Below are 72089 nucleotides of genomic sequence, written 5' to 3'. Positions count from 1 at the left end.
AAACATACATATACCATATGATCCAACAATGGATTCTTGGATATTTATCCCAGAGAAATGATAATTATATTCATGCATAAGTTAAGCTGTATAAAAACCTATATGTAAATGTTCATAACAGCTTTATGAGTAATAGCTAGAAACTGGAAACAACTCAAATGTCTTTCAATGGATGAATGGTTGGCAAACTCTGGTACATCCATATTATTGAACATTATTTACCAATAAAAAGGAATGAATTATGAATACACACAATTTCAATAAATCTCCAGGGAATTATACTAAATTTTTTAAAACCCAAAAGGTTGGATACTATATGATTTCATTTAATAAGATTTTTGAAAGAGCAAAGCTTAGAAATGAAGAACAAATTAGTAGTTCATCTATCTTGATTGTGGTGGTAAAAATGTGTAATAAAATTGTATACAACTAAATATACACAAACACACATATATATAAGTACAAATAAAAGTAGGGAAATATTATTAAAAAAATAATAAAAGTCAATATGCTGAGGATTGCAAAACAGAAAAATAGAAAGAGCCTGAGTCTTTATTCATGTTATTGAGTTGTTAATTGATAAATCTTGGAAATATCTAACCCTAGAACTCTCAATGTTATGTGAGATGATAAATTTGCTTATATTTAAAGCAATTTTATTTGGATCTTATATTCGCTGTCATAATAATATGCCACAGACTGAGTACTTAAACAATTGAAATTTATTTTCTTACAGTTCTAGAGGCTAGAAGTCCAAAATCAAAGTGTGGTCACGTTTCGTTTCTCCTGACTTCTCTCTCCTTAGCTTGGGGATGGCCCCCATCTTGCTGTGTCCTCACATGGCCTTTCTTTTGTGAGTGCATCCGTGATGTCTCTTCTTCTTCTTATAATGACGTCAGTCAGATTGGATTAAGTAAGACCTCATCTTTATGGCCTTTTTTTAATTATAATTACCACTTTAAAGTCTATCTCCAAGCATGGTCACATTTGGGGTTAGGACTTTGACATACAAATTTGGGTAGGGAACACAATTCAGTTTATAACGGGTCTCCTTTCATAGATAATATGTCATCTCTTAGGTTATTGTGAAAATTTCAGGGCATCGGTGCTAGCCTACTTTCACAACATCTAATAGTAATCATAGGTTGCCCATCTAATTTTTAATTCACACAATATAATCAGACTAGATGAGCTTTAAATTCCCTTCCAACTCTGAGATTCCATAGTACATTTGTTTATCGCTATTATTTTTTAAAGTATAATTGTTAATATGATATGTCAGTTGAATTAATTTCAGCTTCAAGGAGCAGAAACATCTTTAAAAATACAGCTAAAAGTGACTTAAGCCATATCACATAAAAAGAAATCTAGAGGTAAAAAGGTTCCATAAATAATTAATAAAGTTGCTTAACAAATCATCAAGGCCAAGACTCTTTCAATCTTTCTAGCTCGCCAGTTTTCAATGTGTCAGCAATTCCCCCATGGTCACAAAATGACTGCAGCAGCTCTAGGTATCACATTACTACACAGCACCTCCACACACAAGACAAAGAAAAAGAGAAATATTTTTGCTTCCTTCTATTTTTTTAAGAATGAAGAAAGCATTCCATGAAGCTTCCCCATTAATCTTCTCATTGGTCAGACTTTTGTCATATATTTACTTTGATTGGTTTAAAACATCAGACTTCCCCTCGTTTCTCATTGGTAGAATCAATGAATGACAAAGACAAAGGAAGAAAAGGTATAAACCAATTATGAGTCTTCCCTGGAGTTAATGAGGAATCAGTCTCCCCTAAAACAGCTGCCCTCTAAGAAAGAACTGACCAGATCAAGGTTCTCTTAGCAAGAAGGAAGGACAAGATCTGTTGAGTATAGACATAGCAACCACGTTATTAAAATCCCAAATCAGAGTTGACAGTAGGAATGAGTATTTGCTATCAAGATTGCCCTGAGAAATCTGAAAGACCACAGAGTTGGTACTACAATTGTTCCCATCCTCATGTTCCCTAGAACTATCAGAAGACATCGGTAAAATTTCTGAACTATTTTCAATGTCTCAACAACCCTAGGAGAAAAGTTTGCACAAACTAGCTAAAATGTTAATTTTTTTTAAACTAATATTCTGTAAAGTCTGTATGCTAAAGATTGTTCTCTCATGCTAATCAGGAGCTTATATTGACTATTAAATGTATATTGAATTAATAAATATTTTCAATAAATTAATGACTACGTAAATATATTTGAAAGATATACTCTTTTAAAACAAGAGATCTGTGGAAGAAAAATAATTTTTAAAAGATCCTTGGTGGAGAAAAACATGAGAAATCATTGATGCTGAGACCATTCTCTTCCTCAAGGAAATGTAAAGGATGTCAGTTATTCATGACTCAGGAGTCCTATCCTCTCTAAAGAGACAAGATTCACAGACATTGAACCATTTGATCTTAGCGTGCTCCGTGCCTGAGCAGTTATCTTTTGCACTGACCATATGCTCAAAAATCACTGTCTTTCCATATCATTAACTCACGACACCACCAGGATTTCTTGAATAAATGCATTCATTAATCTAAGTGGGATGTAATAGGCAATCATGTTAACTTTTTTTCTATGGGAAAAGGCCCAATCGACATTGAGCATTTAAATCAAATTCTATTAGCAAAATATACTTATTTGATATCATAGACATTTGCATTTTACACCCTGTAAATGCCATCTGCTAATAGTAATTTAATTGTTTAATAGATAATTACCAAGCAGAGTAAACATTAATGAAAGTGGCGAACATTTTAATATGAGTCCTTCTAGTTTCATTTTTCAATAGCAACAACTATACTTAGCATTAGTCAAAACCAGAGAATAATTATAAGAGATAGTTGCATGGCTCTTGCATATTAGATGACCAAAGGAAACAGCTACTTCTAGAATCACTGTTCGGGGAGAAGAATAAATAATTGCATAAATTGTCAGGTGTTTTGAGTATGTGTTCTGATCCTAATGTAATTGGATAGGATAAAAACTATTGACTAGAAAGAGAAGGCACTGAGATTGCATAAGCACCCCCATCCTCATGCCTTTTTATTAGGCTAGCGCCTTATCCAGATTGGCAGCTAAAAGATGCAATTGGCTTTCTTAATCATCTATAGAGCAGACCTTGATCTCAGAGATTATTGGTAGATGTCCTGGGAAGAAGGTTTTTTTTCTTTCTTTGAAGCGAAAGACTATGACTTACATTCATACACCAGTGAAGTGGACTCAGCAACAAATCAGACTGGAGGGCCAATGTCTAAAAGAATTTTGGTTTCCAGGAGCGGAAACCCAAAATAACTAAAATAATTCAGGGTATTAGGAAAAGGAATGTCACAGACATACAGAAAGAGAAGCCAAAGTAGAGTCAAGTCTCAAGTCTCAGGAAGAATCAACTGAAGGGCGCAACTTAATCCAAGATTTCTCTGGAGTCCTCAGCAGTGATACATCTTTGCTGCAGAGCTCCACAATCTACAGGGCACCAGCTCACTCCACATGCTTTTTCTTTTTACCCTTTCTTTGAACTGGCTTCTTTACCCTCTCATCTGTGATTCTTTGCTCCATCTTGAAGCGTCTACTCATTCATAACTATAGCTCACGTATAGTTTTTCTCGCTCATGACAAGCTCTACCTCATTCTCTTTTACCTTTTCTCCCCTTTGTTAACTCTTTTATTCTCCTGGAACATACCACTTGAAAAGCCCAAAAGAGACCATATTATTAGTTCAGATTATCTTTTTATGCCCAGATCACTGACTAGCTCATACATTGACTGCCTTTGGGACAGGAACTCATTCCAGTCTAATCAGTTATGTTCAAGAGAGGTAGTGACACACAGTACCCTGGAAGCCCAGGGCTCTTCCTTCAATAGGGCCTGAAGACAAGGCACTTCCCTCAAGAGCATCTGAAGGTTAGCCAGGGAGTGTGATTGTCATGTCTAGTAAAAAACAAAACAAACAAACAAAAACTAAATCAGAAAAATTCAGTCAAAAGACATGCCCATAGGTAGCTACATGGTCTGGTTTGCAGACCCTCACTGAGTCAGTAAATATGGACAATTGCTCCATATTTATTTTATGTAATGTAATCATTATCTATTTAAAAGTACATATTAACTATTATGAGAGATACTTTTCAAATACTCTGGAGTTGTTCTGATGCAACTAGCTTCTTGAGTCAATACAACTCCAACAGATAGAGATCCATAGGATTCTACCATCACCTCTAACCTCCATGAAATAAATTCCCTTTAGAGTCAATGAATCATGACCAACCACTCCATTGTTAATAAATTCTGCAAGAGACATTTCAAAATAAAGGGCAGTTATTATTTATTGTTTGTAACGAAGCCTACTTAGCCCAGAGGGACGTTGTAAGGATCACTGTCAAATTTTGTAAAGTGCCTTTGGCTTTTCAATGGAAAGGTACTATATATGATAATAAAAGAAATAGCGATAATATGCTTGCACAACCCTGACACTGAGTTCATCATCGTCTTTAAAAGTAGAGTAGTTCATCTTTAGGCCTTATGGGGATTACTGAATTCAATTTGTTCTGAGAATGCTGAGGTTGATGAAAAAAGATGCTCATTATAAAGCACATTCTCCGATTCCTATTCTGTTCAATGTTGCTCTTAACTTTTGTTTATATTGAAGAGTTGACCATTACTTATAAATGTACAACGGTACTAATTGGAATCTGAACCACATAAAAATTTTACATAAGTGGCACAGGACAAACTTTTTAAAAATAAGGTATTAGACACTTTGCAAATATACTTACCTAGACGCACTCATGTGCTCATGCTGTTATATATACAGGAGCGAAAAGGAAAGGAAAAGGGGCAGGAGAGAGAAAATGAGAGAAAGAGAGGAAGAGATGGAGACAAAGCAAGAAAAGGAGTTATGAAGTGAGACTTTAACAGTAACACTCTAATCATATCCACACATGGACTGCACTTGTATTGCTTTACAAAACACCTCTGTATGCATTATTTTATTCAGTTCACACCAGAAACCTTGGAGCTACATAGGGAGAAGAGGCTTGTCTAGCTCTCTTGCTTTGGGCACTGTAAGATTCAAAGACAGACTTTCCAGAGGACAGCAAAGTCAGGGTGAAGAAGCAGAAGTGTCAACAATTTCCTTCTGGAGACAAAGGGAGAGAGCTAGACACTAGTGTTCTCCATCAGATCCTGATGGAGATTTCCAATTGTTTTCCTTTAATCTAGCCAACACCTAGGTTAAGGTAAGAAGGAAGATGCATCATGAGGCAGTGAGATTTAAAGGGGCAACTCATTTGAATCGTTCCTTTCCAAGCATATTTCAGGAGCCAGCAGAGACTGAGATAGAAACTTAAGCCACCGGAGCTAAAAGTAAAACAAGAGTGGCAGGGTCCCACATTCAGGGAAGGGCTCCTGTGGTCAGTTCTTTGTGACTTTAAGTATGACTCACACATTTGATATGCAATTAATTCTCTATAAACAGACAACTGTTTTGATCTGATGTCAACCCAGAATCAGGTAACGTTTCCAGAGAAGCTGCCCCAGGCTTGCCTCTGCAGATCCTCATCCATTTCTGCTTCTAAGAGAATGATCATCCTTCTCTCACTTTTTTTGAATTCTCACTTTTCACAAAATCCAGGCTGTCTCAAATGTGGCAGCCTAGCAACTTTCTTCCTATAGAAAACTTTATCTTGTTATTTTGCCATTTCTAAATCCAATTTAGAATTGCTTTTCTAGTTTTTACAACTCTTCCTCGGTTTGCTCTTTCTTTCCTTTCCAAATTATTTCTCCTTATCTTTCATCATTCTGTCACCTTCAGCTCCACCTCCTCACTCCACTTCTTGGCTTTTCAGGCAGTTACTGTTTGAATGAGAAGACTGAAAATCTCATTTATCACTTTTGAGAAGTCTCACAGGAACATATTGCAAAGCTTCCCTCACATCCAAAGAGAGAGGAAGAGAGAAAGCGTGACACCTAAAAATGAATCTCTAAAGAAGGAGCATCCCTAAAATAGAGCAAAATAATAAATTGATGCTGCTGTGCTTTCTTATAAAACAAAACAAAAAAAGCTCACAATAGAACTTTTCCTTCGTAGCTGAGCTCTTATCAAAACCCTCGATTCTGGAGAAATTCTACGAATTGCTAATTCTCTTTAAAAAATAAAATCCATGCTGTTCTAACCACTGCAACAAGCCACAGTGGGAAAGGCTGCAAAGACAAAACCCCATGCTCACTTGGTACCAAAGTGGCCCTGGTCTATGTTACTCCACCGAGGAGACTAGGTACCTCAAACATCTGTTCTTGGGCACACTTCATCAAAACTGTTACTGCCATTCTCTTCCACAGATGGATGAATTGACAGATGAATGAATTCCTAATGGCCCAAGGCTACATTAAAATGGTGGCAACAGCCATCTCCTCCTCAGCAAACACTGCTTTTCCCTCTGGGCAACACAACTAAGATAATGGTGGACGGTGTGTAGTGACCTAAACTGGGGATCTAGGCTCAAAATCCAACTTTTTCCCTCTTGGCAGGAACACCAGATGGTGGTATCTTGATCCTGCCACACACACTCATATTCTGTGAGTGACAGACAATAGGCAGTGAAATGCAAAGGAAAAGAGAGAAAGATGCTCACAGGTTCTCCCGCTCCCCAAATGATGGCCAAGTGTTTTGTTTGAACCTGTGGCTGATTGAGTTCTGAAAAAGATTGCCTGCTACTATGTTAGGATCTTTACTGATTATCACCAAGGGTCTTTTGTCTTCCAAATGCAATGAAAAATAACTCTCAGTAAAGAAAGGTGGTATAAACTGGGAAATGCAGGTTATATTTCAGAGTCAAGTGGATAGATGTGTTCTGCAGCAGGCTTCCATTTCACTCTAACAACAGGAAGAGAAAAGAGAGAAAAGGTGGGGGGGGGGGAGAGAGAGAGAGAGAGAGAGAGAGTAGAAAGCTACTGCCGGTGAAAAGAATTTCTACCAAGTCAAGTGGGCTGAAGACTCCACCTACTAATGGTGATTAACATAGACTGTGGATTAAACTGTGTCAACATTTACACACCAGAAGTCTTTCGGTCCTTCTGTAGACTCTGTTTGATCTTCCTTCCTCCTGATCTTTTCTTATAGTAGTATGATTTCCCAATTTTACTTTTTACTCTAAGTTGGCATAAGATTTAGATTTCTAAGAATTTTAGGTTGCAAGTATAGAAAAGCATTTCATTCTAATTTATTTTTCTGCATAAAATTTAATGTAGAATAAAGTATATATATATGTCACATTTGAAAGAGGCTTGAATAACATCCTTCTAGTAAAGAACCTGTTTCCTGTAGTTTTGTGGCCTCCAAAGTAATAATAGAAGTTAATCTATTTCTCTTTTCATTAAAATTTATTCATAGTCTTGGCATGTCCCTTTTTGTAATATATCAATATCCTTGTATTCTCCACTATCGACACTGACTTAAAGCATTTATTTTTGAAAAGGTTGCGTGCTATTCAGTTTACATGTTCTCTAGTGATATGCAGTCCTCGCTCTGATTCCACGGGGGATTGGTTCCAGGAACCCTTCAGATGCCAAAATCTGAGGATGCTTAAGTCCTTTATATAAAATGGTGTAGTATTTGCATATAACCTACACATGTCTTCCCATATGCTTTAAATCTTCTCTAGATTACTTATAATACCTAATACAGTGTAAACGCTATGTAAATAATTGTTATACTATATTGTTTAGGGAATAATGACAAGAAAATGTTTGTACATGTTCAGTACAGATGCATCCATGGTAGGCCTAACTATTTAGTACACATCAGCAACAACGTAACATTTTGTTGCATATATTTGATTTATGATTGGTGGAATCTGAGAGTACAGGACCCATGGATATGGAGGGCTGAGGGCCTACTGTGGTTGATCTCTCTAACATCTTTTCCCCCCTTGCCAACTGCTACTCTGATTCACATTTGGCTTTTCATTACATTTTTCCCAATTCTACATTTCCATTTGCTTCTTCCTTCTCTCATTTCTCTGCTAATGCTCTAGAGGATGAAGAGAAGCAGACTATGTCACCCCAAAATGTGCTGCCTTGACAGGTGAATTGTTTTGAGCTGAAGGGAATCAAGACACAGTAGATTCAGAAGAAAAACAACTTTTACCACCTCTCACTTCACTGCTTAAAAGAATTTAGATAAGGGGCCTGGCCCAGAAAGAGTTATTATGAGAGATAACTTTTATTTTTAATCTGAAAGACTTACCCGAATGGCAGGGCAAATATCTGGTTATCAAACAACTGCTCTTCTCATTGTCCTGTGAATTTTCTTCCTCCCCTTTGAAGCCCCAGGCTCCTATCCTATTCCTCACTCATGATTGCAAATAAGCCTGTTGCCTAACGGCTTTTGAGTTTCATATTTTGTGGGGCTCCTGTACATATGAAATTAAATTCATTTTTCTCCTATTTATCTGTCTTATTTCAATTTAATTATTAGACCAGCTGAAGGACCCAGAAGAATAAAAAGGAAATTTTTCTTCCCCTTCAAAGAGATGAGATTCCGTTGTTATTATTGTTATTTTCTTTTTTTCTTCTGAAGACTAGAAGAGTGGAACTGAAATATTTGGAAAATGACTAATTCCATAAATATCAAGAGGTGGGTAGTAAGTGGAAGCTGATACAGGAATCTTAACTCCTAGATTGTGGTCTATTTTTAGTGAACCACACAAAACATGAGTGGAGATCTAAAATCCAAGTGCCCTTATTTATTTTTTGGAGTTGAAATCAAATCAGGTCTCTCGGTTATAAATTTATTACAATTATTTCATCCAATATGATAACCAATCGATAAACCTTACTGCTGAATAAAAAGCTCAATAAGTTTCTATAAATGCTACAAAATAAAAGTCCAAAATCGAAACTCGTTTAATTTGGTTAATAAGATCTAGGTCTCGATTTTTAAATTAGAAAAAAAAAAAAGTAAAACTGGCAACTTAGCTGCATGGTATTTCTCTTTAAGCATGAAAGGACAAGAAAGCCCCACTGGCACAGGACCCAGCTGCCACTGACCTCGTTTTTGTGGTCTGAATCAGTGGCTCAAAAGGCTACTTAAAATTTGCTTTGGGGTAGTTTCCTAAGGATGACTTTTGTTTTGTTTAAGGTGAGATTTTTAAATTGTTTCCCCTTTAAGAAAGAGTATATGTTTGTAAAATGTAAATGCGGGACCAAAGCCTGGACCTGGAGGGAGAGGAAATGAGCCCACAGGAGCCCACAGCTACTTCCCACAGTGTAGCTGGAGAGAGCAAGCAGGCTGGCAGACAGCAGGCGGGAAGCCAGTAGTTAGAAGGAACAGGTTTAGGGTGACCTCGGCTGGGAGAAATGAGAAGAGTCCCTCCAGTGGAGAGTTATGGGGTAGTGCTCTTAAAACTATCGTTGTCTTTACTGAAAGAGCAGGGAGCAGAGATTCGCATACTTTAGTGAACAGAAGAATCAGGTCGACTGCTTAAAATGTCAGATCCCCAGTCCCCCTCCAGTCTTGGGGTCTGGAAATCTTTATTTTAAATCATCAACACAGGTGACTCTGATGCAGCTGTGCCAGGAACCACATTTAAAAATCCCTGACAGGGGTGAAGCATGACTGTAAAACACATAGTTTATGACAATTATGGAAGACATAGGACTCTGTATTTCTATTAGAGATTTGGCTTCCTTTTCACCCTTTTAAAAATCTTGCTTACCCATTAAATTAAATTATTTAGGGGTTATTTCATTAAGACATTTCCATTTTCTGATATTCTGACCTCTTGTCAGACAATGCTTCCTTACTTGAGGGCTTCTAAACATGATCTTCATTTTAGAAGAAACTGTTCTCTGCTGTTACAGCAATTACTTATATTTGTCATTGTTTTGTTCCTGAAAAGTAAAATGCACATGAAGAGAGATATCCAATTCCTACTTCTCTCAGTTATTCTGAGATAAAATAATCTTAGCTATAACTGAGCCTAAACTAAGCTGAGCCTTAGCCACTGTCTGAAATGCCTGCACAGGACCTTCGAGGAATAGTTATTCTCCAAAGGGCCAGCTGTTATCTATTGCCATTTCCCACACTGTTTCTGCCACTCAGGAATGCTGCACCCTGGCGGTTCTTTATTGGTGTCTGTTCCATGCATTGATTCATTGTGGGCCCCAGAGTGCCTGCTTGAAGATAGGTTTTACCACAGCACAAGAACAATCTTGTTATGCACATGTTTGTGATCAATTGGAAGATGTGAGTGGTACAGGATTCAATAACTGCTAGAGGCAAGTGCAGTAAACATACAGAAACAAATCAAAAGATAGGGAAAAAAAAGTTCTGTAGGGAAGTTACTTTAACCATATGTATTAGATAGGCTACATTTCTTAGAGTTGTTCTTGGTAGGAGATGCAGACTTTGTTCAAGAAAGACAGTGCTGTCGCCTTCCATAAAATTCATATTCTGCTACTGTATGAGGGTCAAGGTTAAAGTCAGCTTTGAAAGAATCAGCTATAAATTTAATAAGTGGCAAAGAAACTTAGACGATTTTCTGGAAAAATAAGTTCTTTCTAGGTAGCCTGCAAAAATGTGCTGACTTTAAATCGCCAATTACAGGGTAATACTGGAGATATGCAAGAAGACTACTGAATTTTAGGGCTGTTTTCAGAAATAAAAATACAAAAATATTTTTTTTCAAAGCTCTAAAGTGAATCATCAGTAAATTATCACATAACTGAGAGGTTTAAGCAAACTGATTGTTATGCCTTGGATATATATAAGCATTAGCAATTCTGCTACAGGATCTCATTGGGTCACTGGTCTTTCCCGGGTGGGCTTTTCAAAACTGATATCTTATTCATCCCTCTTGTCTGCTCACACAATGAGGGATTAAGAAAATGCCAGTACTTCCTCTCAGCCCCCTGGCCTCTAGACTGCGGGAGACTGAATCGGCTCTGCCAGAGGCTACAAGAGAATAGGGCCTTTGAAGGTGAAGCAAGAGATGGAATTTAAGGAAAGAGGGTTGAAGATGTAAGGAAGTTTATTAGGTATTAATTAGGGCAATGCTAAACAAATGCTATAACAAATAAACCCCCAAATATCAGTGGCTAGTTTTCTCACACCCAGGTTCACAGTCTTTTGCAAGTATTCTTCAATGACTGCAACTTTTCTCTGTGGAGCAGCTCAGAGATCCAAATTCCTTCCATCTCATGGCTCTATCAATCCCAAAAGCTGCAGAATCCTTCCCATTCAAACAGGGGTAAGAGAACAGGGAAGGCAGAAGGCACAGATTCTTCTTAAAAACCTATCTGGGAAGTGACATGAATCTCTTCCACATTTTTTGGTGAAAACTAGTCACATGTCCACATCTGGATGCAGGTAGGGCAGAAGAATGCAGTCTCTGACTGGGCAGCCACCTCCCAGTGACATCTCTACTCTGGGAAGAGGATGCTGAATGTTGAGAAGTGGTTGGCCATCTCTACCACACAAAGGATTGATAGGGCACAATGGGTAGACTGAGAAGGAAACCAGAAGGAGAAGAGTCAGAGAATATTATGAGAACTGGAAAAGATTGCTAACTTTCGGGTAAAGGAATGTCATTCTCCTGGTGGCTTAGCATAACAAAGATGAGATGCATAATTAAATTTATCATTAAAGCTTTGAAGTAAGGCAGACTAAGAATTCAGGCATGATGAGGTTTAGGAGGCTTTGCTGGGTGTTCAAATGAGATGTAATAAAGAACTAGTTCTGGGGTCTCCAAAGAAATTCTTTCCAGGTTCTAAGAGGAAAGCATCAACTGCTTTTAAGTTGTTCATGTTCCCCCAAAATTTGCTGTTTGCAATAGCAGGAATGCTTAAAGATTTTGCTGGTAGAACCAGAAATGTCTAAACTCTGGAAGAGAAAGAGAGCTGGCCACAGAATGTCTGCAATGATGGTAATGTTCTATATCTACGCTGCCACTAGTTTATGTGTGACCATTAAGCACTTGAAATGAGGCTAATGTGACTGCAGACCTGAATTTTTTATTTGATTTAATTCTGAGAATTTTACATTTACAATTAAATAACCACACAGGGCTAGAGTCTACCATATTGGATAGCGCAGTTCTAAAGGATTGTAATCTTCACGAGCCTCTCCTTTCTCTCCTGCACAAGCTTACTTAGGTGGCTCTGCACAGCCAGATTCATACAATTTTTCCTCCTCACCAGCAGTGGTTGATTAACCCCTGGATGAACACTCTACCAAATTTAGCCGGTCAGAGTTCCTTCCCAGAAGCTGAGGAAATGACAGAGAATCTTTCTTTGGATTCCGAAGCTGTTGTTGGCCATGTTTTCTGCATGAGGATGAGAGAAGCAGAGGTGGCCAGTCTCCAGAGAAAGATGAATGAAGCAGACTTGAAGAAAACAATGAGATAAGAGAGGAAGCCAGAATCCTGGCTCCCGTTCCAGCCTCTGATTTCAATTTATTCCTATAACAGGACTGCAGCTGGCCCTTCAGTTCTGTGACACACTCCTGAATCCTTTTAATAAATTTCTCTTTTGTATAAGCTCCTGTTACTTGCAGTAAAAAAGCCCTAACTACTAAAAAGGGATTGAGGAAAGCACTCCTTGAGCAGATCCAACCACCACGTGGGTGAGGAGGGGTTTGGCTGACTTGTTGGACGCTCAGTCTGATGGACTCACAGCTGACCCTAGTGAGAGGACACCTGAGGCAAGCTAACAGCAAGTCCCTGAGGTCACTGCAAATCCTAGATCTGATTCTTAGTCTCACAGATGAGAAGGAATGTTACTCCTTACAGCTCATCCAGGCATAATCAGGCTCTGAGGATTAAGACAATCTTCTGAATTCACAAATGACTGATTGATAAGCAAGAATGCCAATGTATTACCTATGTAGTAAAGAACAGTGGTATTCAAAGTCTATAATAATCTGGCCCTAATTTTTTATAAAGCCTTGATTTCCTCTACGTTCTCCCATGCATCTCACTTTCTGTTGCTCAAAGATGACATGTATTTTTCCTCTTCCATTTCTTTTTTCCTACCATTAACTCAGCCTGGAATGTCTGACTTCCATCTCCACCTCTCAAAATTCTACCAATATTTCAAGGTCCATTTCAAAGGTCATCTCCTCCCATCTTTTTGGAATAATCAGTCTTTCTCTACTTTCTCTTCCCATTTTACTTTGCAACACCTTGAGAATGTTTTAGAATTATTTATGAATGTCTCATATCTACAACATTCCAAAATCTTCACCAGACATATCTTTTGTATTAATGCAATCTATAATTGAATTCACTTTTCTGGTAACTACTTCATACTTTCATCTCATATTGAGTTCTGTGGTCAATTTAGACCCTTAATATCATAAACCATGAGGATTTACCTCAGAGCATGCTGGGACCTTGTCGGCAGGCTGGTGAGGGAGGAGAGGAAGAAACTTAATGGCAGGGGGCAGAGGAACATAGCAGAAAACTTACTATCAGGTGGCAATATTAATACTGGATTGATCTAGTAAGAGGGAAATGGAAGAGGATAACTCCGGACAGCTACACTAGCTAGAGTCACTTAGCTAACCACTCTGTAGTTCAAGGGCCCATTGAAGATGGACAAAAACCCATCCAGTAGCCAGTGGGGTTTGAGGAATGACCTCTAAGCCTGACCACCTTGGAATGGTGATTAAAGGCAGGACTGGCCTTCGGGGCTCAGCAAGCTGACAAGTAATGTAGGAGTACTGGTTTTGGAGCCAGACAGACCTGGGTTCTTATCCTGGATCTACCATTCGCCAATTGTGTGACTTGGCACAAGTGACTTTGCTTCTCTAAGACTCGATTTTCTCATCCATGAAATGAGGGAAAATATTCTTGCTTTTTGAAGGATTGCTGTGATATTACCTGACAGGGTGAGTATGCACCTGGCCCATAGTGACACCAAATATATATTCGTTTCCATCACAGGCAAGGGCTTGATGGCATGCATGTGTCTGAATCTAGGCTGGATTCCAGGCAGAAGCTGCCTAGTGGAGGAACAGAGATCAGGAAAAGAATCAAGGCTGCAGCCAAGTATGTAGTCTAAAACAGCAAGTGTTGGAAACTCAAATAGAAAACCTAGGTAAGAAGATGCATGGCAGTTCCTACCTGCTGTGAATCATAACTACAGATTCAGTGAACAACTTTCACTGCTCTGCTGTCTCCCCCAAGATCAACCTCTCTGATCCCTCTTGCCTTACTCAGCTCCTCTGGGGCGATACTCCTTGTGGTCTCCTGTTTCTCCAGCTGTTCCTACAGGGCTTCTTTGCCTCATCTTAAAATATTGGTCCTCCTTACAGTCCTGTCCCAGGACTCTTTTTGTTTCATTTTGCACATACTTCCCCAGTCATCTCATTCTTATGGCTTTGCTTGGTCTTCAACTACTTGTTGCTGAATCCCAGATCTTCACCTCCAGCCACTTGCTCACAACTCAAAACTATTCAGTGTTCTCTTAGAAATTTGAGGTTAATTTGCATTGAAACTAAGTTATCCCTTTATCCTTCTGCTTAAATTCCCCTATTTTTCCTGAAACACTGGAGTTCTGGTTCAGAAATGATTACCAAGCATCTGAAGTCAACACTATAATCAATGCTATTCTATTACCAGGGTTTTTAAAACCATGGATCATGGCCCATTATGGGGAGTTACAACTAGCTTTTTCGAGAGTAGAACATAGAATGGAATGGAATAGAAATAGAATGCTTGCCTCCCCAGTAAGTATTGTTTTAAATTTTTTTATTTTCAGTATGTGTACATTTGGGTCATAATAAAATTTTTGTTTTTTTACTGTGGGTCATAGACAAAAATTTAATATCCACTGGGTTAGACCACTATTTCTACCAGAGCATCCCAATCAAACTACAAGAGGAAGGATTCAGGAACTAAATTACCTGGGTCCAATTATAAGCTTATTAGCTATATAATAATAGTGCTTATTACCTATGTTTTATTGGACAAATCACTTAACCTCTCTACTTCTCAGTTTTCTCATCAGTAAAATGGGTACAAAATTATGCCTCCTCATTAAATAAATATAGTTATTGCCTGACATGAGTGTTTTCTAAGTATTAACTACTCTTAAACAATAAAATATCTATTCTCTTAAAGACATTAAAATTATAGAAGTATTTGAGAACTATCCACATAAAGGCATATTGCACATAATAGACAAATTCATCAGATTTATTTGACCTTTTTCATAATGTGACAAATATGAACAATGGCAGTATTTATATGGTACAGTGAGAAAAAGGGAACAGTCCACTCTGGCCAAAGATGACTGACCATAGGTGACAGCATCTTCTAGATAGTAACAAATGGCAGCCCCAAGGCCTGAAGGGGTCAATATCTCTACACTTGACCCATTCTCATCACAAGGCGGGAAGCTCTGGACTCTTTCTCATGGCTATAGTTATCAATTCAGGGTGCTAACTATAGCCTAGTCTACTAGAATAGAAAAATAAAGCTCAAGTTGATGCCCAAGTTGATGTCAGCCTTAGGATGCAACTGACTATGAATAGCAGAGAAAGTTATCTAAAATACCTAGACTCTGACAAGATGGCTGAACTGCTGAATCAACCAACCCTGAAGTCCATCCTATTCCAGATTCCTCGATAGGGGAATAATAAATGTTTTTATTGTTTAAGCTATTTTTGAGTTATGATTTCGATTACATTAGACCAAAGCTTCCTAACTGACTCAATGCCTTGTTCTATCCTTGAGACTTTTCAATACTATAATTCTTAGAATAAGATTGTACTATGAAATGTAAATTATTACACACAAATTTAGTAATCATTGTTATGGGCCACAGAACACAGATAATTACAAATGTTTACATTTGGGATTTGAGGTTCTTCTCAGATGTTCACAACCCTTTCATGGCAAAGGTTGCTGCTATTAGAAACTGTTCCATCTGCACCTCATTAAATTTTTTGGCTTTTTGGTGAATTCAATGCACTTCTATAGGTCTGGATAATTTCAGGGTATAAGCTACTGGAAGCCATAGTGCCACCCTTTTGTGTAGTTGCTTCCTTGATAGCTTATGGGGAACTCTGTCATGGCAATTCCATGTCTGCTGTAAAAAGATTTAAATTTATAGAACTCAATACCTATGTGTACATATAAGCCCCATGCCCTCTATTTAAATTTATAGAACTCAATACCTATGTGACTATCTTGAAGCTGACAAAAATATACAGAGAGGAAAGGACCAGGGCAAGCACATGGAAGCATCTTCATAAGCTGCCCATTGCTCTCTCAATTCTTCTTCAGACCGGCTGTCTGGAATTACTCTCCAAACGTAATGGCAGAAATGGAAGATGCATTCACAGAGTGGGCAGCCCAAGAACTCCTGAGGACGCCCTTTATCATCACCATTCAAAGTGACAGAGGATGGGTGATAGAGTCCAGCTCCTGAGCATGTCTGAGCAGGTGAGTGTGTGCCAGAGGAGAGGAGTGAACTCAGTTTACACAGAGCCCTAAAGAGTGGTTGGAACAGTGATGAAGCAGATTTCAAGAGGAGTTCACACTGTCCCTATACTTTCAGGCAACTTTGGATGACAAATGGTGGCCAATTTACATCTTCAGCCCTGCAATCACTTAAGAGGAACTCCTGCCCTCTTCTCTGTCACCTGAATTCATCTGGAAACAGCCTACCAAGGCAAGAGCAGGGCTCACTGGAATGGCTAGCTCCTTCTTACAAACTTCCTACTACTGCCTTTGTTTGTTAGTTTGCTTTTTGTTTTTAATATCTATATGTGACATCTAGGTTCTGCTCCACTCCTGACTTAGCTCTTTGCAGTTAGCATCCACAGAGTGGCTTTCCTTGGGGAAGAATGGCCGGGACAGGACTCTTCATGAAGACCTTTGAATTCTCATCACCTAAGGATACAGAGAGCCCCAATCCTCCACCAATGCCAAGGCCAATTCTAAATTCCTATCCTTGGAACAGGTGATGCTTCTTTAAAAAAAAAAAAAAGTTAAACTATTTATTTTTAAGTAAGAGAATGATCTTTCGGACAGTTGATGACAGTTTCAGTCCCTAAAGATGAAGACACCATTACATTGGGGTTTGATGTCCTTCATTTTGGAAAACTTAAAGATATTATTTATACAAAGATAAACCTAGTAAACAGTTTGAGTTCACCTTAAATCTGTAACAGATACTACAGCCTAAGATTTTAAGGATTATAGAGAAAGATAAACATTGATTGAGTATAGAGTTAGTCAGACCCTTCCTTCAAAAAAAAATTTTTTTTTCAGTAGTAGGAGATCTAGGTAATGGCTCTCTAATGGGGTCATTTAATATTGAGGAATCAATTGCCAGTAATGCTTTTCTAGGCCATAGTGTCCTTGGTTATGTACATGGAGCAAATCATCTGTGTAGAGTTAAAGGAATTAGACTGTGTGCATACTTGAGAGTGAACTTGAAGGAGAAGGTTTATTCTGGGCACAGGGTATGGCTGATGCCAGAGCTTCTCCTTTCCTAGTACCTTGAGGACCCATTGGCTGAAATAGCAACAGCAGCAAAGGGGCTGTTTGGTGTACCATTCAATTTCTTGACAAAAGTGAGAAGTAGTATTGGACAAAGTACCGTTGGTATTCTTAAATTCATCGCAGTGGGGATCCTAGGGAAATCAAAGGATAGAGGAAATGAGAGTTTGTTAAAAATAAATATGACAAAACTTTTACCCCCCAACTTGTGAATTGAAACGTATTCATATTATAAGGATGTGTAGTGAATATATACATTAGAGTACATAGTACTCTTTATTTTCTGTTTAATTGAAATATAATCGATGTACAAAAAACTACACACATTTAAAGTATACAGTTTGATGACTTTTGACTTGTCTATATATCTGTGAAATTATTATCACAATCAAGACATGAATATATCCAACAATTCCAAGTTTCCTCTTGTCCCTTTGCAATCCTTCCCTCTCTTCTCCCCCTCCTCACTGCCTCTCCCACCTCCAGGCAACCACTAATCTGCTTTTTGTCATTATAGATCAGTTTGCATTTTCTAAAACTTTTTATAAATGGAATTATACAGAATGAATTTATTTTTTCTGGCTTCTTTCATAATTATTTTGAGACTCATTCACATTGCTTCATATATCAATAGTTCATTATTTTTTTTTTATGATAAATGGTATTCCATTGCATGGATACACTGTAATTTGTTTATCCATTTGCTTTTTTATGGACATTTGAGTTGTTTCAAGTTACTGACTATTATAAATTAAGGCTCTATGAACATCCATATACAAATCTTTGTGTGAACATATTCTTTCATTTCTCTTGATAAATATTTAGGTGCGGAATGGCTGTATTATGTGATAGATATATGTTTAACTTTTTTAATAAACTGTCAAATTGTTTTCCAAGGTGGTTGTACCATTTTACATTCCCACTAGTGTTGTATAAGAGTTCCAGTTGCCCCACATCTTTGCTAGCACGTGGCAAGGTCAGTCTTTTTCATTTTAGCCATTCTAATGCATGTGTGGTGGCAACTCATTGTGGCTATAACGTACGTTTTCTTAAAGACTAATGAGGTTTAGCATCTTTTGTATGTGCTTAATAGACATCTGTATATTTTCTTTGGCTACATATCTGTTTAGCTCTTTTTCTTATTTGTAATATATGTACACATATAATATGTAATATGTACACATTCTCTAGTTAAGAATATAATTTTTTTTGGCTCATACTAGATCAGTATGTTGAGGCATACTACTATCTCCTCCAAGCATTCATCCCCACAGCTGCTAAATACTCCTGACAAGTAGAGAATATAAAAAGTCTCAGCCTATTCAAGGAGTAGAACAGAGACTGGAGTTTGAGTCCAAAACTCTTCACTCCCTTAGGAATCTTATAGTATGAAATTTAAATGGTGTTGGGCAAGGGGGTGAAAGAAATCTATTGTTATAGATATGTACACATCCTAAACCCAGAGTACAAAAGTGACATCCAAAGGGAACTGAAAAGAAGGACATTATAAAATCCACTACCACTTGTAAGTGGCTCAGGGTCCTTTTTTGCCTGTGTTCTTTGCCAACATGGCTCAGAGGAATATGCTACCTCTCATTTGGATGGCTGTGCTGAATGGCAGCAAGCCACACAAGACAACAAATCCAATGGAGGTTAAGACCAGGGCTCTTCTAAGAGACTCCCATCATAAGAGGGTTCACAGAGGCCTACAGTTGGACTGGACACGCAGTGGGAGGGATGATGCTGCTGGGAGGAAAAGGGCTATGATTCAGTTGGTATGGTGTTGCCTACTATGGCCGACAGCATCTTTCAAAAATGATTGCCTACACTTTCAATCCTTAATGTTTTTCTTAAATGTGACTTTGACATTCACCCATTGAGTAGTGAGCTCTATATCCCCTGGCCTTGAATTAGGGCTTGCTTCAATCAAGAAAGTGCTTTAAAAGTAAGGTTATGTGACTTCTGAGACAAGGCCATAAAAATGTTATGTTCTTCGACTTTGTTCTTTTGGTATGTTCATTCTTAGAATTCCACCACCATGCTGTAAGAAACACTAAGCAACCACATGGAGGGTCTCAAAGTCTCTACCCACAAATAACTTGCTATTTATCAGGAGAAAAATTAAAAAAAAAAAACTATACAGTGGAGAAACTGTTTTAAAAAAATGATTAACATGACCATTAATGGGGAAAATAGATATCACTTGCCTCCTGATATGATACACTGAGAAAAATACAACATCACCTCAGTGGTATTTCTACAAAAAAGTGCAATCTAATAATGAGAAACATCAGAAAATCCCAAAGAGAATAATACTCTAAAATAGCTGGCATATGCTCTTCAAAAAATGGAAAGATCAAGAAAGACAAAGAAAGGCTGAAGAACTGTTCCAGATTAAAGGAGATTAAACAGACATCTCAGCTAAATGCTATACATGATCCTAAATTAGCTTTTAAACTGGGGCGGGGGGGCGGGGGGGAAGGTAAGGAGAGCTATAAAAATATTATTGAGATAGTTGTATAAATTTTAATATTGACTCTGGAATAGATAACTGTATTTATAAGTATTAGATCTCTTAATTTTTATAATTCTACTCTGGTTATGTAAAGGATGTCTTAGTTCTTAGAAAATCCACACTGAAATGTTTCCAATCCACTTTCAAATGGTTCAGATGAATGAACAGAATATATGGGAGTGAATAATTGGCCAATCTAGAAAAATGGTATACAGAAGTTTCTCATGCTGTCCTTGCAACTATTCTGAAAGTTTAAAATTATATCGAAATAAAAAGTTATTTCTAACCCCCTAAAAGAAGAGAAGAACCTAAGTGTTTGTGGAATAGGGTTGCTTTAGGCACAGGCAATCTTGTTCCTAGAAGCTTCCCTGAATTCAGCAACAATCATAGGCTTGTTGTACTTTTGGGAAAAGTGGATGATCCTCAGGGAATGGGAACAAACTACAAAGGGATGTCATGGATTCTGGACGGAGGTTTGGACCAGCAAGGATCGCCTTTTAACAGAGGGTGATGAGTCTGTGCAAGCTCTTCCTCCTGCGACACCTTGTGGCAATAAGGAGCTATTGCAGATTTTAGTGCCACCTCTATTTGCCAAGATTAACCTTTGAAGTAAGTCGTCTCCCAGTTCTTGGACAATTTGAGAGGAAAGATGTTAAGGAGGAGATACCACGTTTCTTGTTAAGTATGGCATGCGAGTCTTCAAACTAGAAAGTGGAAAAATAAGAGATGTAACAGTGTGCGCCTCCTAAGTTTATGAGGTGATGCCAATCATACTTCCTTAGCTTTATATGCTCTTACACAACAATTGCATCAAAAACTGTGCAAGTGCTAAGAAAAGATGATGAAAATGCAACTGGATAAGTTCTCATGAATGGGAAAAGTGCAACTTCAAAGTTATGTAATAGTCTTTTTGCATATGTGTTCTTGAAAAGCTATGACTAAATTGAATTTTTATAATTGAAGCCATATTTTCATTGCACCATGAGAAAATTTAAAAGAATATTATAGAATGACATTTTGAAATATGAAAACACACATACTTTTCAGTTTTCTAATCCAATTTTCAGTGTCTGAAAAAATCATGTTTCCTTAAAGTGCAGCATTCCTGCAAAGTAAGATGTTTAGGTAGGTAGAGGCTAATAAGAACTCATGCAAGCTTGAGAGCAGAAATTCTATGTTTTAAAATAGTGGATTATATGTAGGAAATAGATGTATATATAACTATTAAAATAAGGTGTTGATTAAGACTGGTAAATTTTCATCAGTTTTATTTTTTATGATGCTTCATGTATTATCAAGGCTGTTTTGGTTATAAATGACAGAAGTCATTTATAAATGACTTCTGTCATTTATAACCAAAACAGCTAGTTCAAGCAAAAATCAACTAGTTCAAGCAAAAAAATAGTAATTTATTGGTTATATTACTGGGGAGTCCAGAGGTAGTTTGGTTAGGCATGGTTAGATACAGAGGCTCAAATGTTTCCTTCTTTCCTTTCTTCTTTCCCTCCTTTCCTTCCTGCCTACCTATCATCCATCATTTTTCTATATCCCTCTATATTTCTCTCCGTTGTTCTTTGTGCAAACAGCCTCTTCCTAAGGCCAGGGAAGACATCCAGAGCAGAAAGAATAAGTCTCTCAATTTTCTCTATCAACAATGTCTAGGGAAATACTCTGGTACCGTTTGGATCACAAGCACATGCCTGGGAGGGGAGAAGAAAGGCCATGTAATTTACAATGCTTCAGGATCATGGCCCAGGGTAGGGGGACAGAGTAGAATACTATGGGATACAGTTTACCTAAAGAACCAGAAGAAGAAAGGGAAAAGGTGGTAGACAGACAAAAACGATAACTATAAGTTTCCCCTATGTTCATAAAGACACAGTTTTATAATATAATTCCAATGGACCTAAACATAAGTAACTATATATTGAAAGCTTTTTAAGGTAAATATTGGACAAATGCATTAAGATATAAAGAAAATATCATTTTATAAGGGCCAAAGATTTTTTAAAATCTAATATATGTTTGGTTTAACAGAGCTTACTTTATGCATAGAATGTTTTTGTATTTATTTATATAGAAATTTATTATTGGGGGAAAGGCAGATTTAAAACCATATATACTTATAAAACATTATATAAACAGTAAGTCCCTATTTTTGGTTTTATAATGTATTTTCTTACCTGCTTACATAGACATATACATGCAATTTAAAAGTAGGTAAGTATATGCAACAAAATGTTACCAAGGGTTATTTCGGGCTACAGATAGACGGTGACGATTTTTGAAATTGTAGCCTATTTATATTTTCTTATTTTTCTACCTATATAAAACAAAACTAAAATTCTATATAATTCAAAGTTTTATGCATTCAACTTTAGTTTTAAGTACTAATTCCTTCCAAACTAACATGGCGCCTAGGGGCATTAGATTTCATAATGGTGGCACAGGCGGGTGTCAGGCCCCACTAACGTCCATAGTTAATTTGGACTAAATAATTCATTCATTAAGAAAACTTTGGCCAGAAAACTCAGCGGGTCATATTGACCTACATGAAAATGTTTGGGTATCATGTGTTAGCAATGTATCCCTGTGTTTCTTTGGTCTGATACAAGACCTTGAGGACTTACACCAGAATCTCTTTTGAGGAGCTTGTTAAAATGCATACTCCCTGGTCTCATTCCAGATTTTCTGATTCAGAAATTTAATTATTGATGCTGTACTTCAAATCCCTAGGCCATAAGGCTAGACACGAGGATTGAAGAACTGGTATTTTCAATTAAGTTCCCGGGAGGATTTTTCTGTATACTGAAATTTAAGAACACCTGTTTCAGAGATAGTAAAGTAGGAAAAGTATGAGAGGGAAATGATCGTACTGCCAAGAGAGGATCACTGGACATCCCAGCGCCTTTGTTATTATTATTATCACTAACACAGTTCTTTTGCCTAACATGTCAACTATGAACATGAATCAGACAATTATAAGATTGTCATTAGGCATTCTTTGATTTGAAAAATAGAATACTTTTATTACATGTAGGGCTCAGTATTTTTTCCCCAGCAGAATACATTCTGAATTTTTAGGAATCAAAATTCATAAAATTCAGAAAAATTTACAGTATAGACACCATTCTGGGATCATAACCATGTTTTAGCAAATAAATTTGAAAGTATAGTTCTAAAAGAAATAGGAAAGGAAAAGAAGGAGGAAGGAGAAGGAAGAAAGAAAAACTCATTAGAATTTTGGTAGCACCAACTAAGTACTTAGGACAAGCACTTTTATAATCAGAAAAGTCCATCAAGGTTACTTTTTAAATGATTTAAAATATAATTTTAATATACCAAAGTTCAGTTTACAAATTAACTTTTGGACAATCTAAAATTGTATAGAATAATAATAAAATAAAGAAATAAAAGTAAGGTGAATAATTAACCCTACTTCAACTCTACCTAGTCAATGAGTGTAGACAAGTAATGTAATGGAAAGCAGTGAGTAATAAAGGAAATAATTTAATGTAAGAGTTTTGTTTAATAGAATAAATGAGCTAAACTAAATTCTAGTAAATCTTCATTATAAAGATACTGAATAATTTTCCATCTGGAGCAAAAATCTTTATTTCCTGTCCTAAGTACTTTCAAAGTAGTTGAAAATACAGTGTAAAAAGAAACTCAGCAAATATATATAAATTAAATTGTCTATTCCATTATTTTCTTCCTTAGTTTCTATGGTATACTTATAGCTAAAAAGAAAGCTTCAATATAGGAGAGCTGTAGTGTACCATATTTTAGTTATGTAGCTCACAACTTATTCTTCACTGACAGTATTCATTCTGTCAATATGATTGTACTAATCAGGGTTTTCCAGAGAAACAGAATGAATAGGATGTGTGTATCTATGGAAAGAGACTTATTTTAAGGAATTAGCTCTTGTGATTACGGAGGTTGACACATTGAAAAGCTGCAGGGTAGATCATTAGGCTGGAAACCCAGGGAATTATTGATGCTGTACTTCAAATCCCTAGGCCATAAGGCTAGACACCGAGGAAATGTCAATATTGCAGTTAAAGTCTGCAGGCCATCTGCTGGCAGAACTTCCTTTTGCTCTGGAAGTCAGTCTTTTGTTCTATTCGGGCCTTCAACTAATTGGATGAGGCCCAGCCAAATCATGAAGAGCAATCTGCTTGACACACTCTAGTGATTCAAATGTTAATTCCATCTAGCAACATTCTCAAGGAAACACCCAGAAAAATACTTTACCAAATATCTGGGTACCCTGTGGTCCAGCCGAGTTGACACATAAAATTAACCATCATAATGACCTAAGTTGGATCTGATGTCTATGAGATAAACAGTAGTTATTTTATGAAAAGACAGATGAGCCTTTCAGTATTATAAGACAGAGAAACCATTAGAGTTTATTTTTCCAGTCATTCGTATCAAAATGCTAATATCTGAGGTGGATATATTTTGGCTGACCGGCAGTTTGACCCTTTTATTTTGGGGCAGTACTGTGGTGCATTTTGATGGGAGTCAAGCTCCCATCTCCCTCCACAAAGCCCAGACACTTGCTTCCATTGATTCCTGACAGCTGGTGCATATGACCTAAAAACTGTTTATTGCATGCTCCCGCCAAGGACTTTTATTCTGAAGTGAATACACAGAGAAGGGAGGGATAGTATGTGTCACTGGAGTGACTGTGGTAGCTGACTGCAGGGTCTGGAACTGTGGGTGGTGGTGCTTGCAATAAGTTTCAAGCGCCCATTGAAGAAGCAACACTGTAACCAGACCCCTCACATGAAGATATTTAGCTGTGTTTTGTCTATCTTAAATTGGTTGATTCCTGTCAATTTTCCAAGCCTACTCCTCTGGCTTTCCCATCTATTTTGTCAGCTGCTTATACCCATCCAATACATTCCTTTTGTGCTTATGGTAACAAGAACTGGCAAGTAAGAATGCTGACCAATGCAGGAAGTTTCAAGGGAAGTTATTGTGGTACATTTTATAAAGTAGTTGTATCATAGGTGAGGCTATTTTGATATGTTACAGAGCCTGGATTAATTTTAAAACATAGCAACTTGTGTATATTAACATCAGTCATCCCAAATCTGAAGACAAATAAGAAAAGTTTCCCTCCTGTTAAGAGCTGAATTATATCCCCACAAAATTCATATATTGAGGCCCTTACTTCCAGGACCTCTGAATATGACTTTATTTGGAGATAGAGCATCTAAAGAGGCGATTAAATTAAAATTGGGTTGTTTGGGTGAGTCCTAATCTAATCTAATTGATGTCCTTATAAGAGGAGGAGATAAGGACACACATGACATAAAGGGATGGCCATGTGAGGACATAGCAAGAAGGAGGACATCTGCAAGTCAAAAAGAGGGGCCTCAGAAGAAACCAAATCTGCCAACACCTTGACCTTGGACTTCTAGCCTTCAGAATTACAAGAAAACAGATTTTTATTGTTTAAGCCACTGAGTCTGTGGTATTTTGTTATGGCTCCCCTAGCAAACAAATGCACATGCCTTCAAGGATCTTATAGTTTTAGAAAAGGAGATAAATATGAATAAGTATAAGAAAAATTATACATGCTAAGATATAAGTTGCAATAAAACTGGAAGAAGGAAATAAAAAGAAAACAAGTTAGAAAAGAAAAAGAGAAGGTGAAGAAAAGGTCAGTTGGCAAAATGTGACCTTCACTGCTCCTGGGTAACATGCTCTGGATTATCGGCATTCCCTGTCCATATTCATATGAAAAACATACCAAATCTTCAAGAATTTCTGATTCTATTCAATTGTTTTTGATTAATACCTCAACTTTTTTTTTTGTATTAACATTAGTACAAATGGGATAAGAGCATATTAATTTTCCTCTGCTAACTGCTAACCTGATGGAGTTTTTTAATAAACCTATCCAAAGCTAGAAATGTTTGCATTTTCCCCATGATCAGGAAAAAGAATCTAGGATTTACCCTGAGTTAGAAATAAAATGTCTATAGGTTCACTGTATTAAAAAATTTTCTTATTGCTGACAATACTTGGGGATTCTATTATCATGAACCATGAAATATTTCAGATTTTATCCCTTCTTACAAGCTATTACGTTTACCTGTTACAGTTTCATGGACTCTGGCTGAAGTCAGGAAGCTCCTGAGTCAGAGACAAAGTACTTTATTGCTCACAGCACAGCAGGAGGCATAAACATCACCATATTTGTGTCAGTTCCTCTTGCTCTCAAGTCCTACAGATAATATGCAATGGACCCAGATGACACCTGCATACAGAGTGGGTTGCATTTCACAAGAGAAACCCAGGGCCAAAGATCCAGATTTCTTGAGCAAACAGCAAACAAGCTAGTCTTCCTCACTCTGAGAGAAGGCAGTTACATGACAGTCATGATATGGTCACCTTGACCTACTTAGTTGTCTATGTGACTAGCTGCAGAAACTGCTCAGTCTCAAGAGACAGAGAAATCTGGCATACTCAGCAGGAATGTGCAGGGACACCCAGGGCCACAACAGACCTGCCTCTTCAAACAATCCACTCCACACATTCTTGGCAGAATTCAAATTTTCATGTGGATGTATAACTCCATTGACCACTCTGATTAATTTAACAGAGCTTCATTCAATTTGTCTCATGCAGCATTTAATTAAAGCACTGTCAAGGATAGCCAAGCAGCAGGATGAGGTCAATCTGCTGTATTGACTTCAATCATGCCCCCAGTTTCCTGAACTCCCATAATCCATCAGAGTCTACCTTAGAAAGCCATTGGCTTTCTCCTGAAGGCTTTGATTTGACCTTTCTACTTGGTCTGAGGCATTAATCCAGGTACAGCTGGATGTATTAGAGTGGTTCGGAATTTGCCATTTAGGGCACTTCTGTTATCTATAACAATTCTGTCCAGTGAGTGGAGGTACACCTGACCATCTTCAAAGGCTCGGGTGGTAGGTATCACTGATCACTTTAGCTAAACTCAGGGACAAATTTCTTGCCGCCTATTCAGAGTGCACATAAATGAGTTAATTATCCCTCCAGAGAGTTCCTCCAAGTAACCCCATTTCAGATAGATCTCCACCATCATCTGAAGGCTTTGAGATCTATTGGTGGTTCCTTACACATTTGAAACTCTCTTACGACCACATTGAGGGTACAAGTTATTGTGATCTCAGAAGTGGAGAAATTAATGCCTGGCTTTCACACTAGAAGTACTGTCCTGGGAGTGAACAGGTGCTCAGTGAAGAGAAGTGAGCATCAGATTTGAAGAAAAGTTTAAAAATTGAGATAGGAAAGAAGTAGTAAGATACATACATAAGGTGATTAGGAAGTACTAGCAAGTAAATTTTCCCAGACACAGTGTGAGTATAGAATTTTACTAAAAAAAATTGTGCAGGTAGATGGATTGGATCAAATGCTATGTTTTGAGGATCATGGGCAAAGCATTTATCAATTAACAGGGTAACAGGGGTATCGTGAAAAGTTCAATGTAAATGAGTAACTCAGTAGATGAGCTATGATTCAAAAATATTTTTAATGAAAATGGATGGTTTAAATTTTTATTACACAAATGCATAGTTCAAATAGCACTAGAATCTCATTGTTTGGTGCTACTATCCAGATGTATAAGTTATAGCTTGTAATAAATACTGTATAAAAATAGGCACCATGCTTCTGAGATCAGAATTCAGTTTGAGGCTGTTTTAGTTTGTGTCAACACCCTACTGTTAGTCATTTTACTTTTTTACCTTCTGTATTACTTTATGGAATTGCTATATAGAATTTAACACCAAGAAATCTAAATTTCTTTAGAGTAGAAAGAAGCTTTTAAGAATAATTCTTTTATAGCAACTAAAAATTAAACTATTTGCTGCATTTGGTAGCATGGTTTATTTTTTTAATTAAACTTATTGGGGCAACACTGGTTAATAAAATTATATAGGTTTCAAGTGTACAATTCAGTAACATGTCATATGTATATTGCATTGTGTATTCATCACCCAAAGTTAAATTTCTTTCTGTCACCATATTGGTAGCAGGGTTTAATTGTTAGCATAAACTGAGACAATCGGTTTTGAAACACAGTCATGTCCCATATAATGTTTTGGTCAACAAAAGGACCACATATATGACAGTGGTCCCATAAGATTATAACGAAGCGGAGCAATTCCTATCACTTAGCGATGTTATAGTTCAACGTATTATTCATGTATTTGTGCTGATGCTGGTGTAAACAAGCCTACTGCACTGCCAATCATATAAAAGTATAGCACATATAATTATGTATGGTCCATAATATTTGTTAATAAATGACAGTTACTGGTTTGTGTATTTACTACAATTTACTTTTAATCATTATTTGAGTATACTCTTTCTACTTATAAAAAAGTTTGCTATTAAAAAGTATGTTGTGTTATGATGGCAGCAATCTCATATATCTCGTATTTATTGTGCCTCTTGACTGCATCATTTTCTCTTGTACTTGATTTAATCTATTGTTTTATACAGTAGCGTGCTATACAGGCTTGTAGCCTAGGAGCAATAGGCTCTACCATATAGCCTACATGATAAGTAGGCTACATCATACAGGTTTGTGTAAATGCACTCTATGATGTTCCCACAACCACAAAATTGCCTAATAATGCATGTCTCAGAACATATTCTCATTGTTAAGTGGTGCATTACTGTAGTCCTATTTCTAAATAATCCATTTATGTTTAACAGATCACTGAATAATCTCAAATTACTAACTAAACATCTTCAAGACTGGCAAAATAAGTTCATATAGACAGAGCAGCAACTAAAAAAAAAAAACAGTTTAAGAATAAAAACGATCCTCAATTATGCATTCTATGAACCATGCTCTCACCTTGTTTTCTTCTGTATATTGACTAAAATTCCCTTTTTTCTAACCATAAATAGGTTTAAGAAATGAGTTTGAAAACGGCAAATGAAGTCTGGCATTTGTTAATAGGTTTCAATAACTGATTCTACGTTTAGCTTTGATGAACTAAAGCTCTTTATAAATGTTTAAAGACATAATGTTCATGGCCTACTCTTAGCACTGGATTGAACTCCTCCAATGCCAGTTCCTAAAGGTAAAATAATTTGCTTCTGTTGATTTAAAATTATTAAATAACAATATAACTAGTTCCTCAATCAATCAAAATTATGTCCAGGTTCTTCTCACAAGTGTAACATTAAGGGCCGTGGATGCAAACAATAAGAATATTTACTACTATTAATTATAACAGTAATCAAAATAATCCCTTATATTCACACAGTTCTTTATTGTTCAAAATTATTCCATATTTATTTGAGCTACTTAATATTCATAAGAAAAATTATTCTCCAAGCAATACTGCTCCATTTTACGGATAAGGGAATTCAGACCAAAAAAAAAAAGTTTAAGTGACTCACCCCTAGTCATTGGCACTAGGGATATAATTATGTGCCAGACAGATATGGTCCCTCCTCTCTTGAAACTCTATTTTAATAAGAACATTCGTAAAAGTTGTGTGCAACTGTAACTTGGTGAGTGTTGAGCTCACCAAGAGGGGTGCAAGTCACAACCACCATGTGAGAGGCACAGAAAACAGACTTGTGGGGAGGGGTAGAGTCAGGGAAGTTTCCTGAAGTCGTCACATTTCAGACTTCATCATATTGGCTCTGAGAAAAACATTAGTTTCCACTAAATCAATTTATTCTGTTCTCCAAATCTACCAAGTTGATTTTGGACTTGATAGAACAAAACTTTAAAAGTCAATACCATGTAATTAACTCTACCTCTAAGTCAATGTTTCTCACCCTATGCTTCCTATACGAACTGCATCAGTTACCTGGGGTAGTTGTTAAGAATACAGACTTGGGAGAGGGGAGCCCTACCTCTCATTTACTTTTCCTAAATTTCTTGGAGGTGAGGTCCAGGAAAATCGCTGTTTTCAGTATGGCCGCCTTGGGGATTTTGTAGTCAAATAGCAAAACAAAGGGGATTATTTTTGGTAGGGGTTCCAAATGGTTCCCACTCCAATAAGGCTTTTTTTCTTTGCTTTCAATGGGGGTGTAGAAGAGAGTATGTATTTGGAGAAAATTGGATATGACTTAGTTGGGATAAGAGTGCTACAATGCAGACTGTCAGCAGCCCATGCCTTATCTGCAAGGTGGCTTGCTTAGACTAGATGCTTGATAAAATGCTGACTAGTTGAACAGGGACACAGGTATTCCTCCAATCTTTTCTCCTAGCTTTCTGCCCGTCTTTCAGTGTCCTGCTAGCAGCAGCAGTATAGTAGAGTAGGTAGGGTGTGTGAATTTTGGAGAAAGACTGAATTCAAACCCCAGACGATCAACAGTTGAGAGGACCATGTTCCTCAATACCCATTTCCAAAGAAGGAATAGAAATAAGTCCCAGAGTTGTCAGAAGTCTCAAATGAGTCAGGTTATCTGTTATAAATAGTTATCAATGAAATATACTATAAGTGCAAATGCTGAGATCCAAGCCTAACACATAAATTTGTTCCATAAATGCTCATTCAAATCTACGTAGTAAATACACTGCACTCCTTAACAGATCCCTTAACAGGTCAGAACCTCCGAGCGATTAATGGTAAAAGAAAAAAATTACGTTAAAGAATAAATAAACGGAGAAACCAAGCGATCCCGCACAGAAGGTCCGTAGGCTACTGACTGCCAGGTTAGTGGATGCCGGAAGGGGTGCCAAAGTGGTCTCTCCGCTCCCGGCTTGTGGCACGTGGTAGGCTCGGGCGGGAGCTTAGAGACAGTGGGGGAGGGGAGCGGCAGAGGACGACGCGGAGGGGTCTGGGCGGCCGAAGCTTTGGTTGGGAGGCACCGACTGCGCAGGCTCGGGATAGGCGCAACCACTGTGCGGAGATCTGAAGGGGGAAGCGTTCACCGGCTCCGAGATCCTCTCATCTACTTGAGCGAAAGCTTGCCCTGTTCTCATTTTACGACTGTATTTGTTCCCCCCTCTGAAAGTCGTTCATCATTGGAAAGCCTCTTAACCTAAGACTGAAAGGGCCTCCTTCTCTAGTTGTGTACCCTCCTCCTCCGTGGAAGCCACAGTGGACGCGTCCCACCTCCCCTCAGCCTCCAGAGGTGGTTTGGCCGCCCCCTCCCTCTCCCCAGTGTCGCGAGTTGGCGCCGCTGCCTTCCCCCGCTCCGCGCTCTAGGCCCCTCGGCCGGGCGATCCGAGCCTTCCCGGCATCCCCTCCTCTCCTCCCTCCGGCCTGCGCTTCCCCGCGGGACCGCCACCCCCACCGTCGCCGCAGCCCTTCGCTCTCCGCGGAGCCGCGGGGGCAGCAGCAGGAGGAGGAGGAGCCGGAGTCCAGAGGCGGCGGTGGCCGGGGATCCCATGGCGTACAGTCAGGGTGGCGGCAAGAAGAAAGTCTGCTACTACTATGATGGTGAGGGGCCAAGGAGAGTGGGCGGGCAGGGCTCGGGCGCCAGGCCCGGAGCCGCGCTGGGCTCTGAAGCCCCCGTTGCGAGTGGGCGCCGGTGTTGAGGGGTGGGAAGGAGGAGGGACCGATGTTTGGCCGCATCTTAACCCATTCTCGCCCCGCCGCCGCCAGCAGGAGCCCCTCCACAGTTAGCGGCCCCCCGGAGACTCTGCGGCGGGAGCCAGGTGGGTGCCCCACTTTTCCCTCCTGCCTGCCCCAATCCGGCAGTGCAGTGCTCCGCCTGTGGGACAGCGCCGGCCTACCCCGGCTTTGTGGTGGTTGCAAAGGGGACGGCCCTCGCTGGCATCTCTCCGCCCGCCACTCGTGGGAGCAGAGGTTTGGGGGTGCTTCGCACCCGCCTCTGGCGCCCACCCTTTCCCCCCAGATCGAAACAGCTACCTCGGCCCAGACTCCACACAAAGCCCGGCGGGCGCGAGAGCTCCGCCCCTCTAGTCCTCTTCGCTCCCCCCCATCCGCGCTGGTTCCCCTCCCCTTCGTCTCTGGCTGGTCGGAGCTTCTCCTTTCTCCGCCTCCAGCCTCACCCCGGACCCCTTGACCCCGGTCGGTGCGGCAGAGTAGGTGGGGGCCCACGTTAGGCTGGGGTCGCACACTGCTGTTTTGCGTGGGCTCCATCCCTCTCCTTTGTTCGCCGAGTTCTTTGAGCGCCACTTTCTCAACATGCAAATGAAAAGGCTTCACTTCCTCAATAAAAATTATGGTTTTGGAGCTTGAGGCATTTAGTCTTCGCGGGAAATATGACAGTGGTAGGGAATGGTGGAGCTGTTTCTGCTTTTGTTGTGTAGATCAGACTCGATGGGTCCTATCTTGCCTCTGTGAGAAGTGGTTACCACCCACTTCTTTGTTGCTCTTTGTTCGATCAGGAAATACCACCCTGCTTTGGAGGTTTAGGAGAGTATGGGCATTTGCTTGTGAAAGCTGTTTCTAGGTGGTGGGAGTCCTGGTGTAGGAAAACTTTGAGTAGTACAGAAGTACTAAATAATCAAGTGAGGTTGAGCTCACGGTGCATACCTAAGTTATAATAAAAGTCAGATTTTAATTTTCGGGATTCTTCTAATTTGGACTTTGAGCAGTAACATTAAGTCTCTGAATCCTGTTTCCTAAGCTAGCCTAAATTATACTAAATGGAGAAGTAACCTGTTTACAGTTATCACAAAGACGTTAAAATGATAAATCGTTCCTGGTAGGTCACTCTCCAGAGAAGGAATTCTAAAATTTAACAAGGAAGCTAGGCTTAACGACCTGAAAGCCCTGATTTGTCTGAAGCAGGACAAACTTTGGAAGCTGTTTCCTACATCGGTGTAGTATAAAAGCACAACATCTTAGATGTGGAAAGAACTTAGAGGACTGGGTCAGAATAAATCTTGATTTTTTAAAAATGGCCATACTGTGTCGCTTTAATTTGCAAGGATCAATGTATTAATGCCTGTTTATATAAAATAACCACCTGTGTCCTTTGCGGAAAAATCTAACATCTTAGAGAAGAAATCTAAATTGTCTGATACTTAGTAGCTAGGGCTAACAAGTAACGGTCATGTTTTAAAAAGATTTTTTGAGAGAACTCCATATATGTGTAATACAGATTGGTCTGTAATTATGCCATCATGGAGGAGTAGAGATGAGATTACATTTTAATTTTAACATCGATTATTAAAGTTTCTTAAAATTTATTCTTTAAGATTTCATGCATATTTTGGGTCACTGGCAAAACCATGGCCTTGCATACCCTGATCATATTGGAAAGCAAGTAACCATGAGTGTAAATTAATTTTTAAAACTATTGTTCCAAAGATTTAAAGATTTGTTCTTGTCAGAACCTGGGGTAAAGGAAAAAGGCTTAATAAATTAAAAAGGTTGGAGAAACCGGTGTTAGTTGCTGTTGACAGTGATAGGCTCTGATAAAGTAAGCTCTTTGAAACTTCTCACCTGGCTTGAAGTGTAGAACCAAGAGGCACACTTAAGTAGTAGTTTTATGAACCAGCTGTTGGTTCCTGGACCTATTTATGATGAGCCTTTGTTGAGAGAACAGGAGCAAGCACTGGTCCCAAGGGCAGGATGCAGGATGATAGGTACAGTGGAAGATTGGATATTTAACTCTTGTGATTGTGACTTAATTTGTACTTTATTATAGACCATTCAGCTGCTTTTACCTGATGGCCAGCAACAGGTATATAACTGAATATTTGGAAATTTATGGTTAGGTTTTGTGTCTTTGGTGTGTAGTTCTTCCTTGGCTCATTTTTAGGATGGAATTTGTAGTTGCTTTCATTTGGAACATTCTTTGAGTTGGGGGAGTAATATTTCGCAGAGTTTATTAAATCGGATAGGTATCTTTATGCCGATTATTAGTATGTGATAGTATCCTAAGCTCTGCAGTTAATTCCAAAAGCTTGCTTTTTTTTTAACCAGAAAAATTCAATTTTGTCAGCTTATGTGTAAAGGTAGCAGAAATGGTTTCTTTTTTTTTAATTGCGAAGAAAGGATGCAAGTAAAGCAGTTTTTGCACCAAAGAATTCTATGACTTGAAGGTACACTCCATGGATTGGATTGGAAATGGATAGTATCAGTAGTAATAGGGCCTGAATAATTTACTAGTTTTAATTTGTTTTAATTTATTGTTAAAGGAAGTAGCTAATTAAAAAATTTGTTGATAAGGAAGTAGAAAGAAGAAAGATAAAAAGAAATGGAGTAGCAAATTCTATAATCATAGGAATCCTACCTTTAGACTTAACTGGAAAGACCATTAGGCATATTCTTGGTGACACAGAAGATGTCTAGCTAGTAAAAGGGACCTCAAAAAACATGTATTTTTCTCTGTACACTTTATATTCTGCTGGTTCCAAGTGAACCTCCAGGCATTGATGAATGAGGTATCCTTAAACCTTTGAGGAAAAGTAAGAGTTCTTATTGCTCTTACTGTAGTTATTGACTCATGCCTCCAAAGTTTCCAAAAACATATTTCTAAAACTTGTCATCTTGTATATATTGCAAGATTACCAATAATCTGTAAAATGAAAAAGCTAGTGACTGAAATCCCTCCTGGCTTTAAAATGATGTGATTTCTGTACTTAAATGTAATTAGAAAACCAGGTTGAGGTAGACCATGATTACAATACTCAACATTTTTAATATTTTATCTAAAAATGTTAACTATTGTTTGTTTTGAATTAAACTTGAAACCATTCACATTTAGTGCCTCTTTCACCATGTATAAAATATAGTAAGATTGTATTTGCAGTTGACCTTTGAACGACATGGGCTTGAACTGCAAGAGTTCAACTTACAGGCGGATTTTTTTTTCAATGAATATACAGTTGGCACTCCACTTCCCAGGTTCCACATACATGGATTCAAAGGACAAACTGTATGCAGTGTTCTGCACCATTTTATATAAGGGACTTGAGCATCTGGGGATTTTGGTATCCACAGGAAGCTGTGGTATAGAGGGGATGTCCTGGAACCAATTCCCTGAAGATACTGAGGGAAGTTTGAGGGGAGTCAAGTTATATGTGGATTTTCAACTGTGTGGAGGTTGGTGTTCTTAACCCCTGCATTGTTCAAGGGCCAACTGTATGTACAGTTTATACAATTACTTATACATATATTGTTCAGTACTCAATTTTTTACTCCTATGATAGAGTGCATTGAAATATTTGGAGACAAGTGGTTCAGGGAAAAGCACTTAGCAGTATACAGAGATAGAATATTAAAGTTACCAAGATCATGCCTTCCAGTATGCTCCTAGTTTACTCAGGCAAATTTTAAGAATTCTACTTGGCAGCCAACTATTGACAAATTTTCTTAGATTTTTGTTTATAGCATTGGTGCCAATTTCTTTTACTAGATACAGATAGCCTTCAATACAGCTGCTTGGATTCTTAGCTGTAGTATAAATCTTTATCATCCATAAAATAAGTAATCATTTCTTTGAGGGTAAATCAGTGCTGAGTGAATTACAGCAGCAGTTCATAAATACCAATAGTCTTCAATACATATATTATTTAAACATAGTAAAATATTATTTAAACATAGTAAACCATAACTCTTAAAATTAGACTGAGATTTTTCTATACGTGGGTCTTCATCTCCCAGATATTTTTTACCACTCACTTGCTTCGAATTTTTATCTTATCAAAGAGGCTTTCCCACTATTACCTTAATCCCCATTATGCTTTTCTTACTATCACTTGTACCACGTAACTTTTGTCTTCCCACCAGGCTGTAAGCTTCATGAGGTCAGAGTCTGTTTTTCTTATGCCTATATCTCCACCATCTAAATTTTTAAAAATCACAAGTCTTTTGAATTGTTGATAAGTGATTAATACTTTATATTTTTATAGATAGAGCATTTTTATATAACATTCTCTAATTCTTAACAACCACTGAGTTGCATACAGGTAGGATAAGTGGCATTTTGTCTGTTTTACAATGAAAATAGATTTATATCCCTGTTCTCATCCACTCCTTATCCTTTTCCACATTGACTAGTTTTAATGTCCATGGAGAGGTCAATACCTGGTACCCCCTACCACCACCATTTGATGACACAGGAGTGGATCTGTTTTCACTGCTACAATAAGAAAATTTTCCTATGCTACCAAAAGGAAGTATTAGTAATTATTTCTTCCCTTTAACAAAATCTATAAATGCTTTCGTTGACAAATCCTTAAAGGAAGCAGTTGAAATTGGGGAAGAGGTAGCAATAGTAATAGTATTGAAACATTTAAAGTTCAATTACAAGGATGTTTGTACCAGCTGTAAGTCTTACTACCCTCTGTTTCAATAGCAGTAGGCCTGTACTCGTTCATTAAGTTAGTTTTGGGTTCAGAACTATCAAATGGGCATAAAGTCCCTACTGTGTGCCAGGTAGACAAAAGATTTTCAGTCTTAAGAAGGAAATAAAAGACTATGTTAGATAGGAAAAGAGGACTCTTTTGTAGGATAATTAGACAGGGTAAGTAAGGCCTGAAGGAAGAGAATGGGTCAACCATAAAAGAATTTTTCTGCGTAAGACATTGCAAACTGCACCATCCAGGCAGTTAGAAAGAACCTGGTGCACTTAACGGAAAGGAATGCAAGAGGAAGGCAAGGGGAAACCACCGAGTGCCAGGCTGCATAGTAAAGGGCCAGACCACACAAGACTGGGAAGAGATTCGGAAAGCTATTGAAGATTTTTAAGTAGAGAGATTCTTGGAAATAGAGAAAGGATGAAAAAGAGTGGTAGAATTGTAAGATTGAGAGCAAGAATTAAATGCATGTTGGTTCACATAAAATGTAATGATTACAGCTAATAGACATGGACACATTTAAGGGAGGTTTTAGTAGTAAAAGCAATAAAACTTATTGATGGATTACAAATAGAGTGGGAGCTAGGTGATGGTAGTACAGAATAAAGGATAACTGAAGTGTCTGGATTGGGCACTTTAGTGACTCATTCCTAAGAGATGAGGATTTAGGGCAGCACTCTTCTTCACAGATTTAGCCAAGCACCCAGAACGGTGCCTGGCACATGGTAGGCTCTTGATTTGTTAAATGAATGAATGGATTTGAGAAACCTTGATATTTGAAGGTCAGTGGAATGGGTATGGGTAAGAGTAGAATTCAGGAAAGTGGTACTGTAGAAATCAAGACTCCCACTGTTTTAAGGAGGAGGAGTATGTTAAAGCTGCAAGTGGACTGTAGTCTGTGGAAGACAGAATAATACAGTAGCTTTCTTTATTTATTCCTGAATCATTTTTAGTCAGTTTATCTTTAGGGATAAAAGTACATTTCACAATTCTGAAATCCAAAATGATCTGACAAATTGAGAAAAAAAATTTATAACTCCTTGGGAATCAGAAGCTTAACCTGAATTACTGTTTATGAGCTTTACTCCACTTACTGTGAATATTCACACATTTTTGCTGCAGAAATATAAAGTTTGATTATAAAATGTTGCTCAGACTCTAGGACATCACAGATGTATTATATTACATTTATAAAATCTGAAAAAAAAATCTGAGATAACATCTGCTTGCAAGGACTTTGGATAAGAGATTGTAGACCTTAGTAGCCGCTTCCAGTCTTATAGCTTGTTGAAGAGTGAGCATTTTCTAAAATTTTGCAGGTAACTAATTCTTTATGGTAATTTCTTCACATTGACAAAGTTTGTAGTGTTCCGGAAGCCACCTTGACTACTTTTTCTGGATACTTACTTTGTTGGTAAAGTAGTTTTTAATATTTCGATGAAAACCAGATAACATTTAAAGTGTCCAAATTGCATTATTTACCATTTAAATGAGATGAGTGAAAATCTATAGGTCATAAAACTAAAAGACATATTATCTTTATTAAAAAGTGGATGTCTATAAAGCAGCCATCTAGAGAATTTTAAGATATGAGATTTAAGCAGGAAAAAGTTGGAGATGGTTCCTTTATACCCCCTTACCTTTTGGAAGAATTCTTGATAAATCAAATAGCAATTATCTGTTGCTTGGCTCCCCTTTTGGACCTGTGCCACTTAGATAGTGTGCATATTCTTGGTGGGAGTAGGGCCGCTAAATTGTAGCAGAGAAACTAGTTTAAAGCTTTGTATATTAATAATTCGAGGACCCTGTTGGTGAAAAGATTACTATGATGGATTAGATAGGTAGTTTCTTACGTTCATTTTCTTTAAATTAATACAGACCCCTAAGCATTTATTAAAATACTGAATTTCGCGTATGTCCTTATCAGTACCCCCTACCATTTCTTTCTAGTGACTGTAAGTGCCATTGCTATTAAGTAACTGTTAAGAAGACCAACCTAAGTTTGAATCTAGCTCCTCTACTTGCTAGCTCTGTAATTTAGCAATATTACCTAATTTATTTGCATCTCGGCCTTCTTCACTCATTGTAAAATAGTAACAATAATAATTTCCACACGATGGGATTGTTGAAAAGATTAACAGATAATACATGCATGTGTTATGTATTATTAGGAGACACTACTCCTAGTAAGCGCTCAGTAAATGCTAATTACTGCCATCATTTTTTTAAAACACTTGAGAAATTGCAACTCTACCATCTCTTCTGTAGAGATTATTGGGGTCTTTCCCATTATTAGATTATTGGTGGCTTTTCATTAGAGTCTCAGTATGTCCATAACTATAGTATATGATCTGAAGATATGGTAGATATTAGAGACATTTCATCTTGGTAATTCTTACACAGAAGTAGGTGGAAGTTGGTAATTCTTACACAGAAGTAGGTGGAAGGTAATTCTTACACAGAAGTAGGTGTGAAGACTAGAGTTTCTTTGGTGGTGATGACAACTTAGAAATACCTTCCCTGCATTAAATTAACTTGATACATGATGCTTTGTAATTCTAGTGGACTTTACATATTTAAGAATTCTTTGAGACCAGGCTGCTTTCAAGAAACTGCCACCATTTATCGAAGAGCTTTATAATAAAAAATCCTTGCATGAAAGGTTGTTTGTTTCCTGCATTTATTGCCTCTGAATTGTGATAAATGCAGAGGAATGTCATATATCCCCATAGCCTTGCTTTACTAATCTGTGTTGTCTTAGCTTTGTTGTTGGCACCAAAATTAAGAAAAGTGGCTTTCCTTATGACCGTATATGTATGAATTATTTTCAGAAGAGAGCTTGTGTTGAAAATGAAAGGTTAAGTAGAGGTGTGATACCAACAAAATTAAGTAGTAATATTATTAGACATAGGTATATTATAAAAGTGAACATTCATCCTGGATTATTATCAAATATATGGAAGAGAAAAACAAAAGTTTTTGAGTTCTCTAAACAAACAAACTAAACAAACAAACGAAAGGTATATAAGCAGGATTTTGAAAAAGTTTTGATCCTGAAAGTGAGTAAATGGCATTCTTTATCTCTAGCTCTTAATTTATAAACTCATGTTGAAATGATTGACTTCAAGTCACTAAAGTCAGCTTGGCTGTCTTAACTAAATTTTGGAATTGCTTTTTAAAAACTATAATTAGTACTAAAAGTAATTAATAATTCAGTGAAGGCTATCGTAAAAAATCGTGCTACATTAGAAAAATAATAAATATTTAAGGAGCTTCCTTGACACTTTATTACAGAAACACCAGAGTTTTACCTGAGAGTATTACTTTTATTGAAATTTGGTAGGTAAAAATATGTGATTTTGGTGTTTATTTTAAAATAAATCTCATGCATAAATTTTAAGATATTATGGTATAAGATGTTATAAAAAGATAGGCTAGGAATTGTAACTTCAGTGATGAAGAATGAGACAAAATACCCTTATTTCCTTGAAAAATCATGAGCAAAACATATTTAGGATCCAAATTTCAGTTGCCAAAATTTCCCTTTAGATTGTGATATGGTTATAGTATGTTTTAAGCCCACTGAATACAACTATAGAGGATTTCTGGGATCCCAGTGAATCATCCAAGAAGTAATATTTGCTGTAAAATTTTAAACAAACCAGTGAAACTCAGATTTTACCTTAAGCATCTGGATGTGTCAGCAAATACTAAAAGCGGGTATTCTTTTAAGGAACAAAAACTACGTTTGTGAGTAAAGTATTTTATTTGGGCTAATCCTAATAAGAAATTTTGATAAACTGTAAATCAGAAAAGCTTTCTTGCCTTAATCTATAAATAAACAATGTATTAATGGAATTATTGGCATATAAAAGTGTGTATAAAAATATCTTGGTTTCCTAATACAGTTTGAAAGTTGCAAAATCTAAACTCATTAATATTTAAAAGCTTATTTAGGTGGTAAATGCCTTAGTGGTAAACATACATAAATTTACTAGTTTATGAAGATTCTCTCTTGTCTGTATTCATTTTGTCTCTCTTCTATTTTAGGTGATATTGGAAATTATTATTATGGACAGGGTCATCCTATGAAACCTCATAGAATCCGCATGACCCACAACTTGCTGCTAAATTACGGCTTATATAGAAAAATGGAAATATATGTGAGTATACCTTTTGGAGAATATACTAAGCACTGATTTTTTTTTTTTAATTAATTCTTTGAAAATTTATTATTCTTCTTGATGGAGGGCCATTAACAGATAAAAAGGTCTGAAAGAAAAGGGAAGCACTTTTTGTTTTGTCCTTCAGAGGAAACTGAATGTGGGAGCTGTAGCCTCTTTACCCTCTTGCTTCTGCCGTTTTATTTAACGTTTCCCCTAGGCCATATTTTTACATTTCTGGAGAACGATTCTATTTAGCATTTCTGGATAACGATTCTATTTAGCAATACTTTTGTTAATAATAATTTCTGAGTGTTATGCTGTCAAAGAGTTGATTTGGGACTGTTACAAAAGAATTATAAACATTTATTGGCATATATGGAAGGAACACTGTGGTGGTGGACAAGCAGAGTACAAAACAACATAAGATACAACTGCCTTAAATGTTTTTGTAGATAAAGGTGGAAGTATATATAAACAGATATAAGACAGACACAATTTTACCTTTTTGGAAAGAAAAGAAAGACTTGAAGCAGTTAACAGTGTTGGGACATATATCTGAATTTTGCCGGGGGAGGGGGGGATGTAAACCTTTAGAGAAAAGGAGAAGTCGTATAAGACTTTTAATCAAAAAGCCCTGTTTGTCATAAATGAAATTGAGCTCTTTGGAACAAGGATGATTAGGTTAGGCAAAGGAAAAGGAAGAGATTATGAACAAAGACATATAATAGAAAATGAGTCTCATTCTAGGAGGTCATTGAAATCCATGGATATAGAGAAGAAAGTTTATAATGGAAAAAAAATTCTGAATATGGATTTGACTTTATAGGGTTGAGCCATTTCTACTATAATAAAAGGAGCGATTCATTCTTAGTTGATTTTAGACCTGTCTAATACTTTTAAAGGAATATGAATTAGCTTTGGAATTGATTATTGTTTCCCAAAACACATTTGTGTAAATTTGGATTAGCTTTGGAATTATTTCATTCTGAAAGACCCTAATTCTGTTGAGAGGATTGTTAAGGGAAATTGTATACTTCGTGTTTGATAACTCTGATATAACCAGTTGAATTCCACAGTTCTGACCTTTATTTTTCTTCACAGAGGCCCCATAAAGCCACTGCTGAAGAAATGACAAAATATCACAGTGATGAGTACATCAAATTTCTACGTTCAATAAGACCAGATAACATGTCTGAGTATAGTAAGCAGATGCAGAGATGTACGTTTCTATGTTAAATATATATTAATATTAATAAGTATAAATGGATGTTTTTAGAAGCTTACAGTTAGAGTTATCCAAATCTAGGTGTATTTCCTGATCTAAAATAGTTTTAATTATTTATTGACTTGAAAAGTCATTGTAAAAATACCGAAGCTACTTTTTAAAAACAACCTGTCTGTTGGTCTTCCAAACTTCCAAGGGGCTGTTTGAATATTCCCCTGCTCTTTATTTTGGTCCCATGTTAACTTTGGAATAATGGATATTAGTAGGGAGACCTCACGCCCTTGCTTTAAAAAAAAAAAGAAAATGATTATACTTTGATTGGCCATGTCTTCTGTTTGTGTACTTTAAACTGGACTGTAGTACATATACTCTGTTACTATCCTTTGTTGTGATATTAATGAAGCTCTTTATTTTCTTCTACATGTTTTCTGTTATAGATAAAAAGTATCTTATTACAGACTAGTTGGTTTGAAAGTAGAATGTAAAATGTCATCCTAAAATGATTGGAACAGTATCTTTTAAAGCCTCATACTGGATTTCATTCTCATCATTATTTTTATTGATGAACTTTAGTGATGATTTTTTTTTTTAAAAGTTTCAATAATAGTAAATTAAATGTAGTTGCTAGAATTCTCATTCATAGAATTTCATATACATTTCATTTTATTCAAAAAATTGATAATATAAAATAGATATTATTTATGTCTTTTTTCAGTGGACATTCAGGCTTAGATTAAGAAGTCATGGGTAGCCCGAGGGCAAATGAGTTAACAAGATGGATTTGACACTTACATAATACTGAATCGTATTAAGATTGTAAATGCATCTGAGCTGTAAGAAACTAAAATATTCATAGCATTAATAAATTAGGGGTATATAAAGCTATTTTAAAATATGACCCTTAGTTTTAAAGGGGTTATAATTTAAGGGTAGGGAAAGACTAAGAATGGGTTATAAGTATACATCTATTTCCTTTTCATTCTCTCAGTACTCAGGAACTAAATATGTCATAATGTGTCATATATCTGTATATCTTGTTTCTTTGTGCCATAGTGCCCCTTCCTTCTATATATCTTGGCTGTTGTGAACCTAGTTTAATTCTTACTATCTTTTGAGATCAAGGTTAACCATGGGCATAGGCAACCAGCTGTTGTATCTTTTAGAACTTACTAAAATACTTTCCAAGGTTATGGATGTTCTGTGTACTTAAGGAGTTTTTTTTGTTTGTTTGTTTTTTTAAGTCATAAAGCAATTGAAATTAATTAAACTTAAAAAATTAAAAAATATCATATATTTGAGAAACGCCTAGAAAATTTAAGTCCATGTTTTAATAAAAGCAAATATCTTATATTTTGATAGCTATTGGTTTCTTATTAATAGAGCAGAGATAGTTCACAAATAATAATGGTGAAATGTTTTTTCACATGACATTTTACCTTGGATAAAATGATAAATTATATTTTTAAATTGCAAATGCTAGATTACTACTATGATGTATATGTTTTATGGCTACATCAAACAAAATAAAGTACTTGTAAGAAATATTTTTTTATAAGGAAAAGCTTTTACTAATTCACAGAATGGATTGACATTAAATCCATCTTTCACAGTTAATGTTGGAGAAGATTGTCCAGTGTTTGATGGACTCTTTGAGTTTTGTCAGCTCTCAACTGGTGGCTCGGTTGGTAAGTGTCCTGATTGAATCAGACTTAAGAAGGTGATTTAAATTTAAAATTGGTCTGTGTCCTTTAAATTTATGTTTAAAACAAAAGTTTTAGTGGTGGTAGATTTTGATAACAAAGTAGTATGTTTATAGTAGAGTACAGTTGTCATTAACCCCCCCTCATGCTTTATGATCATAATATTTGAACTTTTTTTACTTTTTAGTTGTTTACTTCCATTGCATTTTCACTTAGAGACTTTTTTTCCTCTCATCTAGCTATCATTGTATATATTCTTATTTAATCTGATCACAACTATAGGAAAATATTTAAGGAAAAACTGTTATTAGAGCCCTAGACAGTGATCTTTCTCTTTTATAATTTTAAACTCTTTGTCTTACACATGGCATGCTCTTTCCTGTCGGGCTTTTGTCTAGTTACACTAATTTTTAAAGTTAAACATTTTCAGAGTCTTTCCAATCTTGTTTCTTAGCTGGGGCTGTCAAGTTAAACAGACAACAGACTGATATGGCTGTTAACTGGGCTGGAGGATTACATCATGCTAAGAAATCCGAAGCATCAGGATTCTGTTATGTTAATGATATTGTGCTTGCCATCCTTGAATTACTAAAGTAAGTTAATTTGTATTGATATTTTTCCTGTGAAAAAGCATTTTAATTAAAACAACAAAAACCTATGTCTTTTTAATCAAGTAAACAGTAGGTTGAAAATAGTTAATGGTGAATCTTCAGTGGATTCATTACAAATCATAATAGGAAATTCAACCAATCCTTGGACCATTAAGAATGAGAACTGCACATAAAATGTCTAAAACTGCCATTAGATGCTCTTTTAAAAATATTAGAAATAGTTTGGCAATTTAGATTTGAGTTACAGTTTCAACTAATGGAATTTTATGTTCTAACATTTTGTAAATTTTAACTTTTGAAGGCAAATATTTGAAACATGTCAAAGGAAATTTGGTTTTGGTTACCTGTTGAATTAAATGAAGATTACTGCCTAGCTTCCAGGTAGAATAGGGCTCTTTGTTCTCTAAAAAGGGATATTATTATCTCTAAGTTGCTGAAAGAATTAGTTTTAAAGTTATCCTTGACTCCAGCTTGAGAGAGATCTGTAGAGGTACTTGTGAATTTGGAGTTACAAAGTTAGATATTTTTTACTACCATCAGCTGTTACATCTTAGCAGATTTCACTTCAGATTGTAGTGAATTAGTGTTTTCTCACTTTTGCCTGTAGTTATTCCATGCATACTATTTAGAGGGGCTGATTTTTCAGTCACTTAAAATTTTGATTGACTCCTCAAATGAACAACTGGGCTGTTTCAGTTGACTAATCAAGAGCTAACAAGGAAAATCACTTGTTTTTAATTCACTATTGATGTTAGTTCTTGTGTCTTCATCTAACAGCAATTCTTGCCCACGTGCTAATAGTCTTAAAACAAGTTTAGTTTAATTTCTCTGGACACATTTCTTCAACTGGTGCAGTCAAATGTGGTTTAATTGACTGTTGGTTTAACAGCTTATCGCCTTCTCAGAAACTTTTTGCTCACAGCTTTATTTTTATAAAGAAATTCTGCTATGATGAGACATTCTGTTTATTTTCTAAGGTTTCTGAATGTTGCTTTCTTAGGATTTGAGAGTATTTTATGAGTGTTGAGTCTGGTAATGTCAGTTTATATTGTATTCTTTTAACAGTTGTGGTATCATTATAAAATAAATAACTGTACTCTGCCATCTAATTCAGTAATAATCTCCATTTCACTGTGTCTTAAAAGGGTGACATTTAAAGCTCTTTTTCCTTTTGTTTTGACAAGGTTATGCACTGGTAATAAGATGTCATGGTTTATGACACATGTGACTTTTAAAATGCATTTGAGTTATAACTGCATTACTGTGATTTGTAATGCTCCAAGCAGCACTATGAAGTGATAAGAGTACCACATGTGGTTTCTGTCTCGACACCTCAGCACTGAAATTGAAGCACAAAAGAAGCCGTAGACAGTTTGTAAACAAATGAGCATGGCCATGTTTCAATAATACTTTATCTTTTGGACATAGAAATTTTAATTTCACTTAATCATCACATATCACAAGATATTCTTCTTTAGATTTTTTTTTGCAGTCATTTAAAAATGTAAAAACTATTCTTATCTCAAAGGCTATACAAGAAGAGACTATTGGCCATATTTAGTCTATAGACCATAGATTCCCGAACCCTATTTTATAATATTGAAGATTTACTAGAGAGATGTTTTAAAATAACAGTCTTAAATATGGCATAATCTTCTGTTGTTAATATATAGAAACACATACTATGTTTTTAAAGCACATTGAATAGGACATATTTCACAGAAAGAGTAAGTGAATTTTCTCCCCTCCCTTTAGATTGGACCTAAAGGGAGGATTTAAAGGTCTGAGCCTCAAACTGTAAATTCAGATGTTTGAATGGTCTCTTAGATTAGAAGTAAAGTAAGAAAGGAGAGTTAGATGCAAGCACTCATAAATAAGGTTCCTGAATCTGTGGTGGTTCATCTCATCTTAAAACCTTTAAAAAGCTTATTTACTGCCTTTTTTTTTTTTTTCCCAGATATCATCAGAGAGTCTTATATATTGATATCGATATCCATCATGGTGATGGTGTTGAAGAAGCTTTTTATACAACAGATCGTGTAATGACTGTATCATTCCATAAGTACGGGGAATACTTCCCTGGAACAGGAGACTTGAGGGTAATACTGAATTCTGTCTGAATAAATATGAGATTAACCTAGGAGGCTAGTAACCATGTACCCCGAACTAGTATTTTTCCTGAGTCATTAATTTGGAGTTCTATGCAGAATTGAGTCATTTTATAACATGTGCTTGAATTCACTTTTGTTGACTATAAGCAAAAGTTTAATGAGAAATTATATAACTTTCTTTTGCTCGGCTATTTTCTTTAGTTGAATAAATATTTTTGAAAATCCACAAAGCATGTTCAGTTTGAACCTTCAGAACCTACTTGCTGGTAGCATACGTTGTTGGTATTGACTAGAAAGATTGGTGGATTAAAATAATTGACAAAGTCTTTTTCAGATTCTTGCGCTGCCCTCCTTTTACAATTGGTCTTGATTTAATAGGTCTAAGTTTTAATCTCCTTTTTTTCTTAGGCTTATGATATTTGTAGTAGGTACCTTTTGAAGAGAGAAAGAATACCATAGCTTATCCCTGCCTGCCTATTACATTAATTAAGTGCCTTTATTTCTATTTCTGTTATCTTTTTCCGTTTGATGCTTTGTATTTTATAAATGTAAACAGCACTGGTCAAATCCTGTTTCTACAAATTTCTTGAAGTTTTTTTGCTTCACTAGAGGGAATTTTTTGTTTTTGTTTTGAACAAAGCACATGCATATTGAAGTTTAGAAATTTAAATGGCTGTTTTTAATTTAGCTTGGATTATATTAGAGATTTCTCTTAGCATGGCATTCAATATTAGTTCTAAGCTATTTTGCTAAGATTATTTTTCAAATCTGTAGTATGTTGTATAGTTTATTTAGCAACCAAAAGTTTAGTGGCCTTATTTTTCAGATGCGACATTTCTTTATTTGACCATAAGGTGATCCTCTTCCAATAATAGTTATGACAGCGAAATCGTTATTTATAAATGGGTAGGAGGTCAGTTGTTTAATTTATTTCAGTTTAAATTATGTGGCTTTTAAAATTGCAAATTTATATTTTCAGGTCATTTCCAGTTAGCTTCTTTGATGTCTTTCCCCACTCGGTATTATCTTAAATACTGATGGTTCTCAAAGTATGGTCATTAAATTAGTAAAGTCATCATCAGCCTGGAACTTGTTAGAAGCACATATTCTCAGGCCCATAAACTCTGAGTTATTCTGCACCCTGAAGTTCAAGAACTACAGCTTTAAACCAGTAGAATTCATTTGTCTGTAATCATTGTACCCCAGTGAAAATTAATCAAAAGCTTTCCCAGCTGTAAGCATAAGAAAGGATTGTTGTATAATCCTGATTAATCTTAGAAATATCAATGGAAGTCTCTCGATTTCTGATAGTATTCTTATGATTGTTTGAAGTTGTTGGAAAATATTGGAGAACACGTGTTTTAAAAAGATTGGAGAATGACTCAACATCTCTTCCTCACTAAGATTTTATACTACTATATGAAATGTCATCTTATTTTTTTTTCCTTTTTTCCTATCTATATGATATTATATAGATATTGCCTAATTTTGGAAGGAAATTATTATATGTGTAGTCGTATCTGAACTTTTGTGAAATTTGTGTATATGTTTGGATACTTTTCCTTTTCTACCTGGCAATTCATTCTAAATCAGAAAAGAAGGCTGCTCTGAACTTAGACCATTGTTAAAACGCTGCTTGCATGTATTAAGTAGTCTAGGTGGAAGGGAAAAAAAGCTATGATAAGGTAGCAGTTGTGGAGTAAGAAATGAAAGGGATAAAGCTTGGTCCAATAAGGGCAGCAACTTTGAGTTGCCAGCATAGAGTGGTAAAAGTGTGTATCAACTTTCTGTTCTTAGTGTCAGTGTGTATTCCAACTTTGTTTTTAGTTTATCCAGATTTATGTAGTTTGTATTTAGTTATATATAAAAACTTAGGTTACTTTAAGAAAAATTGTGAGGTATAATTCCACTTGCTTTTTTTAAATCAAAAATCAAGTTATAATAATTCTAATATTGAAAGGTAAGCTGTGCTGTCTAAAAAATTAATTCAAGCTAGGATTCCATGAGGGAAAAGGGAAGAGTTTGTACAAGCATTAATAATCTTAAAGATTCATATTTATTGAGACATTGTAATTTAAAACACATAAGCATCAGTTACCCCTAATCCTTTGGTGTTGTAATCAAAGCACTCTTTGTAGAAACGTCTGTCCCATCTCTTCTAGGAATATATACATATACATGTGTGTATCCTCAGTGAGTGATGAGTGTGTGTGTGTGTGTGTGTGTCTGGAATCCAGCCCTCAACTTCTCTCCTTTGCTACTTTTGGGAGGTGTAGTACATGCCTAGAGTGGTACTTACTCAACAAGTAGGAACAAAATTTATTTCAAGCCCATTTAAAGAACAGGTTACAGTGCTTTAGTCTGAAGCTTTAAAAGAACTTACTAGAATTAAATGAACTTTTAATAAGTTCAAGAAAGTCTTGGCTTTTCTTTCAGTACAAGTAAACTCATGCCATATTGTAAGCCACAAGAAGGACTCTGCATTACAGAGACAATTGTCTAGGAGTCTTTGGCTCAGAATATGTTTCCTACAACTTTACTCTTAAAATTGTCTTTTATATTCTGCTTATGATGAATTTCTTGGGTTATGTAATGTTTAACTTCATATTACCTTTAATTGTTTATTAAAATAATCATTACAGATTAATTGGAACTATTTCTTTTCAGCTTTGTAAATAGTCCATATATGTTAAAATATGCACTGATTCTGTATTTCTTTCTCAACTTACATGGTAAACTCAAAATTGGTTCTTGTTACCTGGTCTTTTAATCTTTTAAAAATATTTTAACAAATATGTCATGAAATATTCTCTAAGATCTATTTAACTCTGTATTTTAGGATATTGGTGCAGGAAAAGGCAAATACTACGCTGTCAATTTTCCTATGAGAGATGGTATAGATGATGAGTCTTATGGGCAGATATTTAAGCCTGTAAGTATTAATATTTTTTAAATCAATAAATTCTAAAATGTTCTTTGAGATAATAACATTTGTTATCTTATACATAGATTATCTCAAAAGTGATGGAGATGTATCAACCTAGTGCTGTAGTGTTACAGTGTGGTGCAGACTCACTCTCTGGTGATAGACTTGGTTGCTTTAATCTGACAGTCAAAGGTAAGCAATTTTAAAGAGTGCTATTCTCAGAAAACCATGTATATATGTATTTGGAATTGACATGTATTAACTACAATTAATCTTGTTTTGGTAAGGTCTTGTTTGTTTTGTCAAGTTTACATATACATTCATACGTGATTAGTTTTATAAGGCTTGTCACATTCCCAACAAGGGCAACTATTTTCATTGTTTGGTTGATTTTTTTAAGTGTGTTTATCTTCCCCAAATAACGTACTAACTTTGTTACTTTTAATTTTTCATTTTGGCCTTGTATATTCACTTCCCATTGTGAAAGAAGAGGAATTTAGCTCTCTTTCACCAGTTTATCTCCAATGCATGCGTACACTCTAATACCTCCATTTTTACAATTTAAATCTGATGTCTGTCCCAGAATTTCGTATGTGATATTCAGTCTTTATAGCATCATGAACAACATTAAAGTACGTTTCAGCTTACCCAGTGTGTTGTATAACTTGTTCTTCCTGTCTAAGTTTTCCATTTACCTAGTTTTCTCTTTATGTATTTCTAAAGAACCAGTGTCTCTATAGCTTCGTTATGTTCAGGTACATCCAGTAATCTGTCTGTTTTACCTTATTGAAAACCAGACTTCTGACTTGGTCCTGTTTGGATGAGTACCCTCTATCGACCTTCTAGAACATAGAGCTTACTCTGCTTCTCTGTTGTATTGGCTTCCCAATTGCCGTTTCCTGTGTCTTTTTCTTAATTTTGTCTCTTTTGGTAAAGCACATTTTCAAGTAGCTTCCTGAGAAAATGAGTGTGAGAGATTGAGTGCTGCACTGAATACTTAAATTTGATAAATGTTAAAATAAACATAAGCTAGAAGCCCAGACCAAAGTAAAAAATCACCACTATGAAATGAACTAGGGGATAAAAATAAATTTAAAATTATATTTAATAAGTTCTTAAAAATGTATTATATGTGGATCAGAGTAGTGATTTATCATGAATATTGTACATGATTTTTGGAGTTGTTTTCCTTGTAATTTTTAGGTAGCACGTTGATCTGCTTTGAATTATCCCATAGACATAAAGAATTCTCCAATAGAACTTTTTCCAGAAAGACTGTTGGCCTAAATAGAATTAAATAACTAAATATAGATATTAAAGGCTATTTTATTTAATGTTATAATTACTACTATATTAAGACAGCATTAGAATTATGGTATAATTTTATTATTCCGCTTTTATTAAGTTGAACCATATGAAATTAATTGCCTCTTTTAATAGCTCGACAATGGCCAAATAGCAGTTTCATATTGTTGAATTACATATGTTGATAATCATCAATTTCCTCCTATGATAATAAATCTTAATTATATTTTGACTGATAGAATTTCAGTTATATAAAACATAAGGATATTTGTAATTCCAAATCTTAAACTTGATTGTAAGCTTTCTCCACTGCCATGTTCTTGTCAGATCTCTCTGGTCTGTTGAAGTCAGTTACCTCTTGTTCATTTCCTTCCTGCCCTCATTTATATTGTTACTGCTGTGTTCTATCTTATTCTTCATTTTTATAGATTTTAGCCTTTTAAAAAATCCCCATGTAGTCATTTTTATTAGGTTTTGAGATGTAGGAAAAGTAAATTTGTTTAACCAACTGTCTTAGAAGTCTGTAAGTTAACTTCTTGTTTTGCTTTTAAAAACTCCTAAATGGTTTTTTTCTATAAGAAAGTCACGTTCTTCTTGTAGCATTAATAAAAATTGGGTCGTGAATCATACAGTGCAACTATTGAACAATAAATGAAAATACGATATACAATTACATTTAAAAAATCACTATTAAAAATTAACTCAGAGGGAATTGGAAAGAAATATTAAAAATAACTGGATGATGGAGTTTTAGGTATTTTTTTCTTTGTACTTTTTGAGTTTTCCAAATATTCTTTAACAAGCATGGATTTTTTTCTATAATTTCTTTTCTTTCTTTAAAGATTGACTTATGTGCCTGAATGATAACATTCTAAGAAGTAACTGGTAACTTGTAATTTTTTATTGAGTTATGAAATTTAGCCAAAGCAAAACTACTTTTTATATTAGGTTTACTTTGTATTCAAATTTCTACATGTAGAAATTCGTCAAAGTTGTTTTTAATAGTAATAGATACTGATTTTATAATCTAAGAAAGTTATTCGTAATATCATTACCTAAAGATAACCTGTAGTTAAACTTTGTCACGTAGTTTTCCATGCTATTTCTGTACATGTCTATAGGGACAGGCAGTGACAAAAAATTGATTTAGATTATGCATAATTTTACATTGTTACCTTCCCCCCATGAAACTTCATTTGAACATAACATCTTCATATAACATCTTTCTAGCTAATAAAAATGTGTTATATTAATATTTCATTCTTAATATAGTTGTATATTTGTCTTTTCTATCAGGGACACTTGGCTGATGAAATCGCTGGTTATCTCTTACCTGTGTTTTGTATATCATTGTGTGAAAGATATTTTATAAAAAGTTTTAGACTAGAAATTTCTTGAAATTTTTACATATTATTTGGTTTTAAAATATTTAGAAAGCCATTTTAGTTGAGTAAAATTTTGTTTGTGTTTATTTTTAAAAAATTTATTTTCAAACTGTTGCAATGCAGACTTATTATTACCCAAATCACCTTTGTCTTAGGTCATGCTAAATGTGTAGAAGTTGTAAAAACTTTCAATTTACCATTGCTGATGCTTGGAGGAGGTGGATACACAATCCGTAATGTTGCTCGATGTTGGACATATGAGACTGCAGTTGCCCTTGATTGTGAGATTCCCAATGGTAAGTGTTTTTATTATGATCTCTTTTTTTGGATAAGTCGTCATTATGTAGAAATAGATGGATCGATGATTACAATCCAAAACCATGTAAATAGAAGAACAGTCAATTAATGAATTCACTGTGTGTTCACTTTTAAACATTTTCTTTAGAAATATTTCTCACTTGAATCTGGATTTTGGGGCATGGATTTGTGTGAAAACTGAACTTTTAATATGTAACTTTATTTCATTGTTTTTAACAGAATTGCCATATAATGATTACTTTGAGTATTTTGGACCAGACTTCAAATTGCATATTAGTCCTTCAAACATGACAAACCAGAACACTCCAGAATACATGGAAAAGATAAAGTAAGATATCATTGAATTGATTTGATAAACATTTCATCTTAATACAGCTTTAGGAACCTTTAGAAGGCCAAGTTCACTAGGTCATTTTAGCCCTGTACATAAGATATTTCCTTTGTCTTTTTCAAAAGCATTGAAACCTTAAGAGTATTGATTTTTTTAAGACTATAGAAAATACATGGGCTTTATGGCTCAAAAATATTAACATTTTCTATCAGTTAAATTCAGTTTTTAAATTGCAGGGGGCACTATAAATTTTACACTTCGTTGTTTTACATGAAAGTGAAATGTATTTTCATTAAAACTTTTTAATAAAGCTTTGTCTCCAAGAACGAAGTGCTTAGAGAGACAGTGTAGTACACTGACCTGAGTTTCTGCCATCTCTCTACCACGCACTAGCTTTGTGACATTTGGCAAGTTAATTTGCCTTTCTGCTTATATTTCTTTATCAATGAAATGGTACCTACATTGTAAAGTTTGAGGATTAAATGAGTTAATAATTTGTAAAGTAATAGTGCTCAGTACATTTTACTTTAATTCATAGTTTAAACTAGATAAAGGAAATTTTTTGCCTAACGCTTCCCCTTATATTTAAAAGGAACTTGAAAGAAAATGAGTTTTGTCTAATAACTTTGCATATGTCATTTAGACAGCGTTTATTTGAAAATTTACGCATGTTACCTCATGCACCTGGTGTCCAAATGCAAGCTATTCCAGAAGATGCTGTTCATGAAGATAGTGGAGATGAAGACGGAGAAGATCCAGACAAGAGAATTTCTAGTAAGATAGTGTCTTGATGTATATTCCGTTAGTTTTTTCTGATTTATTAAAATAACTGAATCTTACAAACTGAAGATTTTAGTTGCCCAAGAACTTCACAATGGGTCATGTTTCATGAGCACATTATTACTTTTGTCTCCTTTTTCCATTTTTAATCTTACATAGATTTAACTTCCTTATGTCTCAAAGCTTGATTGGAGCGTCAGCAATTTCCATTTATATGACTACATATATGATCGGCAGTTTCCACAAATTTAACCGCTTATGTATATTTGGGAATAAATTGGAAAATAACCCATTTATTTAAAGTAGAGTATGTTACGTAACCTGAAACATCTTCCTTTTGATTCTATAGCCTCTTATTCCACTTAATTTAATTTACTAGATCTATAGCATAATGGTATGTCATAGTATAGACATTCTAATATACTTGGTATTAATAGTGTTTTTAATTTTGTCTACTTCCTCTCTCAGCTCTGAAATAAAAGTTTACTTTTTAGATAAAGACATCATCCCCACCTCCTATTAGAAAAAGTTTTTTCCCTCCAAAGTTCCTTTTAGGAGATCCCCAAATGTTTCTCATGTTTCTTTGAATTATTGCTAGATCAGAGCTAAATTTTCATATTTAGCAAGCTATGCATTTTGTTCTAACCTTAAATTTTTAAGTATGTCATCCTATCCCTTTAATTGTAGTGACTGGTTAGTGCATTTGTACAAGAGTACACTAACAATTATAAAACCTATGACTACTTTTGTCAAAACATTAAAATTTTTATATAAATCAGTTCGAGCATCTGACAAACGGATAGCTTGTGATGAAGAATTCTCAGATTCAGAGGATGAAGGAGAAGGAGGTCGTAGAAATGTGGCTGATCATAAGAAAGGAGCAAAGAAAGCTAGAATTGAGGAAGACAAGAAAGAAACAGAGGACAAAAAAGCAGGTAAGATTTATTTTTTTGGTAAATGGTTTTTAAATTGTAAGTTTTTAGAAGTGAACTGTACTGCGGTTAGTAGATTCTGAAGTTAATAATACAAGTATTGGAGGAGTGGGTACGTTAGATAGGTGACTTTTTTTTCCATGTAGGTGGTGCTTAGCTTTTAACTATGTTTTATTCAGAGCTCTTCAACTGTGATTTGTCACATTAGTCACATTTGTTTTATAATATAGGAAACCTTATTACCTTCTCAATTTAACATAGCCAACATTGCAGTATGATACAGTTTGGGTAAGAGAAGACAGTGGTTATAGATTCATTTATAGTCTGAGCAGAGCTGAAATTAAAGGTAATTTTTAACTTCCTAAAGTTTATTTGCTAGGAATAAAATATAAACGAAGAATTAGATTATCCTTGGACCAGTCTAACCATTTTGAAAAAGCTCAGAGAGTAGACTTTCTTCAAAAATTGTTTCAAGTAAACATAAAAACTGAAGAAAGATAGGAAGTGATTTGGGAACTGGCTTGGGGAGGAGATAATACTTTCTTATGTCTTTAAAAATGCTATGTCAGCTTGTATATTGAGAAAATAGATGCTTTAGGGCATTGAATTTGCTACAGGAACCTGTTATCTTTATCTGAGTTCCCAGAGCACTTACATATACATACCTTAGTCATTTTATTTAACACATCATAATATAGCACCTTATAGGATTTTACATAATCTTCCTGCTAGATGGAGCTGCTCATGGCTAGGGAATGCAGTATCTTAAATATCTGTATTCTCAACACTTTGTGCATTTCCTGATAGGTACCTAATAGCCATATACAAGTAATGGTGATGAGCGTAAGTTTAGTTGGCCAGTTAATTTTGACCCTGTAGCATGTGGAAAACTAATTGAGAGATACTAGTCCAGCATCTTTTTCCTATATCTATTAACATTGAAATTATGTGAGTAAGCTGGCTCTTGGGTTCTTTTTTCTTTTTACTAGAGTTAGGAATCCATAGCATATCTTGACGCATCTAGTTCTGTTCTTTTACTCGAGGATCCACTTCTCTATAGGCTACCATTCTCTACCATTTTCTAATTTTAACTTCCCAATGTATTATATTACAATGATGGCTCCAGTCTGTTCTTACGTACTGATCAACATCCAGAAATTCTTTCTATGATTAAGGTAAGGAGGACTCAGGCTTTAGCTATAGGATATTTGTAGTGTTTTTCTTGCTTCTCACTTAGTAGTATCTTCCTGTCTGTCCTTGTTTGGTGTTTCTTCTCATTTTCAAATCTTTCTTTGCTTTTTCTTCGCTTTTTCTTCCAAACAGGAAAGTGTAGGTTAGTATGTTAGTTGTCTTATATTGCTGTTTTAGCTAAAAATTCATGTGCCTTTTGATCTGGCTTAATAGCCTGGTGGTAGATTAATCTCACAGTTTTTAGCTCAGTACTTGTGTAACTGATATTGATACTTTTAAAAAGCTTTTTTATTTAGTGATAAGATTCTTTTCATAGGGCCTTGAAACTTAAAATCCCTAGGCCTACAGATGAAAGAAATATTACCATAGAAAACTTTTTATAAAATCTATATAGTTTAAAATCTAAAGTTAGAGCCATTCCTTTTTCTTTCCCAATCCTATTTTCATACTTAAGTTTACATATCTAAAATTAAGCCAGAAGTCAAAACAAATCTCATGATATCCATGTTGTCGCATGTTTGTATTATAGCCTGAAATGTCTATATAGAATACTTAACAACAGTATTTATAATTCACTATATCTTTATTATTAGGTCATTGCCTCACAACTTTGGTTCATTTGCTTAAGGAAAATGTTGAGCACATTTGGGCAAATTTGTTTTAGCAATCTTGAATTTATAGTGTTATTCCTATTTCACTAACTTTTATTAAAATATTAAAGTTTCATTATTTATAATAAGGGTTAAAAGTTAATGGTATAAACAATAGGATTTATCCTGCTGTGTCTCTTGGCTCATCTTATCTAATTCTCCAACTCTTCTAACAAAACTCCAGCCACATTGGTTTTTCAGTTCTTCCTACCTACCTGCTAATTCCCTTTTGCCTCAGAGTCCCTTTATGTTTTTCCTCTGCTCATGATATTTCTCCTCTTTTCTACCCAAAAGCTATTCATTCTTCAGGACACCTTTCAAATGCCACTTCTTTGTGATAGCCTTCCCTAATCTCCCAGTGCTGTGGTCATGTCTGCGAGCTTAACTTCACAGCCCATATTTCAGCTGTAATACTGTGATCCCAAAGAAGCAAAACTTCCAAAAGGACAAGGACTATCTGTGTTGTTGACACCATGAACCTCTGTCAGTTTGCACAGTACCTAATATAAATCTTATTGTTAATGAATTCATAAATAGTAAGATTGTATATGACAGCTTTTTTATATTTTAAGTAAGGTATATTTTTAAATGTTTTATTTCAAAATAGGTTTTAATCTCTTCTAATTTTTGGTTTTAGATGTTAAAGAGGAAGATAAATCCAAGGATAATAGTGGAGAAAAAACAGATACCAAAGGGTAAATTACATTCCTTATCTAGTAATATTTATATACTATAAAAATAAACACATTTACTTGGAGGGTATGTATTCTTTTGAGAAGTACTGGACTGAACCTGCGAATATCAATAAGTTGTATAAGATGCTTTGAATTTTATTCTGTATTGATGCAGCTTATGCCATCTTAACCATCAGTTTATATGTCATCTCTTTGGCAGCTCGTCATTTATGTAGTTTACTTTAAAATCACAAAGACTAATAATAAGTATCGTAACAATATAAATCAATTTGTATTCTTTTATGTAATTTGAGACCTTTTTGCTATTAATTTTTATATAGGCACTCATGATCTTTCACCTTGCTCTTATTTCTGTATACATGATATTTTACTGTTGTTAGATGAGTAAATATAAGAAACACTAGGCTAGTGTAACACAGTTAAAAAACTGTTATTGAGGTTTTTATTGTCAGAGAGCATTTAAATACTTGACCACACATAATTTTGTTCTAGCCTTTATAGGATAACTTGGAAAAGATTATAAGACCACTAGAAAGATTAAGGCAGTCATTACTCCAGAAATACTCACGGCATCATTAGCTCACATAGATCTTGGCATGAGCCTGCAGGACTTGATCAATAGATCAGTGCATTTAAACTGAAATTGTGCCATTTTTAATATGTCATATTTCTTTTTATAGAGCCAAATCAGAACAGCTCAGCAACCCTTGAATTTGCAAGTCTCACCAATTTCAGAACACACAAAAAAATAAGAAAATGTTGGAAAGAAAAAAAAATTTTTTTTTTTTGAAGACTTCTGGCTTCATTTTATACTACTTTGGCATGGACTGTATTTATTTTCAAAATGGCTTTTTTGTTTTTGTTTTTCTTGGCAAGTTCTATTGTGAGTGTTCTAATTATGAAGCAAAATTTTTCTCCACCATGCTTTATGTGATAGTATTTAAAATTGATGTGAGTTATTATGTCAAAAAACTGATCTATTAAAGAAGCAATTGGCCTTTCTGAGCTGATTTTTCCATCTTTTGTAATTATCTTTATTAAAAAATTGTACTTGGATTGTCTTTTGTCTATTTATTATATCAGAAAATCTTTCTAGAGGGTATAATGGCATCATTTCTGTAGAATTAGAATACACAAGAGGTAAAAGATACCGTTTACATCTTCAAAGACATGTATTGTTTCTTTAGGAAAGAATAATAATCATTATTTTTAATGCAATAGGAGTTATACCATATTGTCGTCCTCTATAGGTTAGCCAGTCAGTATAGGTAAAGATTGATGTTATAATCATTTATCTCTGAAATTAGTAGCACAGACTATACAGTTGAGATACAGGAATTAGCTTTGGGCTGAACCAGAGATTCCCCAAAATTGGAAATGGAAATTCTGAATTAAAAGAAGAAATCTATAATTGGGGAAGGAAACTGTTTGTAGCTTTCATACTGACATTTTTTTACTGGCCCCTACTATACACCCAGTAGACAAGGAATTAATTATGTGGTTGTGTTTGACCAGAACTTTCCTGTATTAAGTTTATCTAAAGTAAAATTGCTATTAGACAAAACCTGGTTCTATTACTGAATTTATATAGCATTCAGATTCCACTTTTATATCAAATTTCTTAAAAAATAGTTTATCATTCAATTTGTTGAGTGTCTACCCAATTTAAGGCTTTGGGTATGCAACTAACCGAAAAATGCCTGCTCCCACACCTTAGTAGTAGTAAAAGCGGACAAATGAGATAATTTCTAAGACATAAAAAGGAGAAAATAAAACATTTAGGAACTTGCCAAAATTAGTGAAATGTCTTTCTGCCAAGCCCAAATTGATTATTTCGAGATAATATTAGATCAGTCAGAAATGTTTCTGTATAAGCCCTGCGTTTGACAAATATTTCACTCATTCACAAAAGCACCTCAACCATTCACCTACCTGGATTTAACAGATGTTTCACTTTTGCCATATTTGCTTCAAGTTTTTTCTTTAAATTACACAGAAATTGAAGCCCTCTTTATGCACTTTGCCATTTAATTCCCCTCTGCTCTTCAGAAGTAACCACTTTTAAAATATGCATATCTTATCCATGTTTTTACTCTTGCTGCGTATCTGTCAGCATGTCAACCTTTGTTAGGAGGAATTAACGGAACTCATTCCTTCATTGGGAGAATAGTGAGATGTATTTAGTGTTTGTGAAACGTGTCACATATGTACATTTCTGTAACGTGCTCTACATTTATATGGTGATCTCCCCTCTGTTGAACAAGTATTGTTCATTTTAATAGCTATGTATTAATGTTCCGTCTTAAGACACCAGAAATCCACTTCATACTGTAGTGAACCTCCTTGGGCACATTTAGGTTTTGTTTTCTCACAAATAGAAGCATTTGTATAAAACGAACCTCAAGATAATCATGAAAAACCAACAATATATCTAAATAACCAGAGGATATGTTGGAAAAATGACCCCATTTACAATAGCAATAACAAATTTCCAGAAAAGTGTAAAGAAGCTATGGTTATGGTATATATAATGAGAAAGATCAGTGTAACAATAGAATGTCATGGTAGATACCTAAATACATTTTGAAATTAATACTGGATCAAAATATTTCATGTTGGTGAGGGAAGAGATTATTCCTTATGTGATGTTGGGATAATGGGTAGCCAAATGGGAAAAAAAAGTTTTCTGCTTTCCAACCAGAAGAATCAGATAAATTGGAAAGGGGAAATAAAGCGCATTAAGTACTAGAGTACAGAAGCCTTCCTAAGTACGTCACCAAACCCAAACTCTAAAAGAAACAACTGATACCTTTGACTAAAAATTATGTAGGCTAACAAAAAAAAGTGACAAATGGGGTTGAGAGTATGTGGAATTACAGCTCACAATTTAAAGATCAATATCTAAAGATAATACAAGAAGGTTTTTTTTAAGGCAAGGAAGATGTGAGCAGTTTATTATGAAATACAAATATTAAATATGAAAAGATCTTTAACCTTATGAAATGTGAATTAAAAGCTACGAAGATTATTTTTAATCTGTACGCTTGTCATGTTACAAATTTTTAGGAAGTTGTCATATTGCAGTAGGGTATGTAAGTCAGTGTAACCTCAAGCTTAATTGGGCATTTATCAAAATTATAAGTACAAATCTGATTCAGAATTCCATTTTGGAAAATTTAACATGTTGGAAGGTAAGCAGGGTCGGGCCTGGTTAGTACTTGGATGGGAGACTACTTAGGAAGACCAGGTGCTGTAGGCGTAAAAAATAAAAAGGGATTGTAAGCTGACAAGATCCTTGCAATCTATGAGGTCAACCAAGGGTTGCCTCGCCTAAAAAAAAATTTCAAAAAAATCGTTATGCAACACTTTAAAAGATTAACCTGAATGATAAAGGATGGTTGGGTCGAATACTTATAAAAATACAGCCATGACAAGTATGAGAACTATGAATTATATGGAAAGGTCGTCAGAGTATTTCAAGTGAAAAAAGTAAAGAAGTGAGACACATGACATACTACCTTTTGTGTAAAAAGAAAAAACAATTGCTTGTTTATATAAATAATATCTAGGAAAGATGATCGGCAATCTGGTACCATGGGAGAATTGGCTACTTTCATAGGGATTTGAATGCTGGACCATGTGAAATAGAAAAGTTTTCAAAAATGCAAACAGATAATTTCTGGTCAAAAGAATAAAAATTTTACACAATCTTGCAGCTTCCTTTTCCTAGTCTCAAATTATCTTTTTAGATGACTTGCAGATACATGCAGGTAAATGTTGCTGGTACAATAGTGACTGTCCTAGCTTAATTTCTCATAATGAGAAGGAAAATTGCCATGTGTCTAAAAGCCCCAATACCAAAGATAAAATCATATAAATCTGGAAGAATCATGTGATCCTGATTGAGGTAAAGTAGGTATTAACTATTACTATCATGTCCTTTTTTTAAAATAACACTTTGAGACTTCAACTTGGAAAAAAAATAGTCCTTTAATTAATGAAGGCATTCTGTGCTGTCTTTTTCTCATTTCCTCATGGTTATAATAATTAATCTTAGTCCTGCCAAAGCTACTAGCATTCTGTCAATAGATTCTTTGAAGTTCCTACTTTGAAGTAATTTACCTGCATCTTCTGGGTTCTGTGTTTTCAGTAGAAATACTGCTGAAGCTTCTCTGATAAGTGGGATTCATAACACTTCCTATTTATGTTGTGATACAAATAACGGGTTTTCAAGTTTTTAAATGAAAACTTTGTATGTTATCACTAGTGAATGTCAGTAGCTTAAATCCCTTTTTCTTCACCATAATTTTGTGCATTAGTCTCTGTGCCTCAGTTGCTTCTTAATTTAAAATGAGGAAAATGGTAATAGTTCTTACAGGACTGTTGTGAGAACTGAATTAGTACATTGTTAGTGCTCAGTGTTAGCTCTGCTGCTGTTATAATGTCAGGTAAACAGAGATAGATGGAGCCAAAACGGTGCAGAGGCAAGTCTTAAATCTTCAAGTGTTCTTTAGACATCAAATATGTTGCATTTGAGCCTTCTATTGCAGTTGCCTACAGATATCAAACTACTAGGTCATTAGGGAGAGAGAAACAATCTTTTGAAAACTAATTTTAGCAATAAAGCTAATAAGACTTGGCAAATTTAGGGGGATCTTAATGCCTCAGTAATTTACTTCAAGATAATCTGTCAAGCAAAATGGTTGTGAATTGATTATGGAAAAAAAAGACATTTGTTACTGACTATTCACATGAGTAGCATTGTTAATGTGAAGAAGTAATACTCAGGAAATACAGTATTTAGAAGCTACTCAACAATCACTGCATTTCTCCACTTCACCACAAGATGGCAGATACTTCATTGTTGAAAGTTTTTTCTATTTGTGCGTTTTCTCCTGTCGCTTGGTTCATTTAACAAGTTGAGGAACACATATTAACAGGTTCTTTCGAATGCAATATTGGATTCAACACTATATGAATTAAATTAAAATGTGGCTTACTGATTTGGGTATTTTTTTAAGTAGAATAATTATAACACTAATTCCTGAGCTTTACATCCATAAAGCACAGTAGAGTATCTTGTAGTAAATGGTTATTACTGACTTTTCTAGTCAAAAGCAAAATGGAAATTTTGGTTGGGCGCGGAATCATTCAATACAATGGAAAAGGAGAATTGAAGTTTATTTCTAGAAAATGCAGCTTAGTATAGTGAAGTTAATATGCGAAGCATTCTATTTTTGTTCCACAACTTCTGTTACTAAACTAACCTCTATGATCTTTGAAATGATGACACTTTAGAGTTATGACTAAGATTATTAATGAATTGTTTTCTGGTGGAATAAATTATGAGAGAATAGATTACTTGATTAGATTCTGTTATTTGCTCTTTATTTAAAAATGCTTTGCCATCCCTGTGCTAAAAGATCTTTAAAATCCCAAATCGATAGTATGCCTTTGTGTCTTTAAGCATAGTAGGTGTGTAATATATTTCTTGGTTGTTGAATATGATATACTTATTAGACATTCTTTTTTAATATCAATCTTTTTTTCATATTGAAACATTTACCTATAGAGATTTTTTTTTTAAATCAGTTCATTATAACAAAGAATTGCTATTGGAAAAATAATAAAGGTCACAGAGACCAGAATTTCTTTGTGTTAAAGTCCAACCAGGAGAGAGACACCACACTAATTTGAACATGAAAAGTTTAATATGATTATTAATTATAGCAGGATTAGAGTAATGAGGGATTGTCTATTAAAATAAAGAGAATGAATGCTAAAGCAAGCAAACAAACAAACAAACAAAACCACAGGAATAACAGATATAGAGCACAGCCACTACCCTAGGGCTGAGAGAGAGAGTACCCACAGAAGAGCCCACCACTCCCATGCATGACTGAGATCCAGACTCTGGAGAGGGCACGTCCATGACTCACTGGATGGCAGAGAGGTCACCAGGGTATCACATGGGTTGAATTTGCTGGAAATCCACCCTCCAACACTTGGCAGAAATCCTTCCTCTAGAGCGCTAGGGAAAGCTACTCATGGAAAAGTGCCTTCCATGGAAGGCAGAAACTCTGCCATGAAACTGCCCGAGCTGCCTGAGTGGGTACAGGAAAACTACTGGCTGCTGGGCGCTGCTGACCATTGGACACTACAGGGACCAAGTGCTAGAGAACTGACTGGTGATACAGGAGCCAGGTGCTGGAACAGCTGCCTACACTTCAAGTGCTAGAGAATGCTGCAAGGAGAACATGCCAGGATCAGAGAGAAGAATCTTCTTCCTCCTCTAGCATCCTCTACTGAGCTTAATATTGTGAATATTTAAAAGATTCAACTAATATTGCAGTGCAACCAATGAAGAATGTATTTGGAGCTGAGAGTCAATAAACTGATCATCTGCTCCTTTTTCCAACCATTCTCTCTGTGTGGGCTCAGACTGGCTACGCTTGAGTCACCTGCTTTGCCCTCCATTCCTTAAAAGCACATTCATTCTTCCTTCCTGCATGCCTAGCTAACATCTCCCTCAGCCACTATCACCACCAGTTGCCTTTTGAAGCACTGGGTTTGAGTGGAGGTTAAAATAGTGAACCTGTCTAGTCTTGAGATACGCGTAATAAGAGGATGAACTTGTGGATTTTTACCGTAGGGAACAGAGGGAACCCTACACCAAAACTTATTTTAGAACACTTGCTGAAGCCAGACGACATTGGAACAATGTCTACTTATGCTTAGTGAAGCTATAAAAGGCAGTATAAAGTCCACTGGAACTGGGCTCCAACACTTACTATCTTTGTGACCTCAGACTAGTTTCCTAAACTCTTACTTAGCAAAAGAATGCAGTTTGGTAGTTTCCAGGGGCTATGGCAGAGGGGGAAGTGGTGGAGAGTAAGAACCGAAAGGGTAAAAGATTTCCTTTTGGGATGATGAAGATGTTTTAGAACTAGGTAGAGATGGTGGTTGTACAACATTGTGAATGTACTAAATGCCACTGAATTTTTCACTTTAAAATGATCAATTTTATGTTAAGTGAATTTCACCTCAATAAAAAAAATTACGTTTATTTTGTTAAGCTCTCTCCTAAATTATGTATTTATTGTAGTGTTCACAGCACCAGCTCTAAATCTAATATAATCTACTTACTAATCTAATAAAGAAGACAGACATTAAACAAGCAAATATGCAGACAAATATGTAGTTAGACTCGTGGCAAGTGCTATATAAAGGAAAAAGGAGTAGTATGAAGAGAATAGTGAAGAAACAGATTGGGATGTGAGAGAGAGGGTGTCAGAAAGGTCCACCTGAGGATGTGACTTTTCACTGGGATTTAAAGAATGAGTAGTACTCGAGTATCACATACTCCAGACATAGGGAGCAGCATGTCGAGTGTCCTGAGCAGAAAAGAACTCAGCTCATCTGAGAAATGGAAAGAGTAGTGCAGCTGGAGCCCACGGAGCAAGGCACAAGAAAGTGACACAAGACGGAGTTAGAAAGAGGGGCCATCCAGTGATATTACAGGTGAAATTAAAGCCATTGAGGAGGTTGGAGCAGGAAAGTAACATGACACGATGCACATTTTAAAACGATTATTCTGGTTGCTGTGTGGTGAATAAATTGTCGAGAGATAGGAATGAAAGCAGATAGAGAAATGAAGGTCTTTTAAAAACTGCCTGCAAATTCTTGACACACCTGCCATCAAGAGGTGAAATCTATGTCCTCTCCCTTGGTCTGGGTGGGTTTGTTACTGCTTCAACCAAAAGAATACAGAACTGACACTATGTGACTTTTGAGGCTGGGTCATAAAAAGACCATTCAGCTTCTTGCTTCCTTTCGCTCTTAGGACATGTATTTGAGGAGAACCCAGCTGCCATGTAACAAGTCTGACTACCCTGTAACTGCCCTGCTGGAGAGGCTCACGTAGACACTCCAGGTGATAGTCCCAGCAGAGCCCAGTCTTCCACCCTGCCTACCTGCAAGGCACCAGACACATGAGTGAAGCCATCTTGGACCCTCAGCCCACACTCCTGTGAGTGCCAGGGAGTGATTCCAGTTAATCCCTTGAGGAGCAGAAGAGTTATTCAGATCAGTTCAGTGTGGACGCCCCTCACCCTGCTAAGACTCTGGCTCCAAATGCCACTCTACCCTTCAAGTGGATGGAGGCCCCCTCAACTTGCTCTGCCTCTGATAATCCACTTTGAAGTTCCTCCAGTTGTGGACACCTACCTTAGCCTACCTTGCCTAATAGTCTTTTGAATCTTTTTTTTTTTTTTCAGAAAGGGAAGATAAAGGAAGGGAAGAGGGTGAGCAAAAGACCAAAACTGGAGTCTTGTCTCTGTCACTATTAGTGACTGATTTAACGCAAGTTAACCTTAGTTATTCCTTGGTTACCAACCCCAGGGGTAAGTATCAATTATTTTTGAGGGAAAAAAAAAGTATTTCATGGTCAATAAATTAGAGAACTCTGTGTCAATGGCCTAGATATCTTCTCATCTTTGAATACTTTTCTTTTTCATTTCCTGTATTTAGTCCACTGGCCTTTATTTGTTTTTTTCCTTCACAATATCTTTCAAATGCGTCCATTTACAATCGTACATTAACATCGAGCTTCTATTATATACTAGGCATTTAAAAACTATAATGTATTCTTTATAAGAACTGTGGATGCTAATTTCATATGTTCTCTAAGTAGAGAAACTGAGGTTTAGAATGGGTGGGTACTTTGCTGGTTGCAGAGCTCATAAGTATTTGAGCTTTGATTCGAACCCAATACTTTTGGACTCCGAGGTCCAGCAGCATATGCTGTTTTCTTTCAGTTCTACTGCAATGACCTCTTTCATTTTCTCCATGAATGACAGCAGTAGCCACCTAGTTGGTTGGTCTTCCTTCCCTTTAACCTCTTTCTCCTCCAATCAACCCTGCTCCATGCCATACCCTGCTGCCAGGTCTGTTTCTCTTAAACATATATATCCCCCAGATCAAGGTCCCCAACAGCTTTTGAGCGATCTGGCAGAGGAAGGAACTGTAAGGTTTCAGCGGCTTCACAGAACTTCACCTGTGGGGAAAATTTTCTGCTTCCATTAAAATTTTCAAATGAAAAAAAATTAACTATAAATCATGAGAAGAAGGGGAGGCAGTTAAAACCTTCGGAAGTACTTAAATAGGAGCCCTCGAGTCAGGTGGAATCTAAAGAGGCACAGAATGTGGAGAAGGGAAGAGCCAGAGGCCCGGAAATTGCCTGCTTTCTCCTCTATTCTCTCTTACACACCGAGGGAGGCGGGTCCCTCTCTACTGCACGGGAGACCAGGTCTGGGAAACCTACCAACAATCCATGATGGAAACTGGAAAAGGAAACCGATGTTTTGATTAAGCGAATATTTGAAATTATTTCATTCCAAAGAAAAATATCCCAATTAAAGTGCCAAGCATTCAGTATTCACAAACAGAAAACAGATGCAACATGTGTTCAGTTTGAAAATGACTTGGGAATAACTCTCCCAAACTGTGTGGACATATTTAAACAATATAATTCATAACAGAGCTCAAGAGCAGTTTCTAAGAGGAGACAAAGGAGCACCATACACACATTTAGCTACCCCCGGAGTATGGGCAGTACCAAGTGTAATAAATACATGTCCTCTGTTTAGCTCTGCAAATTCCACATACTTTTTAAGTGACTGCATTACTGACTACATTAGATACTAAAATTTTTAAAGAAATATATATATTTAAAATATAAAAATTTTAAATATAATATATATATTATATTAATAAAAATAGTGGGTTTAATATGGTGTACTATGCATTCATAATACACCATATTATATCCGGGAAGATATGCCCGGGACTAGCCAGAAGTGCCAGAAGAAGGAATTTAGACATGTGGAGTGAGCTGCTCTAGCTAAAGTACCCTTGCCAAACTCAGTCTAGAGCAGAGCTCCCAACCAGCCTATAGATGGAGCCCTGCTCATATCAGCTGTATTATTTTCCAGGGCTGCCATAACAAAGGACCACAGAATGCAGGCCTTAAACAATGGAAATTTATTTTCTCACAGTTCTGGAGGTTGGAAGTCTTGAGATCAAGGTGTTGGCAGGCTTGGTTTCTTCTGAGGCCTCTTTCTTTGGCTTGTAGGTGGCAGTCTTCACGTTCACATGGCGTTCTCTCTCCTGCATGTCTGTATTCAAATTTCCTCTTCTCTTAAGGGCACCAATCAAATTGGATTAGGGGTCATCATAATGACCTTATTTTAACAAAATCACTTCTTTAAAGAGTCTTTCTCCAAATACAGTCACATTCTGAGGTATGAGGAGTTAGGGCTTCGACATATGAAATTTGGGAGGACACAATTAAGCCTATAACATCAGCCAAGCTCAGCCAAGATTAGTCAATTCTCAGGTGTTCAACAGACTCATCAGCTATAATAATAGATTAGCATTTTAAGGCAGTGAGTTTTGGAGCAGTTTGTTACAAAACATTAGCTGACCAATACAAATAGTATGGAAAAATATTTAAATTATTATTGATGATGAGATTTCGATTAACTCAAAAATATTTTTTAAGATTATTGCTATATATTTTTTAAACTGGCTATATTTTTTTCTGAGTGTAAAGCAATACTTTCCATTATTATAAAAACATAAAATATAGTAACACATAAAATGTAAAAACAGCTATCAGTTATAATGTGTTCCCCACCCCATCCATGGTTGAAAACCAGTGTTAAATATTTTCTGATTATTTTCCTATTTATAAATACACACATACCCATACATATTTTTATAAAAATGTATTTATTGTACATATTTTAAACTTCTTTTTTAAAATAAAAAATTTTCTAAGGATAGTTTGTTGTTAATGTAGAGCTACATCATAATTTTAATGATTGCATAGTATGCCATATTAGCAATTCCATAATTTACTTACTAACTTCCTATTGATTATTATTTAGATTGCATTTATTTTTCATGATTATTTTATTTTTTCCATTAAAAAAAGATGCAATAATATTTCTTCCTAAAATGTTTTGAGATTAATGTTGAAAAAAATACATGTGGAGACTAATTTACTATAAGATTTCAATTTCTGCTAACTTTATGAAGATGTCCTTAACAAAGTATAAAGGTGACAATGTATTTGGCCTTAGTGTAAAGGTCAGTGAATTGGAGTAAGGACGATAACAGCATAGCTGATTGTTTCATTTTATCGAACGCTAATTCGATCAGTATCTATTGAGTTGTCTACAAAGGGTGTGACACCGGCCTTCACACTACAGAAATTAAGCAGACAGAGATGTGGCTTCAAACATCTTCCTGCTTAGCAGGGAGAGCAGACAGGGACGTGTACGGCTGATTCTAAGGACTCACCACTGTAAGTTCATGAGTTTGCATTTGGGACGATGAAGGAAGTTCAATGTAAATGCTGGAAAGAAACATGTTTTCTGCTTTTATAATTGACAAACTATATGTCTTCTTAAGAGCACTGCTTTTCTTCTTGGTCTTTCTTAATAAGAGAAAAATAATATTTTCATTTTCCTAACATCAGTATAAATTTAACAATCCTCAACATCTTTCTAAGGAAGAGCCTCTTAGGCAAGTATTTCCTGAAGTGTTTACCCTTTCCCTTGAGCTATGGCCAGCCATCTGTTAATTGTGGGTCTGGTTTCTTTCCTGCCTTCTGCCACCCCATCTCAGTCAGCCTGGCCACAACAGGAAGTCACACTGATCACACAAGGACATCCTCACCATGTGCAACCCCACTCAGGCTGGCTGCACTGCGGGTGCTATTTGTCCTTTGGTTTGGGGATCTCACCTTGGCACCAGAGAACCTTTACTTCTGGGGAATGTAGTGGTGACATTCTTGTGTAATTTCTCCTCCAGAATGCAAGGCCATTCACTGTGTCATGTAATGTACTTCATGGAAGTATTTTTCTCTGTAAAACTGGGAACCTCATGAGAGAAAACAATATTTTTATCTGAACACACTGAATACAGGTTTGCGTGACCCAGATATTGGACAAAATTTATGCCAGCATATTTTCTTCATCTTAACCTGTAAATTTAGAAAGCACAGGTTAGTGTAGCTATATCAACTCTTATTTATTTATTTATTTATTTATTTATTTATTTATCTATCTATCTATCTATCTATGTATTTATTTATTTATTTATTTATTTTGACAATGCTATGTGTTTTCAATATCAGGACTCTAGAAAGCAAATACACATGCCATCAAATAATATAAATGACAAGTTTATTTACCACATACTTAGCTTACCTCCAGATACACACTTGGTCAAAGGTCTGAAATACAGAAGAATGAGGCTGGAGACCAAAAAGTATATAAATTTTCAATCAAGATGACAGAGATCTGGGCCAGGTAAATCAGATTTTATATTGAAAGATTTGTTAACAGACTAAATATAGGAAGTTGAAGATAAGGCTGGAGTCATCATCATAGTAATAATAACAGCAAGAACAACAACAATCACCACAACACTAGCGGTGGCATCATCTACCTATGCATCCAAACAAAATAGAAAAAGTATTTAGAACCCATACAACTAAAACAAACAAAAAAAGACTAGTATCCAGAATATTAAATGTTCTTAAATTAATAAGCAAAATGACCAGAAGACCTGAATAAACTTTTTACAAAAGAAGAAATCAAATGGCTGATAAATATATGAAAGGTACCAAAGTTTTATTAGTAACATGAGAATTGCAAATTATAACCATAGCATTAAACACCCATCTTATTGGACAAAATTTTTAAAGTCCCTACTTTATCAATCATTTTCTAATTTATGTAGAGAGAGAAAAAACTTATTTCTTAATATCTTTCTTTTCAATAAAAATAGATTCTCTTTTTTTCTCCCTGACATGGTAATGACAATATATTGAGATGATTGAAATGTTTATATAAAAATATCTATAAACTGATTTCCTTATTAATGAATTGTCAGGTGTTCTTAATAAAACAGATAAATTAGAACATTGGATAAATTATATCAACTTTTACTAATAATGCCAGCAATCATAAACCTAGAATATGGAGAGGAATATCTTAATCTGCTAATTAAGTTCAAAATAATTGTAATAGAAAATACTTTTGTATTTCTCCAGCTAATTAATTTAAGAGAGAAGAGAGGAGACTTCTTCACTGTATGAGTGAGTCTTACTGTAAATAACTTTTTATGTTTGAAAGGGAAAAAATGGAAAATGAATTCTTCTTTAGGGTAAGAACCATATATTATTCATTTCTTTGTCCTCTGTTGTGCTTCAAGGAAGGCTCGAGGCATAGAAAGTTATTTTTAAAAGTTTGTTGGATAGAATTTTGATGTGCCATGATTTTAGTTTTCTTTAGAGAAGGCAGGACTAAAGCCCTATTAGTGAATTAGATTCCCTTATATTCCCTTTCCTTTATATCATCTGATATATTTATCAATATTGATCAATATATATAACTAAATGATTGTCCTCAAAATTCAAGGAAATGGAGGCACAATGAAGTCCATCATGTGTCCATTTAACTTGAGGCCGGCATTAGAAATTCTGAGCACGTCCAATTCTACCCAGAAAGACAGAAAATCAATACCCAAGGTTATAAGATTGATCACTAATATCCAGAGAAACCATCTATGAATTATCAACTAGGAAGATAAGATGGCCAAATTCTTTTCTATAACTTTTCAAAGAATGTGTAAATATAGGCCTAATGAAACAAAATTCAGATTCAAATCCAGCAAAATTCAGATTCAAATCCAATAAATATTGTGCATCTATTACGTGATAGATATTGTGCAAGTTATAGTCCTATGAAGAGTTGAAACACTCAATAAAATAGTATGATAAGTTGAAGAGGGTTCTTATTAATACAGAATGTAATAAACTATGCAGGCAAGCAGGAATATTTAGAATTCTCCACTGACTGACCCATTAACTGTCAGGTATTTGACAGCAATCTTAAAGGCAGAATGAATTGAACACCCAGACATCTACATCATATAGGCTCTAATTTGGGGCCCTTCATAGTTTTTAGCTCCGTGGTTCTCACACTTCAGTGTCTATAAGATTCATAGTACCAGGTTGTATATACAAAACCATGTTTATGTAGATAATTTTATGGGTACTCTAAGAAATTTTCTAGAGTAATTTTGATTACACACAATTTTTAGCTTTTCCGTTCACTTTACGTCTTAGCTGGCTATAAGATGCAATTCCACTGAGTAATGGTGTCAGGATAGGACAGCTGGATTGAATTTTAGGTCAGGATCTAAGAGTGGATGGCCTTCAAGTGGGAAAGCTGCCCACTCTGCCCATTTCATCATAACTAGCTGCCAAACTACTTCTGATGTTCACACTTGCTTAAAAACAAAGAGCTCCGGCCATTTTTAGCTTCAAAGATGGAGGCATTTCCAGAGCTGGGCATAATTACTTACGTTGTTGTCCACTACTCCTGGCATCTGCTTCATCAGGGCTGTCATCACCCCCCTCCACCACCCAATAAATAAGGGAGAGGTAACAATAGGCAGCAATGCAATCACTGAGGTCCCACTTATGTCTTAGAGGTAGAATTCTTAATTAACTCTCTGAGAGTCAGGTCATCTGGAAAATGAGAATATTAATCATTCACCACCCTCCAAATGCTAGCCCACTTGAACTAAAGCCATCTGTGACTCTAGGCCTTTCCACATGCTGCCCCTCTGCCTTGCCAGCTCCTCAGCATTCTTCACGGTTCAACTTGGGATCTCTCCTCTGAGAAGGCAAGTCTTTCTGCTGCTCACCTCCCTCCTCCTCCTGGGGTTTTCCCAGTGCTTGAGCTTCTACCTGCCCAGCCTGCTACACTCATCTGATTCCTTCCTAGTTCCCCTACTTGGCTCTAAGCACTTTGAAGGCAGAGGTAATGTCTACTTCACTTCTATGTCTTATTATATCTTGTAAGAGTTTGAAAATTTTTTTGTTGAATACAAAAAGAATGGAATGGCATCTGTTTATGGCTTCAAATAAGATAACAGATGTAAAGCATAAAACCTAATGTCTGACACATAGTGGGCACTCAGTATTCTTTTCTTTTTGCTCCCCACAACCCCACCCAATACCTTCTCAGGGGCTTTGCCTGACCTTATTCTATTGTGAGAGAGGTGACTTTAGTGGAATCTGCTGAGGGTGACCCTTCATGTAAGGAATGATGAGATCAGATGGAAAATATACATTTTGAGGATAGTTTCAACTTGAATTAATTTTTAAAGAATATAGGCTCGTCAGTCAGGATATTTTATAGAATGATAAATGATGAACTTACTCTCTTGGAATATTTATAATAAATTAACTTATACATTAATTAGGTTATAATTGTGTTTTGGTGAGGCCTGAAACTCAATAAACACATTATTGAAAACTGATAATTACAAACAATAACAATAATAGTAGATGTTGAAATTTACCTTAGA

At 35.8% G+C, this 72089-nt stretch overlaps 1 protein-coding gene across 1 annotated transcript; it reads left to right on the top strand.

Moving 5' to 3' along the window:
* The first annotated feature begins 31105 nt into the window (after positions 1-31105).
* HDAC2 (histone deacetylase 2) lies at positions 31106-57644 on the top strand. Its single transcript, XM_039870689.1, has 14 exons — positions 31106-31475; positions 40364-40476; positions 41581-41698; positions 43315-43389; positions 43859-43997; positions 45973-46114; positions 48966-49058; positions 49136-49244; positions 51898-52038; positions 52280-52388; positions 53035-53165; positions 53951-54106; positions 56582-56639; positions 57320-57644. The coding sequence occupies exons 1-14, from the start codon at positions 31424-31426 to the stop codon at positions 57348-57350; spliced, it is 1467 nt and encodes a 488-aa protein (XP_039726623.1). The 5' UTR covers positions 31106-31423; the 3' UTR covers positions 57351-57644.
* Positions 57645-72089: the final 14445 nt, after the last annotated feature.

This window comes from Pteropus medius, unplaced genomic scaffold (assembly GCF_902729225.1).
Source record: "Pteropus medius unplaced genomic scaffold, Ma_sr-lr_union100, whole genome shotgun sequence".
NCBI lineage: Eukaryota > Metazoa > Chordata > Mammalia > Chiroptera > Pteropodidae > Pteropus > Pteropus medius.
The sequence above is the reverse complement of the archived record's forward strand: the minus strand, read 5'-3'. Positions and strand labels throughout refer to the sequence as shown.

Bases quoted from the DNA above. Each gene is read 5' to 3' on its own strand.
- HDAC2 (XM_039870689.1), top strand. From the start codon at position 31,424: ATGGCGTACAGTCAGGGTGGCGGCAAGAAGAAAGTCTGCTACTACTAT. The intron at 49,245-51,897 runs GTAAGCAATTTT...CCTTTGTCTTAG, and splicing joins CTTTAATCTGACAGTCAAAG to GTCATGCTAAATGTGTAGAA. The intron at 52,389-53,034 runs GTAAGATATCAT...TATGTCATTTAG, and splicing joins GAATACATGGAAAAGATAAA to ACAGCGTTTATTTGAAAATT.